General features: G+C 37.7%; 5 protein-coding genes and 1 non-coding gene across 6 annotated transcripts; all 6 read right to left on the bottom strand.

Moving 5' to 3' along the window:
• Positions 1 to 35959: 35959 nt before the first annotated feature.
• Positions 35960 to 37105, bottom strand: LOC115626582. Its single transcript, XM_030521963.1, has 3 exons — positions 36738 to 37105; positions 36284 to 36677; positions 35960 to 36219 (listed from the first exon to the last, which is right to left on the bottom strand). Exons 1-3 carry the CDS (start codon positions 37103 to 37105, stop codon positions 36028 to 36030), a joined length of 954 nt encoding a protein of 317 aa, XP_030377823.1. The 3' UTR covers positions 35960 to 36027.
• Positions 37106 to 38183: 1078 nt separating this feature from the next.
• On the bottom strand, positions 38184 to 39367 carry LOC115626434 (transferrin-like). The gene is made up of 3 exons (XM_030521809.1): positions 39015 to 39367; positions 38562 to 38955; positions 38184 to 38491 (listed from the first exon to the last, which is right to left on the bottom strand). The coding sequence occupies exons 1-3, from the start codon at positions 39344 to 39346 to the stop codon at positions 38306 to 38308; spliced, it is 912 nt and encodes a 303-aa protein (XP_030377669.1). The 5' UTR covers positions 39347 to 39367; the 3' UTR covers positions 38184 to 38305.
• Positions 39368 to 41786: 2419 nt separating this feature from the next.
• Positions 41787 to 41858, bottom strand: Trnap-agg. Its single transcript has one exon. It is a non-coding gene; the product is annotated as a tRNA-Pro (tRNA).
• A 3649-nt stretch (positions 41859 to 45507) lies between these two features.
• LOC115626342 (zinc finger protein Noc) lies at positions 45508 to 49491 on the bottom strand. The gene is made up of 2 exons (XM_030521691.1): positions 48782 to 49491; positions 45508 to 48138 (listed from the first exon to the last, which is right to left on the bottom strand). The coding sequence occupies exons 1-2, from the start codon at positions 48869 to 48871 to the stop codon at positions 46609 to 46611; spliced, it is 1620 nt and encodes a 539-aa protein (XP_030377551.1). The 5' UTR covers positions 48872 to 49491; the 3' UTR covers positions 45508 to 46608.
• A 10626-nt stretch (positions 49492 to 60117) lies between these two features.
• On the bottom strand, positions 60118 to 60735 carry LOC115626418. The gene is made up of 2 exons (XM_030521786.1): positions 60367 to 60735; positions 60118 to 60313 (listed from the first exon to the last, which is right to left on the bottom strand). Exons 1-2 carry the CDS (start codon positions 60643 to 60645, stop codon positions 60149 to 60151), a joined length of 444 nt encoding a protein of 147 aa, XP_030377646.1. The 5' UTR covers positions 60646 to 60735; the 3' UTR covers positions 60118 to 60148.
• Positions 60736 to 64744: 4009 nt separating this feature from the next.
• On the bottom strand, positions 64745 to 69756 carry LOC115626583 (CD109 antigen-like). Its single transcript, XM_030521964.1, has 7 exons — positions 69268 to 69756; positions 68466 to 69206; positions 67806 to 68414; positions 67243 to 67739; positions 66990 to 67185; positions 65163 to 66927; positions 64745 to 65109 (listed from the first exon to the last, which is right to left on the bottom strand). Exons 1-7 carry the CDS (start codon positions 69591 to 69593, stop codon positions 64816 to 64818), a joined length of 4428 nt encoding a protein of 1475 aa, XP_030377824.1. The 5' UTR covers positions 69594 to 69756; the 3' UTR covers positions 64745 to 64815.
• Positions 69757 to 71800: the final 2044 nt, after the last annotated feature.

Below are 71800 nucleotides of genomic sequence, written 5' to 3' on the forward strand. Positions count from 1 at the left end.
ACGGCAGCAGCTGTTGCTCCGTCCTGTCCTCTTCTTTTTGGCTGCCAGTCGAGCTGCCATTCACGTCATTCCAATTCCCATTGTCATTGTCATCGTCATCGTCACTTTCGTCATTGTCAGCTCTTGGTTGATTTTGTTATTGTCATTGCCATAGACGTCCAACTTGTGACTACCAGCCAGCCATCCAGCCAGCCAGCCAGCCATCTTCATATCGTATTATTCTTCTTCAATTTTTTGCCTCTTCTTAGTGTAAGGCATGGCCCTTCATTCTCATGGCATGGCATCGGTAGCTCGTCTGATCAAACATCATTTATTAGTTTTATTTGCTTCGCTTCTTGCAGCTTCAACATTTATAATCAAGTTTCTTTGTCGGACCGATTTTTGTTGTGTCACTTCCGTTGCTGCTGCTGCTGTTGTTGTTGCTGTTGTTGTTTCTGTGTTTGCCCGCCAGACAACACATTTGTCAGCACGAGCGTGTAGGTTCCAATGGGTTCGGATGTGCTACCTGCTGTCTGATGAGTTTATCAAGCAAGTTGCAGTGTGTCAGCAGTTGTCGTTGCCGCTGTTCTTTGAATAATTGGACTTTATTTCTTCAAATAAAAAAAAATAAAATAAAAAAAAACCTAAACCCTAAATAGCAATTAGGCCTTAATTGGAGCTCATGTGAGTCTCAAGTCTACAAGCGGATGTAGTCATGATAATTAGAATTATTTGGCTTATAATTGTGGAAGGCAGGAAGTGAACGAAGCCAATCCCTTGTCAAAAATTGTAGGCTAAAGCACTGACATCACAAATCGACTAAACATCAACCTCATTTTAGCTACGAAAGTATATATGTTTTTACAAATTATAGAAAATTTTTAAGCTTCAAACGAATATAGCTTACATAACTATTTCTAAATCAAACTAATAATCTAGGAACTACTACTATTACTTCCGCATGGTTTGTTTATTGTTGACATAATCATCCAAATAACAGAACTTGGAGTATAGAAGTAGCTGTTGAGCAATTATTTCCATAATGAAGATAATACTTAATTAAAGTCGGATTGTCTATTTTGTTAGGAATATTATTTTTTTATTTTTAACAAATTTTTGCAGCTTTTATTGTAGAATATTTTTTTGCCCCAGATATTTCTGATTTTGTATTTTTAAATGGTAGTTTCTCCGCAATATTAGTTCCTAGCAGATAAATAGTTTTTATGAATGTTCTTAGCATTAATGCCTCTTACAATTAGTTCTACTTTCTGCAGCAATATTAGTGTTTTTATTTTTTGGGTCCATGCCGATACTATAAGTAACTCAAAACCTTGCATAATCTGGAAATAAAAGAAAAGGGAATGTTATAGTTGAGCCAGTTTGACAATGCAATACTCTGTACGCCTCGAAATAAAGAAGAAGACGAATGAAAGTTTACTTATAAGTGATAGCTCCAATATTCTTGCAATAAAGTTCATCTGATAAATGTGGAAAACTCTATAGTTTCCTATTTAACTTAGATATAAGCATATATAGTCATACTCGATTAGTTCTCTTCTTCAGCTTTTGAACAAAAACTTCAACTCTTTGCTAAAGCTCTTCAATTCTAACTCCTGCCCGATTCTGTTGTTATCCTTCGCCAATAATCATAATTTCATTTGCGACACTGGTAATATAATCTTATTTTTTTGGGCATTATTGCAACACAAAATACTTAACATTTGCTTGTGATACTTGATCCATAATTAATTATTCCCCTTGGCAGGACTTTCATTTGGCCAGAATGGGAGGGGTACGGTGGAGGCAAGAGAAGCCAGCTCGTTTTACTTATTTGCTTCTCAATTGTCGATCACACACACACCCAGCCAGTCCGTTACTCAGGAAAACAGTGAAGCAGTCTGTCAACCAGTCGGCCATTCAATCGTTCACTCAATCCAACTGTTGTCACTCACTCACAACTGCAGCATGTAGCACATGAAAAGGTGGCGTGGCATTCTACATGGATGTGGCAAGCTGGAAAGCTGGCAAGCTGGCAAAACTGGCTCCACGTTGTGCGCGTTTCGTAGTACGCTTCAATGAAAATAAACTGCTATTTGCTTGACACTTGAGATTGATTGTCATCCATCAAGTGTTGCTGCCCGCCGACTTCCTTCGCCGTCACCATCACCATCGCCGTCGATGTCGACGTCTGTCGTCTGTGAGTGAATGATTGAATGGCAAAGATGCTGTTGTTATTGTTGCTTTTGTTGCCATTTGCATTTCCCATCTAGATGCGCTCTATGGGGCGGCATCACTAAAACACTGGGGCGTTATTCTTTTCTCTTGGCTAAAATTTACATTCAATTACATGATTGGCCAAAGATTTCTATGTGCTGTGGCCACAAACGATTTCACTTTATGCTCAAGGTTATTATTTTTAGCTATATAAGAATCGTTTTTATATGGCCAGACATCAGTCAGCCAGTTCTACGAAAATGTCTTCATCGCAACTCGTTCTCTGCGGATTTCTCGCTCTGATGATGAGCTGCAATTTTTGTTGGACAGCACCAGCGCCGGAACATCTGCCGGCGAAGCCAGTTGTAGTATTCGTGCCAGTGCCAAAAGTGATAGTGAAACCTGTACCCGTACCTGTGGTTGTTAAGCATGTGTCAGTCAAAACGAAGATCGAGCGGAAACCATGGAATGTCAAGCCACCTCTTGTGGTCAAGCATGTGATCGAACAACAAGAAACAAAAACGCAGCCCATCATTGTGCTGAGCAAGAAAGAGCCCATCATAAAACCCATCGTTGTGGTGAAGCAGCAGGCGGAACATGGGCATAGTAGCTGGTGAATGTCTTCTAGTAGCCACATCCTTACAATATCGGGGATTTGTCTTCATAAATGTTGTTTTTCTCAACGAAAACAAAATTCAAATTATGATAGCTTTCAATATCTTGCTAAGACTAAGATTTAAACTCCAATAAATATGCATGAACCATTTATTGCAGATGCTTTTTTTAGGAAACTTTAAATATTACATACAACTGAAAGTAAAAAAAGATAATTATGAAATAGTTCAGTTTTTGAACAACCCAAAGGAATCAAGGTACAGCACACAATCATAGCTAGAACAGCCGTTCTAGACATTTCCGCCTGCTTCTCAGTCTATCTGCAAGTCTCTCTAAAAGTATAGGTACACTATAGCAGGTGCTACTTAATCTGGAAAAGATGGGAGTACCCGTAAATAATATATTTGTCAGTGGTAAAATGTTGCATCTAGATTCTTCTATATCCCAGGCTTAAGATTCTTTGTACTGCCCCATCCCAATCCACTGTCATGCGTGGAATTTCGATGACAATTTTCTAGCGGTATACGTGTATAGAATTCGATTTATTATTTCTATATCGATTTTGAAGACAAGCTTTTATACGCTGGAAAGCTGTTTGTAGTTGAACTCTGCATTTCGACAATAGTTTCAATATCAACCCACAGCTTTATAGCAATCAACAGAAGTCTTTTCAGTGTTTGTAACCATGTTGAAAAAAAATATTACTTAGTCTTGAAAAGGCTGTTCAACATAAGCTTCTTCAAAACGGTATAGATTCTTATTTAATTGAACGCCATTTATTTCGGATTAGAATTTAATAAATTCTTCACGTTTAGTCAATATCAGATTTCAAAAAGAAGCATTTTTTATTAAATTACAATTATTTAATAATAGCCAGATCTTAATAACAATATTGTTGTTTTATTTTAGAATATTACGCTATGAATGAGTCACCAGCAGCTTTCAAAAATGTAACTAAATATTTGTTTAATATTAAAAGAAAACGTCTTTCAGTTATCAACAAAATATTACCCGGATTGTGAGAAAATAAGCTTAATACTACTTTTCTCAAGTAAATAATTTATTTTCTCTCTTTAGAATGTTTGTTATTTCAGAAATATGTTTATTATGCATATCGTCCTTTTAATCCTTTTGAAAAAATAATATATTGCGAAAATGTCTTTATTTTAAATTAAATTTTATTCCATAACTTCGAGTCAATGATAATTTCTCATTACTCTTCAACGCTGCAATTCTAAAGGATGAACTGCCAAATGCAATTCGGCATTCAGTAAAATTCTGTCGCCGACCCGCTCTATAACTGAATAATATAAATATGCGTGGACTGAGGCAAATAAACATTTCTCATGTGCAGCTGCCTACGAACGGCGTCTTCAAATCGGCCAAGTAGCACATAAAGAAATTGAATTCATTAAACATTAGCTTCCTGACACGAAATGTGCCAATGTCGTGGCAGACAGACAGACAGCAGACAGACAGGCGGGCCAGGTCGGGAACGGGCACAATCTGCTAAAGGAGTACACACACACACACACACACACACACAAGAAAAACGAAAAAACTTAATACCTTAAAACATTTAGTGTCGCAATATGCAAATCCATAAATTTTGCAGTGACGGCAGGCCGCTCGGCTCCAGCTTTCATTGCCAGACGACAGACGCGAGTGGACGACAGCAGACAGAAGACATACACACGCGATAAAGAAATTCGATTAGGCATCCATTTTAAATGAGACGCATTTCGACTGCAACGGCGACATCGTCGTCGTAGTCGTTGTCGTTGTCGCCGCCGTCGTCGTTGTCATTGTCGTCTTGGCCACCATCCTCTGTTGGCCATGCACCACATCCCGCTGTGGACATGGACGGATGCGCTGTAATGTGATACGATGACACTCGTTAGTGTGACTGTGACGTCGTCGTCGATCGCCGGTCGCCGGTCGCCGGTCGCCAGCCACCAGCCGCCGGCCGTCGCTGTGGCTGTGGCTGTGGCTGCAATCTAATTTATGACTTAATTATCGGGCCATATTTAATGTGTCCAATAAACTAGTCTACAAAATTATACCAACACATCGTTGTTTAGGCTTATGCTGCTTCCACATCATGACCGACGCTCCGCTCCCGTGCTTTCCGCACCCGCCTTGCCAGGCTTATTAAGCTTTTGCTTTATGCGCCATGACAACAACAGTGCACCCTGGGCAAACAATTCAAAATATTGCATTAAAAAGACATTAATTTTGCATACAGCTGTGATTAGACATTTTAACTGAGAAAACTGAAGGCCTATTGAAGGAAAATTATCTTTGCTAAGAAGTTTTTTTTTTTAAGTGAAACTTCTTATAAGTGGGTTTTGGCAACCTTTTCTGTGACGAATTCAATAGCACAATAACAGGCCTTCGGTGACGGCGAGTTTTCTTTTTTTTTTTTTGGGAGCTTTAAAGCTATTTATAGCGGTGTTTCTCGCCATTTTCTAGCTATTTTTAGTGTGTTTTCTGGACATTTTCTTGCGAATAATTAGTGTATTTTCTTTCTACTACCTAGTTACTGAAAACAGTTTCTCCTCTCATTTTCTAGCTGCTTTTCTAGCTTTTCATAGCGATTTTTAAACCATTTTCTAGTGGTTTTCTAGCTCAATAACCTTGAGCGATATCCCTTTTTAGCCATTCTTTTCATACCAAATTTACATTAACCAAGAATTATTGATGAAAAAAACAAAAATTAAATGAGCCTACAATTTTTTTATATCATTCAAAATTATCATTTGATAAAATATATCCATTCCAAATAGATTCCCCATCTCAATATGGCTGTCAAAATTGTCAATAATTTGCATAAAAAAAAAAAAAAACAGAAATGACAGTTTGCTTATCCGTTTGCCTAACTGCCTATATACAAGTATATGAAAAACTCCCACTAGGAATAAAACCTTGGATCTTCATTATAGACATACGATTATTAATCGGCCCCATTGTGCAGCTGGGAGGAACAGGACCAGCAGCAGCAGCACCAGCACCCATCCAGGCAGGCGCTCACTTCTTATGGCTCGCATTGGTGGCCTCCTTTAGTTTTGTGGCCATCAATTTGCTTTTAAATGCAACAATTTGGTTGAGTTGCTGCTGCTTGCTCGTTGCCCCCGCCCGGCCCGGTCATATCCCGCGAGCCCACATCCACGTATCCACGTCATCGTCACTGCGTGTAGCCAACCCAGAGTCACAGTCAACGCTCCACATGCAGCGAATGCTTTTGGGCTGCTGTAGGCATTTCGGCTGGCGTTGCACACTAGCAATAAAAATTTCGTGAAGTGGCAATAAAATTCCATTTAAAATGGCAGCGATTATGTCTCAACAGACCATTAAAGTCACTCAAATGACAACTACTACTTAGGCACACACATACTCGTGCACAGGCATCTGGACAGACGCATAAGGCCAAACAGAGCTGTCCAGCCAACTTTTTTTTTACACATATACAAGTATATGTATTTCTATATATATATAAGTATATACTTTTTTTTGGATCGCAGTTGCCGTCGTCTCGTAGATCGCGACATCTGATGACGCGCCAGTGGCGCACAGTGGGGCACATTTTAATCGTATGCATGCGTTTCATTTTATGGCCACAATGTGAGGTTGCATCTCCATTGCGTCTCATTCAGCGGCCTTAGCATTTCTTTATGGTTGGGAGAAAGTATGTGCAGCATTTTGGATTCGTTGAATCATTTGTTATGTGCCACTTTTTATTAAGGCTTGAATAATGCATACACTTTTGGATTTGCAATTTCATAAAACAATACTCTACTACTATGAAATGGAAGTTTCCTTATTAAATGGCGAATACAATACTCAAACCTAAAAGGAACCCCCTATTTACTTTAAGACTTTATAGAATATTTTTCTATTGAAAGAATCTACATTGCTGGTAATGAAAATTCTTTTCATATTAGAGTGAAGTCGTAGATACCTGTACATAATTGTACTTCTTTTTCGAGCTAGTTCATGTTTAAGCATTAATTACTAAATTAAAGAGAACTGTTTTATTATTGTATTATAAATATATCCAGTTATCCAATCTCTTATGCATTTTTAAGATTCTACAAACGAAATTGTAGCAGTTTTACTTTTACTTGAAATATAAACGAAACGACCAAGAAAACAAATAATCATAAAAATGAAGAAATTATAATTAGAAATTGGTATGACTTTAATTTCTATTTCAAATCTATGAATTAACGTTGCTTATATATAAAAACCACCAACAAAATAAAATATGTAGGTAACCAGAATATTAAACTACATATACAAATTGTTGGAAACCTACAACATTCTTCTCATACTTATCGAGAAGCACATAAATAAATTGCTTCTCTATATTTAATTTAGAATGAGAATTAATAATAAACACAAAATCATTTTTAAGTGAGTCGAAACGGGAAACCTAAATTGATCTGCTCTTTTTATGATGATAATACCTAAGTGAGTGACACACATGGTGATATCCATTTGTTTCCTCATGATTTCATCACATATGTATATCCTTACACCTTTCATGGAAAACTACAAAGATGTTATTTTGTATATGAAGGTCTTCCTTTACTTTATTTAATAAATCATTAGAAATATATTTGTTTACTCATATCTGGCCTACATATCTCCCACAAAATTAGAAATCTCTTCATCATATATTTTTTAGAAATATTTTAGTTCCCTCCTTTTGAAATAATACAACAAATACTGAGCGCAAACGAGCGCCAATTCCAATAAGTTTTCCATCTTTGGCACTGTCGTATGCCGTTTATTTATCGATTAACCATGCTTTTCAATTCGCCACTCATTTCACCAGACACTCGAGCTACCAATTAGCAGATTGCATTACGACGCCTCATTCGCCATGCGATGAGCATATTTCGCATTTTATGCATCTCATAAAATTGTGCTTAGATTAACTCAAATCAGCGACCAGCCTTCGCATGCCCAATAAATTAGAAAAGCTTAAAATCAATTAAACTTTGCGAAAATAACATAAATTTGGGTAACATTAAACGGATCGCCGTAAACCGTCGACCATCTCTCGCCCAGCACTGCCGCTTTTGCAAACATTTTACAAATTTTACGAGCAGCTTTTCAAATTGATAGAAACATTTACGAGGCAATCGCTGTGCTTGCCGGGAAAACGAGTTATGGATAGATGGCATGGCCTCCATGGACTGGAGGACTGAGCGACTGGACTGTACGTGGCGACGGCGACCGTGGAGAGCGACTGGTCTATAAATTATTGCACTTCCTCTTGCATATAATTCTCGAAATTAAGTGTTCCTTCATGTAAATTGATACATTTGCGCATTTTGCGCGAACAAGCCCGACACGATAAGGTATTTGTCTGGGTGGTTAGTGGTTGGCCATTCAATTGGTAGCAGCTGCATACTTAGACGTAGAAAACAATCGCCAGATTTTTAGCCCACACCAGCAACACAGCAGGACGAAGGCCAAAAAATGATTTTTTTTTTTTGACTCAACTCAACGGGTGGCAGTCGCAGAACCAACAGGCGGCAGGCGACCCCTCGGTCACTCACCAGCTCGGTCTTTTATTATATTCCGTTTTTTGAACTCTTCACTTGGTGTGCGGTTAAAGGAGTTATTGACAATCTATATGCCATTATTTCAAAAGCAGAGTCTCTATAGGCAGAAGAAATACGTTTTTTTTTTAGGGGTGCACTTGATAGGGACGCAAGATATTTGAAGCGCTTTCAATAAATCATCAATCACGATTAGAACTTCAAATCATTCAACATGATTAGAAATTGATTTGTGATGGATATTTTACAATTACTAGTGGATTGATAGCTTTGTAAATTTTCTTTCCTTACATTTTAGTTTATTTCAAGATATACTTAAGCAGGATAATGTCCACAAAAATAATTGTAAATAAATACACTTAAAAAAACTGTACCGATTATTTCTTTGTTAGCTATAGGCCATAACTACATGGACAAATTTTGTGATTTGCTTAATTTGTACAACATTTTACAAAACAATGCTTATTTATTATTACAAAGTAATTAAATGTATTTCATCTATTTAATAAAATAATAAATTGTATGATGCAATGTAGTTTTTAATAAACCTATGTGCCTAGAAATAATATTTATCTTTTGAATAATTTTCACTTCCTCAAATATTTCATTTTTAAAAAATTAATTTAATAGATTGGTTTTTAATTAAAATTTTTAACATTATTTTTCATTAAATGTATTAAAGTTGCATATAATTTTGTTCGCTATTTGCTAATTATTTTTTAAATTAAATTTAAACGAGTTTTAAGGCAATATAACTTTGTAGTCGTAGTTGGCTTAGTTCAGAAAATTTCCTTTACTAGATTTTTGTTTTCTTTTTATTTTATTTTTCATTTAAATTTGTTTCATTATAATAATTTTATGTTTTATAATTGGGCTCGCTATTTGCTAATTATTCGAGTTGTGTTTGATTTCATTTTCTTATATATTATTCTTTAAAATTTAATTTAAACGAGTTTTAAGGCAATATAACTTTGTAGTCGTAGTTGGCTAAGTTCAGAAATTTCCGTTCACTAGATTATTGTTTTTATTTTGTTTTCTTTTTATTTTATTTTTCATTTAAATTTGTTTCATTGTAATAATTTTATGTTTTATAATTGTGCTCGCTATTTGCTAATTATTCGAGTTGTTTTTGATTTAATTTTTTTACATATAATTTTTGTAAATTTAATTGTACGAGTATTACAGCTTTGTAATATTTTTGTAATTGTAGTGTACAGAGTTCTCGGCTTGAGTATTTTAATCGCATCCCAGCAGGGCTTTGGGTTAAGTGACATTGGCAGGCAGGCGAGACAGTTAACAGCAGGGGGCGGGGTGGTTGTTATCAACCACCTTTATGTGACAGTGATAGGAAAGGAGGAAGGAAAAAATGGAGGCAGGGGGCATCACCGCCTTGTTGATTTTCGGCTGACTAAACAAACTTAATGCAGCACTTAGAATTGACTCGGTTAACTTAAACAACAGCAACAACAAAGCATCTACAGCTACATATACTATACAGCTGTGATGTCGCTGACTCTTTAAGTGGATGTCAGCCGGCCGCCTGCTCTCGGAGAGCACATTCTGTGAAATCTGCAAATTGCCATGTCATTATTTGTTAGCATCAAACCGAAACGCAAAACCAAAGCTAAGCGATGCCGCCGCCGCCACTGCCGCCCTCTTTGACAGGCACGCCCCCTTCCCCACTACCGTGCCAGGCAACGTGGCAACGGCTATGGCCACGGTCTTCGTCGTCCTCGTCGCTGGTGTCAAAAAGTGTAATTGGCAACCCGCCCGTTTGACTGCTGCCCGCCCGAGCCCAAAGACAGAAAAACAGACACATACAGAGGCAGCGACATGGACAGGGACAGAGACAGAGACAGGGACAGGAACTGGGACAGAGGCAGAGGCGCAGGCACACGATGATACCATGCCGAGAGAGGGGTGTAACCTGATGTCGGCTTACACACTCAAGTCAAGCGAATGGCCGCCCGCCAGTCACCCAGTCGCACACAGACAGTTGGTAACTGTCAGTGGGCATGTTAAACCTGACAGCATAATATTACAAATCCCTGCCGAAAGCAGACAGTAACGATGACGTGCGGGCGGCAACAGAAAAAGGACAACCACAGACAGCGACGATGGCAGCAGCAGCAGCAGCACCAGCAGCACCAGAAAAGGGCAAACTACGCAAATTCTATAAAAAGGCATATTTTATGCCGTTCCGTTGTCTCCTCGTCGTTACACAGGTACGGATACTCGCACACTCGTAAATGGCCAGGAGGAGAAGTGACGGGCAAGGAAGTGGTGGTCGAGAGCGGCTTACCATGCCATAGCACTGTCAGTTTTTTGGATCAGGTGGGGATTTGAGTTGGCACTGGACACAAATAGCCCAATTGTATAATAGATTATGTAAGTTTATGGCCCTATCCGGTTTGGTGAGCGCTGCACATTTCGTGTGGCGTGTAGTTGACATCGAATTATGCGTTTATACCACATCATTATTTCATAACTATGCGTATAATAGTTATAATTTATTCGACAAACGATTACTCCGGACAGTACCTTTACAAAATGATGAGTGACAGGCGAATGATCCTTGATTAAACGATAAACTATGTTATCAGTTTATTAGAATAATCGTTTAAAGCAAAAAAATCATGCTCTTAAGTAAACGAGGATTATACTTGTACCAATACACCTAATTCTGTTTTTACACGGTAGATTGGTTCCAGAAACAATCGTGTAAAAAAAGACATTGATGATATGCAAAAATAGGTGATTGGTTCCTTAGAACTTAAAAATATATATACAATTTTAAAAACCGTGTTATATTAAAATCGTGTAAAAAAGACCGTGTAAAAACAGAATTAGGTATATACTTCTTTTAGGATTTTAGGATCCACCAGAATTTAAAAATTTTTAACTTTTCTACATTCTCTTTCAATAGAATGATTAATTTCTTTATATACAAGTATATCTTATACTTTACATTTCAATCAATAATAATAGTAATGATAAATCTTATAGTTCTATTTTCTGATCAAAAAATACTGAAAATATGAAAATATTTAAAAAAGGTATGTTTTAAAACCTAAATGCTCTTGTAATGAATATATTGCTTTTCATTTAAATGTTTGGAATGCCAAAAACAAGGCGTGAAATGCAGGGACTTAAGCGAGATACTTCTACATATACTTAGGTATATACTGGTATATAAATAATCTTCAATAAGTTAGTAGAATTAATCTGAAAGCTATGGGGCAGAGGCTTTTAAGCAGATGAATTGTTACAGCTAGCCGGGCCGGATTACTTATCGTATAGCTGCTATATAAGAATTATGGACTAACAACTTCTTTATTTTGAAAGCTTTCTTAATCAAATATAGAAATGTGGTTCGGAATTAATCTATTTGGCTTGGGATAACCAAAAGTAACCAAAATATATTAAACTTGTGTTTGATTTTAATTTTTTTTTTTATTTTTTTTTTTATTTATTAATTTTTTTTGTATTAGCTGCGTGTTTTAAATTGGTTAAATAAACATGACAATTAATTTATTTCATTTGCAAGCCATAACCATTCATTTGTAGCCGTTTGGTGGCATGTTGCAGAGCATGATATATAAAAGTATAGTATTATAAATCATGCCCCGATCTCGTGCAAGTAGAGTCGCGTCTGTTCAAATGAACAGCTAACCTTGTCGCACGTGCGTCAACTTTGCAGATTGCGTCAAATGTCGCGAGGCAAAGCCTTAAATTCGGGGGTAAATATTATGACACAACTACAGAAATGTCATAACAAAAAAATCCAAGTGAAAACAAAAAGAAGAGCAGGTGTCTGGCGCAAAGCGGCATTAACATTTTATAAACAAATAGGACTTGCATGTGCTAATAGTACTTATACGAAGCTCTCACGTGCTGGCTGATACTCTATTTTAATTTAACCAACTAAGCTCTTATTTATTTGTTAAAGGCCGGACAGTTTCTGTTTATCTATGCAGCGTCTAGTTACCAGTAACTACAAGTACATACTATAGCTGTCTCGTAACTTTTAAGTCAAATTGGTGCGCAAACATTTTCCAACTTCTGACACTTGCTGTTGTTTGATTTAGACAACCGGCCAACAGATATTAAAGTTGCGCAAATCTGCCCTGACTTGTGCAAATTCTGCGCTGTCATCGTTCTATAATCAGCATAATTATCTGCCAGGCGCAGTTCTCGACATAATCGGACATACTACATACATACACATATTTTTTCATCACTTTTTCTGCGACTGCTGTTGAGTAACTATTTTTAAACGCATGCCAACAACATGCAAATCATTTAAGAAAATTGTCAAAACGACAGCTCTTGACAACTTGGGGAGTGGATTTGATTTGTGGCTAATTTAATTTGTTTCCGAGAACCGTAAAATAGAGCATGATGGCATTTTCAAAATATGTGCGATTATCTATAAATTTGAACGGAAATGCTTAATAATTCGACGAATTGTGCTTGGGGATGCGAATTATTCCGCTGCATTATGTTTTCTAATTGGCGGTAAAAAACTTATGAGTCTTATGAGTCTAAGAAGTAGCTCGAGTTAGTTTGTAATTATTATAAATTGAATTTGGCACGTATCTGCCTAATTTTTGATTGCGCCAAACATACAAGTGCTCTGTAAAATATTGATGGTGTAAACGAGAAGGTAGCTAGCTTTTGATGCAGTGTAGAGCATCATCGATATTTTCGATAGAAAACAGCTTCACTTGTAAGTGAAAAATACATGAAATACATATATATTTGTAGCCCTTATTGAATCGTAAGGAAGTTCTCTAAGAGATGGAATTAAACTAGCAGAAAAAAAAACGACTTTTACCCTTTGGGTACAGGCTATAAAAAACGACTTTATATAATAATATTTTATTATTAAGTTATAAAGGAACAGTCCCAATATGTATTATAACCACTTGTTTAATATCAACAATGAGAATATTGCTTTTATACCGGGCCGATAAGGACAAAGGGCGATTCTATCGATTTCAGATATGGAGTATCGAAAATGCCTAATAGACCAATCAAAGTTCGTCTTTAATTGTGCAGGAAAAGTCGGGTACATATAATTATGTATTATAAAACAAAACAAAAGGATTTTTTTTAATGTCAATGTGGCATCAAGTGGAACATTTTAGAACTGGCCAATGTTTTCTGGAGTGTTTAAATAGTATGTCAAAAAACTGCCCGAAATTTATGCAGAATAAGTACTATAGCTAATGTATTTATTATGATTGTTTTTTTGAAAGTGGCAACAGGGTCGGTCCCGCACCTCTTTAGCTTTAGATTCTTGTTGATTAATGTTTGCCGAGCACGATATTTGTCTTACCTTAGTCAACTTTTTCACTTGGCTTTGTAGTTGCATACAAGTATGTAAAGCTAATTAACTCAAGAGTTTCTATGTTGTTGTTGTTTTTTCTGTCAAGTCTCATCGCCGGCCGGCCCTCGCCCTCTGCTAAATAGTTGCAGCAATCAGTAGCGACATCAAAAACGAAACATCAGGCTAATTAACACAAACATACTATAAGAGCGAGAATTCATTGAAGCGCCCTATAGCTGAGACACAGACAGACGGGCACAAGCGTCAATCAGTCAGTCAGTCAGTCAGTCATTCAGGCACTGATGTTCATGTCAAATTAAAAACGAAAATTGTTTTGACATAGAAGCACAGACCACAAGATTGTAAAGGCGTGGGGAAGGGGAGGGGGAGGCTGGGGGCATTTGAAGTGCCAAGTAAAGCAAATCAAAGCAAAGGAAAGCAAAGCGAAGCGAGGCAAATTGTGTTAATAAACACGAAAGCGACCACAAGCATAATGCTTTTGCATGGCTGTCAATCAAAGTAGCCGCCGTTACCGCCACCAACACCACCAGCACCACCAGCACCAGCACCACCAATCAGCGGCTATAGTTCAAGGCGTCGCTACAGTCGTCGTCGTCGTCAACGAGACCCACAAGACCCATGCCCATTCCCATTCCCATTCCCATTCCCCATGCCTCAGGCCGCAGTCGCAGTCGCTGAAATTCAAACTGACAAATAGTTTCGCCAAGCGGGGGTTAAACGTCGAGCGACTGTCTCTGGCTGTCGTGAATTCGAGAGGGTCGGCATTAATGACACATGACAACTGAATGATTCTATAAAACCTCGCACATTGCGATTGCCCCTGCAGAACATCATCAAAACAATTTCATGCTACACTTCAAGTCTCGTGCAGAGATCGCGGCTATATAGATACATACACACTCTTTAATATGCAACACTAGAAAACATATATATGTGGCATATCTGTTTAAGCATTTGGGTGACTGAAAACGAGTAAAGAAAAAAAAATGCAGGCTAGTTTGCTTATTTATTAAAATCTAATTGATTTTCATCTTTTTAAATATAATTTCGAAGCTAATCTTAAGTAAATTGTACTTCCTTTTTTCCTTTTTTTCTGTTTTCCGCTGCAGTTTTGGCAGTCGTCTAAAAGCTTCCACGTTTCTAATATGGAAGCGTTTCCACGTTTCTTGCCATTTTCAGATTCTGATCGCAACTATCTTAGCTTTCCCTGATATTAGCAGCTTGTGTATCAAATCTTCTTTTGACTTGCTCTGTATCTCTTTGAGTGCTGTAGCCTCTTTCTTTCTGCCTCTCTTTCACCTTAGATTCTGGAATATTTTCTCTATATACTAATTTTAATTTTATTTTAAAACTATTTTGTATTTGTTAGCTCTGCCCGCGTGTCTAAGATGTTTTACGAAATTACAGTTTACTAAATTTTTAGATTTTTATTATTTGACAGTCCATCGATTTGGTTGCAAATGGGATTGCAAATAAAATAATTCCAGTTTGTCGAAAACATTCTAAAAAAAAAGATGATAATTTACAAACTTTTGGATGTTTTTATTTGGTTTTAGTTTTAATTATAAACTGCTGCATTCAGTTTAATTTGTAGGCAGTCTATTCTTCAGGAGTTATATTTTAAATTATATACCACCCTGTATAATCGTATATACAATTATTTTCTACTTTATTTTACAATTCAAATATACTTGTACATTGCAAATAGAGCTCCTAAAGGTTTGGTCGTGGAAGCCATAGTTTTGATTAAAAATACTTATATATTTAGCCTGATTGCTAATACAGTGAAAGCTCTGCTAACTTACTCTTATCCACTTAAAAGGATACTTAAATATTTAGTATCCCAAACAAATGTTTTAAAAAAGTGTCCGCCTAAGGTTGATGTCCAGATAAAAGACGTGTCTATTAAGAAAGTTTTCACTGTATTGGGATTATTATAACAATACGCTCTTAGGTCTGTGGACTTGGCTTCTTTCTTCCAGACACTTAGTGAGCATTAGTTTGCCTCTAGATGCCTAGATTTGTCAAAATTGCTATGCCACCTACTGTATTAGTATCTGCAATTACAACTGCGTGTGTGGGACTGGCGTTGGCTGCCTTGAACGCAACAGCACAGCGCATAAATTAAATGTAATGTGACATTTTTACAAAATGAGTTCATTTCTCACAATTTCTCCATAGGACAGGCAGGCAGGCAGACAGGCATACAAAGAGAATCACATAAAAACACACACACACACACGCACAGACACACATACAGACAGCATATCCGGGGCTAAGACAAACAGAATGCGAGTAAGTAAAGCCCCAAGATCGTGAGGCAAATGAAACGCATAAATTTTCATATATGTAGCAGGCGACAAGCGAAATATTTCGCCTTAAATTAGCCTCAATTAAATGTTAATGCATTTTGACATTTTTGGTGCCCATCCCTCGTCCCTCAATGCCCCGATTTCCCGCTGCACTGAAGACGACACAAATGTATCTTGTGGATTCCGCCGCCGCGTTGTGCATTCATTTGTTTGTCACACGCGCATCACACATCAACACAGTCGACAACAACAACAGCAACAACAATGATGAAGATGAAGACCAACGCATGCAGCATTCAGCATATAGGTGGAGGAGGGGAGGGGAGTGGGGAGCAGAAAATAAAAATTGTAGAACCGACTTGACGCTTGACAGCAAAATTTTGTCATTCATGAAAAATGAATTATGATTTTTAATATATCTTCGCAGCACACTCGCACACTCGCACATTTGTTGACTCGGCTGTATCTGTAAAATGCAAGAGCAATTAGCGTTGATGTAGCGGCAGCAGCTGCGTCTTCATTTATCTTCTGGCTTTTGTGGGTTTTGAGTGTTTCTCCACCGTAATTCTTCTGCTTTATGGCGGGCATTTTGTTGGCAAATATGTAAATGACTTAATGACTTAGGGGCACAGTTTTGTGCCACACGGGCTCAACCATTGAAAGTGGGTAAGCAAGTATGCTGCAAGGTCTTAGTTAGAGACATTGGAAAAGCATTGAATTCCTTATACAGTCGAAAATCAAGAAATTACAATTAGCTTTTCTGCGTATAAGAATTATTTCAACCGACAATAAATACCAAAATTCTGCAAACTGATTGATAGCAAGTCCTAAGCTCTCATTATTTTTGTTTATATTTAAAAAATAATAATTAAAACTTGGGAAAACTTCCAAGAAATTCCCCCCTTTTTTTTTACTTAGTTATGTCAATTAATTTAATATGCTTATACTACTATAATAAATCATAGTAAATATATACATATTGGTTCTTGTCTTAATAGGGCACTAATGAGTACTCTAGGATTAAAGTTAAAGCGATCTATATTTCATTTTTCGTAACCCTATAAGACTATTAACTAATAAAGTTGTCGGTTCTTACCTTAATAGTCCCTAATGGGTACTCTAGAATTTAAGTCAAAGTGATCTATATTTCATGCATTGAAAACCTCTGCTAATACTACTAACTAATAAAGTTGTCGAAAAAAAGGAAATTATAATTAAAACGTAATGAAAGTTGGCGAAAAAACATTAATGATAAAAAACCGTTTTAAAAGAGGGGATATCTTAAAACTATCTGGGTAAAGGGGAGCTTGATCTATTTAAAGGCCTTTATCATTATTTTAAACCCCAAAACATGTTGCGTATTATGGTTGATTCTCTTTGTTCATTTCATTAACTGCTATTGTGTTGCTTAGGTTTATCATTTTTGTTGTTGCTCTTCTATATACATATATATGATATAACCCTTGGGATTCCTTCAAATCTTTATCTTTGCGTTGATAGCAAATCAGTCAGTTAGTCAGGACAAACTATTTTATATACATATATTTTATATATCTATAAAGATGGTACAAACTTTAAATACCATGCAATTTCATGTCCACTTCGCTTAAAGAACATTATTTCAAGGTTCTTTTAGTTCGATCTTGAACAGTTGTCTTTTTTTTCCAACATGTTTGGGGATTTCTTTTCGGCACAACTAGATTTTCGCAATCTGAAAACGAATACAATCGTTAAAGCTTTGGTGCACGCGTACATATGTATGTATGTATGTACCTAGTTATTTATGTATATAAGTATGTACATACATATTATAAATAATCATACAAATCTGTGAGTATATAAGAGTGCCATAAATTATCGCTGCAATTATAGGCGCGTTTTTCTGCGTTTTGTGTTGCTGTTGTTATTGGTGTTGTTGTATTTGTTGCCATTTAGCACAGCCGTTCGTTCGCCAGTGGCCGCCTATTCTGCTCGACTTGCCGTCTGTCTACAGAGGTTATCAAAATGCAATAAATCAGTTTGTTTAATATATTTTATACCGCGACACCCAACTCTGCGCTGCTGACACGAAATATTTTTGCTGCCTTTTTATTTTGTAGCTCTTGCCGTGCAGTTGTTGTTCTTGTTGTTGTTGATTACTATAGCGAACCTATGAACAGACATTAAGTCTGTTAAACATGAGAAAAAATGCGCATTATACGATGTAAATCAACACCCGACGACGACGACGACGACGGCGGCGACGACGACGTTCGCTTGACATGCAGATTTATTTCTTTATACATATATACGAGTATATGAATGTACAAGTATGTATGTATGTAGGTCTATTCGTGTGCGCCTGGAAAAGTGAAACTGGAAAATGCGCTGCCAAACAAACACTCAACGAACGCTGCTTATAAATCTTTGCGACCTGTCTGGACTCGGTGTATATTATTGTATATTTCATTTTAACAGTTAAACAGACAATACTACTCGACACACACACTCTACGAGAGAGAATCCAAAATTCGTAGGCACTATACGAATAGCAGTTGCACTTTACTACGAAATGAGATACAAATTTTAATATTTCATTCTAATGGTTAGAGCAAACGATACATTCTTTGGGATAGATCTATTCAGAAGGAACTCCATTGTATTTAAAAATACTCCTTTATATTGTATGAATCATAGTATTATTTGATACCATTTTTAAAACAACTCTCAAAAATAATATGAATTTGAATAATTTGTGAAAGATCTTGATTGTCGATAAAAGGGAATCAAAGTATGACTATTTTATAAAACTGAAAGCGATTCGTCCAGCGATAAAAAGAGGGAGTAGTTTAGGATAAGAAATTTAAATGAATGTGGGCTGTATTTTTTTTTTCCAGAAATTAGACTTGTATTATAAATGTTCATGATTAATTTAAATAAATGGGCGCATTCACCAGATAATTTCAAATTTTTAATTATTAATTTCTGATTTTATTTCGTTAATAAGTAAGTTGTGATTGCGATCAGAAAAATGGTTAATCGTATTCGAAAAAATGTTTTCTCCTTTTTTTATGAATTCAAGTTCTATTTTAAACCCCGATTGTGAATTTTATGCCCGAAAACATTCTTAAACGACAATATTTTTATCAATCATCGTTCACCAGAGTTTAATTTTTAATCATTAATCACAAATCGGAATTACCTTGAGATTTATTCCTTCATTCGTGGGTGGTGGGTTCTGAAATAAGGTTTTCTTAAGCCCGCAACTATTGGATCTACAAGTATACTTTGTATGTTCACTGCTTTTCATACAAAATGAAAACTTAAGCTCTTTGGCAATATGTTTCAAACTGAGACTGGCTTTCGATATATTTCTTGATAATTAATAATGTTCTTTAGTCATAATAGTTAAGATACTTATATTGTCTCCCATAATATCTTCTTCACTACTTCTAATTCAGAAGCACTCCGTTTTCAGATGCAACTAAAGATGTACAAAAACTACTTCAACGCACCTCGCAAAAATGCACATACTATATAGTATGTATGTACGTCAGTAAGTAGGTAGGAAGACTTTATACATAAGTATGCCTCGTTTTGCACCATGTTCTGTTTGGCCTGTAATCAAGTTTTGAGTGTTGGAAAACAAATAAACAGCGTGTTACACACGATAAACACAAACAACAAGGCAGGCAGGTAGGCAGTAGGTATCCAACGGTGCCATATATCAAAGGCGAACTGAAAGCTTGGCAAATATTTGTACAGCTTGAAAAATATTGTTCCAAGTTCTCTTTGTTGCTGTTGTTGTTGTTGCTTTCGCTATCATTTTGCAGCTGGAGGGGTGTAAAGAACCAGTAGCAGTGCTCGTAGCATCTTCTTTACGACTATATTGCACAACACAACGGCTTATTTACGGTATTTACACCTTATGTGGCAGAGATAAAGGCATTGTGGACATACGAGTATACATTCCATACATAGGTTCTGTTTGCATCCAAAATTTGTCGAAACTTTCAAATTAATGTCTTTGGTAAACACATACATACATAAGTCGTTAATCATCTGACTGATGACCCAGTTACTGGTTTTAAGCAACAAATTCATTTTAAGCAAAAGAGATTAATGAGAAAACACATGTTAATGGAAGAAACAATATCAAAAAATGGGGACAGAGTGCAAAATATTTCAATGTCTTCAGATTTTTGCTACCACACATCATTAATATTAATTAGAAATTTAACAAATATTGAGCTGAAGCTGTATTAAATTAATGCAATCAATGAATAAGCTAACAGTTGTCTCACTTATATCCACTTGAAATTAAAGGTTGTAGTATGTTATTACAGATTCAAGTGTTTGAATGTTGTTTCCTATTTCTTTATTAGTTTTTGAAAAACCCAGAAGAAGGTGAAAGGCTTTTCGAAAGTATAACAGTTAGAGACAACGGAATTTGTACTCATGTTATTCTTAATCCAGAACACGACTTAAATGTATGTTTTTTTGATCTTCCTCTACTCTTATATGTCGAAAAGTATGGAAGATATTTGATTGTTAAATTACTGTTTCATTGCTTACAGAACAATTGAAAAAAATGTATTTATGTTCCATTCTTTCTTCATTTTTGCATGCATATTTTGTATAATTATATGAAAAGTAGTTCGAGATCTTAAAGACAATTCAGCGTGTAGATAGCATGCCTATAAAGAGTTATTGAGAGATATTATTTGTACTATAAAGAATAATATAATGTTATCCATAGACGCTACTTAAAGAGAAACCGCCTTTTGCGCATTTCTCGGGAATTTGTTTGAACGTTTTTTATTATAATTACGAATTGTTCCAGTATGTATTTCCTTTTAAAAAAGCATGAAGAGAGTTTAAATTACAAATGAGCTGAGCTTTGATTTTAGTATTTCAATAATTCTTATTCTTATATCCCTGCATCAGTTCCAAAGAAATCGCATTTGTTGTTATTTAATTCATCCTCAGAACTGCTGGCGACGAAGATAGTGAAGGTAGCTGTGGGTTTCTGAATCTTCTATATTTTATATAGTTTTTGTTTGAGGGTCAATGTTGTTTTAAATTTTCTAGAATTGTTAGCTTAAAATGATTGTTTTAATAATAAACTAAATTAATTAATGCACCGAGAACATTGTATGTAGAATAAATTAATAACAAAGCTAAGCTTATGCTGGGGCTCCCTAGTGTTGAAAACACATTATCTGGTTTTATTAACACAGTCTAAGCCAATGGGAAATTATGCAGCAATGGCCAAAAATTGGCCAACTCGATGGGCTACGGGTGTCATTAGCACCAACACAAATACCGTTATGAATTGGCCATCTCCTTCGTGCGATAATTGAAAAGCCATCGAAATCTTCACGCGAGAAACCCAGACCGCAGGGGCCGCTCTTCCCCGTTTCCGCACTCTTGAGAAGTTCGAAGTGGGGCTTTTATCGTTAATTTATTGCGGCGTGTTTTTTTTTCTTTCTACTATTTCGTAATTTTGATTGATGACTGACTTTATGTCACTTTTTCTGCTTGGCATTTGCACTTTTGTTGCTGTTTTTGTTGCTGTTGTTGTTGTTCAATGGCAGCGGCAATGATAAATTAATAAAAACGGGCAACTTTGTTTATGCGACTCTCGCCTTTTTTGCTGTTATCGTTGTTGTTGTTTCTTTGGTGTTGTATAACTGTGCCGAGCCGCCTTTTGGGCACAAACACAGCCGCACACACACGCATACAAATATATAATTTGCTGTCATAAATCGTGAGGAACGTCGACATCGTCGTCATCGTCAGCGGCCATCTTTTATTGTTTGCTTAATCATTTTTCAAAGTGCCTGCCTCTGCCTGGGCCCACACATTTTTCGCTTGCGTGTCGGTGCCCCGCTCTCGCCTACAGCTCATAAATCATATTGTGACAGGGCATTGTCATTTAATCAATAATTTATAAACAATTTTCGTACATGGCACAAGCAAAAGAAACAGCAGGCGTGCGTGCTGCATTTCGCGCAGTGTACTTACAACTGCACAGAAAATGAATGACAGCTTTAAACTGTCAACTGGCGAGCAACGACAACGGCATCGGCATCGGCGGCTTATGGCGCAAAAGTACGTGCCAAAATGACCAAAGAGCGGGCCAAAAGCAAAGTATATCGCAGAGCGAACACAACACCAACAACAGCAACAACAACAGCAACAAAAAATGAAATGTCAAAATCCCCCAAGCGCCCCAAAGCTGGGCCAGCTTGTACAAAACAGTAAGCGGACAACGGCATGCGCCGAGACCTTGCAACGTAGCACAGTGGTTAAGAGGCGGACAACGATCGCCTCAATATAAATTGTTGAAGAAATAATAAAAGAATATGAAAAAGAGAAGAAAAGTATACACTTAGGTTTATTTCAACGGTAAGTAAAAAATTAAATAAATAAAATGAAACACTATTAGTTGATACTTTTAATTGAAGCTGGAGAGCGTAAAAAATCTACAGATTTTCACTTCATGGAACAACATTTTTCTCTTATGCAAAGAAATATAAATAGAAGATAATTAAATTAATAATAATTAAATATAATAATAATCAATAATTAAATTAATATATAAATATGAAATGATTAATATATCAAGAACAAAATATGCAGCAAATAATTAATAAATAATGAATAAATAGCAAACTAATTCAAAATAAGGGAAATAAACAAACGAAACATATAACATAAGTATATATTTAGAACTAAAAAAAATTAATAAAAAAAAATCTATTTTAAAATATCATATACGAAAACTATTTACATTTATATTTTAAATAAATAGCAATATTAGTTAGTTAGTTTAAGTAAATAATAAATATAGCATTTTCCGTATGTTCGAGGAAAAGACTCAGTTTTATCTAAAATACATAGCATTTCTCAAACTGACGCAAATAATTTGTGAAAATTCACAAAAAAGTCATGGCTTTACTATAATGAGTATAATTCAATATGTAATTAAAACTACTTTAGAAAATACAATTTTTGTAAAATAGCAGCAATTTGTGTGCAGATTATTTGCAGGTGTGACCATAGCTAAGGCTATGGCTGTCTAGACAACAAACCACGGTGTTTAGAAGATACGAAAAGAGACCAAAATATTTGCATATTTCGATATTTTAAGAACATTACCTATACAAATGTATTTCTCGCCAAAAACATCTGTATCAGAGTATCCAGCTCTTATGTTGATAGTTCCCTGATTTCTCCAAAAACAAAATTCGTTCATTTATTTTCTGCCAGTCTGGTACTATTACGAGCACAATACCAATAACAAATGTGTGGAACGAAATTCGGTAGCTTTCAAAAAGTAAGCCACTGTGCGGTGGGCTGTGGGTGTGGTGGGCTGTGGTAGGGGAGGGGAGGGTGGTGCTGGAGCTGGAGCTGGCGCTGCAGTTGGAGGTGCTGACGGCGACGTCGGTGGCGGCACTTTTTGATTTAACTTTGGCCGCTGACCAAAGCGCAAAATCACTTTTGACGTTTTTATTCTTGTGTGTGCGGCAGTGGCAGCGGCTTGGCTTGTTCGCCTCGTTTCGTTTTCATTACCCGAACGTTCAAATTCATTTCAACTTTTGCCGCCACCGCCACGATGACGATGACGATGGCGATGAGGATGAGGATGACTTGAGGCGTCTTCAGCTGTCCAACTCTGTTGGCTTTTTAGTCATGCGCGCCTGCTCGCCAGCGCGTTAAGTCGAACATTAAGAAGGCCTTAGCGTTTAAAAGCCTAAACGAAATGCAAAGGCGTACACACAAAAAGAAAAAACCCGCTCTCTGTGTACGTGTGTGTGTGTGGAGCAAATAATAATAACAATCATCGTCAACTTCATCATCATGAAGGTCTGATTCATTATTATGAACAGCTTGGACAGCGAAATAGCCGCGGTCAGTTAACGGCCATCGTTTTCCGCTGCCCCGTTTCAGCTGTCAAGTTGGCTTTTATTTTACTGGCGCGCTCAAAAACTTAGACCAACTTGACAGTTGGAAGACAGTAGTGTTTATGCCGTTTGCCATCTCAACACACACACACACACACGCACACACACAAGCACAACAAAAATGAGACAAGACTGACAGCGGCGGCTCAGCGAAAGAGTTAATACTGTGATTAAATGGCCAAAACAGTGTGCCACTGTCAGGCAGCTGACGTTGTCGGCTGTTGTTGTTATTTTGTTCGTTGTTGTTGAGTGGTGTTAGTGGGCGGCTTAAATGTTTGACAGCTTGATGGTTACAAATTTCGAAAACGAAAAAAGAATCCGAGGCGCAACTTTTGATTGGGTTGGGAATGTGGTTCCTGGTTGAGCTCCAATTAATGCTGGACACGTGATTCAGGTAGCCTGTCACTTTCTCATTTGAATCATTTACATAATAGGAGCAGATAATGCTTTAAGCAGACTTAGCATTCACCCATATATACGTTCCTCCTCTTAAATGAAATCAACACAGACTTCCTATTACACTTGAAAGAGAAATTATTTAGGAAATTGAAAATTCACTATATTTTCCGTTGATGAATATAATTTCAGATCAGTTTTCGGAATAATAATTAAGTTAAATAATTACATTTTTATTTGCATTTCTCTCATTTGATCATCTTTCTTAGCTAAAAATTTCCTTTTCTTAGGAAAATATTGAATAAATTACCCAATTTTTCTAAAAATTAAATCAACAAATATAATCCAAATAACTAATAACGAACAACTGTATTGAAAAAATTGGATTCGAATGCATTCTTCGCACAATATACGAGTACTTAGGAACAAAGAATTAAGACCTCCTTCCTTTAGTTTGCATTAATCTTTGAAGCATCATTTTAATGGTGCGGTGGAGATCCAAAAGTTCTAATTAACTAATTAATTGAAAACGAAGAACGAATTTTATGTAAGATAAAATAAAGCGCATTAATATTAATAATAAACAAAACAAACAAACAGGAATATTCAGTATTTTCGCATAAATCATTGCAAATAAATGTATAAAATAGATAAGAGATGAATTCATTGAATACCATAGATTACCAATTAAGAAATGAGCTCAGAAGTAAATTGTTAAAAGAAAATGTGAAAACTAAGCTTTAGTGTAGATTCTTGGAAAAATGAAAATCCTATAGAAATGATTCATTGCAGTACCAAGAATCATTTTGTTTCAAATATATCATTGCAAATAAATATGTAGGTTAGGTAAGAGAAGAATTCCATTCTTACATACAATCTTTGAAACTTCTTTTCTCCTATTTCCAGCTGGAATATTTCGTGCCAGGTGTTCTTGGGTGACTCAGCTCTTCTGAATTATAGAACAAAACTGCAAAATAGTTTGCACTTGAATAACAAAAAAGTGAAGAGTCCACAGTTTGTGCAAATAACGACATAATGACGACAGCACTAGCTTACGAGTAGTTGATCGCCTGACTTTTGACTCTCGTGGTATTTTATAGATAAAAAGACGTATTTCAACGTTGAAGAGTGTCAGTTGGGCATCAGTCTGTTCCCCCGTTCCGTGTGTTTTCCTTTAAAACATGACAAATTCTCCACTAAAATAAACTAATACCCCCGTTTCTCTAGAACTCTCTCGTTCGCTTTGCTGTCCGTATTCTTGGGGCTGCTACTTAAGCAAAGATAATAAACATCGTTGAGGGACTTGTCGAGAAAACATTTGCGTAAAGAGGCGGTTGTTGGAAAGACAATGTCGGGTCGCTTGGTCGGGGTCTCGTGAGCCCACTTTTTGGTCTGTGTAAACGTGCCAAGATGACAGTGGCAGCGGGCTAAATTTAGTAGCAAATTAAATGGGAAATAATTCTACTACAGTGCTCGTATATTTAAGAAATTTGTTAGTTTTGCTTTTTATGCGACTCACAAAGATAACGAGCTGAGATGTGCTTGCTCATTTCTGACGACAGATCAGATTGTCAGTTGGGCTGAATAAAAAACTGCACCATTATATATCAATTCTGTGTTGTTATTGTTTGAAGATCATGGGGTTTATCACAAAGCCTCTTAGATATACTACGAGAATAAGATCAGACTAATTACTGCAATGGGAAATGAGGTTTATTGCATAATAAGAGCTTTTCATATTTATTGGTGGCATATTTTGGAGGCTAAAGTGTATCTTTAGTGCGTGCTCGTGTGTAGAGTAAAATATTTCTGTGATCTTTGGTCAGTTGCCCAAGCAGTAGGATCTGTATTTTAAAATAGAGATAAGATTGCTTGGCAAAAGCTGTTTAAAAGTGCACAGTGCTCTTCTTATACTCTTTATCCAATGGGGAAAAGGGTGTATTAGCTACACGTTCTTCTAAATTCGATTAAAGACAAGTTTATGTTTTAACAAATGCAAATGTTTAATTGTCTCCTTTTTATTAATTTTAATAAATTAAAATGCGACTTCTTACTCCTAAAAGTCGGCTTCACACAGCAATCCAGTCTTGTTATTTATTATAAATTTATATGTCTACGATACATCATTAACTTTTGAATAAGCATTTACAATTAAGAGCCGCTCTTGTTCATTAAAATTAGCCGTTTCTTCAAGATTTCTTTAAAGTTAATCCACTTTCAAGGATAGTTTTACATCAATTTTTTGTTTGTAAGAAAATAGCTTTATACTTTCAATAAATATCAGTCTTTGGCTACTATTAATACTATTGATTCTAATTAGAGTCGTGTAAGCGCTGCAGTCGCGAATTTTGTGCATTAGCCAGCAGTATGAGTTTAAAAAGTACCCCAATTTCTGATAAAAGTTAAAAAAGATGAACCTCTTACAAAACCCATGATTTTCTTAAAATATTATTAAAAGAAAAACATTTCTCGGTTTAGTGCCTATTAAGTGAATAATCAAAATACACGAGGTAGGTCAGAATATTTTATTACAGCAACATTTGTGTCACCTCCTTGATCTGTTTACATTAAAATAAAGCCTAGGCCGGAAGTAAGCGAACCACTTAAAACTAATTCAACAAATTTCAAATGTTTAGTTATACAAAAATAATCAACACTCACACACTCAAAACATAGAGACTTGTACTAAAATTATAAGCCAGCATCTTGATCTTTGGCCCCTAGCCGCCATAAATCTCAATTTAAATTGCTTTGCATTTAGATTAAAGCTTCCACGAGGCTAAGACAATTGTGTGTCTTTATTAGATTCTACGAAAAGTCCATGATTCTTAATGCTCGTCTATCTGTAGAGCGCCAAAGTGTCAAGAAAAAAAATAAACTTGGAACACGAAATCGTGTCGAAGTGTTTAATAAATAACAAATCACCCATAGCACCAAATTAAAAAAAAGAGGGTCAAAAAAAAACAAAACTAAAATAAACCAACAACAAGACATACAGTAATCGACAATAAACAAATAAACGGCACCAGGGGGAAAAAAAAAACATGGAAATGTTCGCTAAATTTATGTGTCTTGATCTGTTTTCGAGTGGCAGTCGACCATCGCATATGGCTTTATATATTAATATAGTATATGTGTGTACTTATGTATAAGTATATAGAGAGGGGCCCTCTTATCAGTTCACAATGCCTCGACAGATTTACAAGTAATTGCGCACAATTGTGGTCTGACAATCAAGATGTTGGCCAACTAAGTGTGGAATATGATTTCTGACTTGAAACAATTTTGCTGTGTTATGTCCACACCATATATCCTTAGTCACGACATTTTAATCGATGGGTGACTTAACAGATGTAAACGTGGGTTTTCCTCGCTTATCTTTGCTTAGTCTGGCGATGATTTGGAACACATTTCTACAAAAGAGACATTGAAACAGGAACGAAGGGGAATTTTGGTATATTACCAGCAATATTTTTGAGTTTCCTGGTGATAAGAGTTAAGTGCACTGGGAATACGGAATTATGGTTTTACTCCGAAGAAGGAACGTTAATTAATTTCTTCCATGAAAATCAGTTATTTGATTAACTTCTCTTATGAATTAAAATCTGTTATTTGATTAACTTCTATTTTGAATTAAAATCTGTTATTTGGTTAACTTCTCTTATGAATTAAAATCTGTTATTTGGTTAACTTGTCTTTTGAAATAAAATCAATTATTTGATAGAGAGTCTATATAGCAGATTCCAGATGGCAGTCAGCTACAATTTTATAGATTATGGCCCAACTAAAATGACTTTACGATCCTTTAATGGGCTTGAGTTTACACGATAAGTTTAGAGAGTAAGATAGTATAGAATATGGTTGCTATATTGCATGTTTAATGCTTGACGTCCTATATAAGATATCTTATAATCTTTCCACCGAGCACAGATTACAAACATCTGTGGCAAAAGAAACCCCCCATCGTTATTCAAATGAGTGGTGTATATCTGAAGCCACAAAAGCCTTAGCTGTATTAATAAATTATAATCTCCTAGCTATGTTAGAATTTAATTAAGTGCTTTGATTATATACCTCTGATATATGGATAGACCCAATTAGTTCAAATAATTTGCAAGACAATACGCATTTTTTTGTTAACTAATATCTGCACATTCCCAATTTTGCATGCATTTAAAAGAATGTTGAACTTCATTAACAACGCATAAACAATTTCGTTAATACAGAGAACAAAAGCTGTCAACGCCAGGCTGTCAAATGCATAAATAAACGTAACGCCAAAAATTATAGCTGAACAACTGGTAATAAAAAGCGAACAGTGAATAATTAAAAAATACTTTAAGCAGCGAAACGTCAAATAAATAAACAGATGAGAAAAACGGCTTAAAAATTAAAGCCACAACCGAACTGATATGCAACACGCAAGACAATAGAATTTTAACAAGAAACATAATTTATTGCCACTTAAGTCATAAATATATTTTTAATTTCGACCAATTCACATCTACAATGAGCAAAGGCAACAAAACAGCCACCGGCAAGTGTGGAAGCTTCACATAAAACAACGCCGGCTGACTTTAGCCCTTTTATGAAGCCCTATGGCCGAAAGCTAAACGGCTATTTTCGAATCAACCTCTCGAATGTAACGTCCGAATGGAGATGTGCTAGAGTCCTCATCGCTATACCAAATCAGTAAGCGAAGTGTGTTCGTCTATCTGTTTTCTCATCTGCACGTCAATTTGTCTGACTGTATAAGCCCATGGATATCGAAAAGTATAGGTCCCTGGTAACTCAGTCTCGATGTGTAGTATATATATAGTATATTTTAATTCGGTATAGAAGGTGATTTGATCTGGATATGATCCTCCCTTTCTTGTGCCCGTCAATTTATCTGTCTGTATTAGCCCGAGGCTGTCTGCTCATGAATTTGTCTGTCTGTATGAACCCACGAATCTCTAGAAATATAACAGCCAGAGTTACCAAATTCGATGTGTGAATTCTATTAGGATGAATAGACATCAAGTTAGGCTCAGATTCTTTAGAGCCAAATATTTGCCATTAAAATATCTGAAATTTAGCGAGATGAAAGATGTGTACAGGGTACAAAAGCTTCCACCAATCGTGACTCTAGCACTTAGTTTTTTTTGTTTCAAGGAGGAAATCCAAAATGCGATAGTTTTTATGTAGTTTGTCTTGCTGTTGGTTAGCATGAAGAAAAGAGAAATGAGTTGAAATTTACGTCTTGGCTGTCCACTTTTTCTTTTCCTTTTGCTTCTTTGCTCTGTTTTGCCGCTTTCATGAATCTTCAAGTTTATTACTGTTGTTCGTTTTCGTCTGTTGGGCGGATTGTGGCTTTTTTTTTTGTCTGGTAGTTACAAATTCAAGTCAGAGACAGTAGTAAAATGCGGGCTATAAAAGCCAACTAATTACACATATGCTAAAAAGTAGCCAAAAGAAACGCATTAAGTATAATAAGAAATGAGCTACACAAATTAAAATTTGAATATTTATGATACAAGCACAGTGCAGCTTAAGTGATCGGTGTAAGGGGAAGTTGGAAAATAGAGGAAGAGTTAAAGATATTTTAAAGTTAAAAAAGCAATTATATTGCAGCATTGATTTTATTTTATTTTTAAAAGAAAGTAAACCAGAAAATAGCATTAATTGAATTCGATAACAAAAATGCTGACAAATTCTAATAAAAGATTTTTTGATTATTTCAGGTGATATTTTTCAGGTTTAATCTGTCACCAGGGATTAGTGTATTTGGTAAGTGAAATATTTAACCTATATATTAATGAAACGTTTTGTATATTTTATAAAGAAGTGGAAGTGATTCTCATACTTCTAAACAATTTTTAGTTTATAAATTGGAACTGCCTAATTGATTATTTAGAGGGTTTTTGTTTTTGGAATTATTGAATATGAAATAATTTATTTTACAAACTTTGCATGGATTAATAAATTACCTTAGAGTTTTTCAATTAAAAATAAATTTCTGAAATGTTTTCTTTATTTTAAACTTGATTCTTCAGATTCTAAACACTAAAAAGCTCTTATTCAATATTTTAAATGAATATAAAAATTAAAACCACATATTTTTTAGAACTTTCGATTTTTCTAAGCTTCAGGGAATTTTTTGGAACTTCAGGTGAAACGTTAAATATTTTAGAGCTTTACAATTAGATATATATAGTTACATTTAAAATTTAATTTGAATAGTTTTATTGGAATTTAAAAACAAACTTCACAGATTAATTCAATTCTTTGAGAAGCTGTTTCTAAGCACTTGATCTGCGGTGTGTTTTCAGCATATGCTGCTTTTTATTTATTTTTTATTTTTCCTCTTTTTTTTGGACAAACTCATTTGCGCCATTCAGCAGTCGCTCCCTGGTCACCTCATTGTCTTAATGAACAAAAGCTACGGCAGCAGTTCGAGAGTCCAACAAACGAGCAGTTTCTAGTCAGCGGAGACAAATGTATCTCGTTTGAGCGCAAAACACAAATGTTTAAAACAATAATAAATTTTCAGAGGTTGATGTTGTTGTTTTATGTATTTATTGTTGTTGTTGCGGCTGCTCCCTTGCCTTTTATCGCTTGATAATCGCTGGTCATTAGTCATTTTGGCCTCAAGTATTGTATATATTTTCTATATAGAAATGTATCTGTATCTGCTGGTGTGTGTATGGGTGTGTGTGTGTGTGTGTGTGTATCTGCCACGCCAAAAAGAGTAATGTCGACAACAACGGTGGCAGCTGCTGCCGCTGCCGCTGCTGCCGTTGCCTTGCCTGTTTGTTGTTGCTCTTGCTGTTGCCTCTTTGGTTGCCTCTTCATTTGGGCCGAAGCTGACTCGTTTAATAAATCGTGAACTGTCGCTTTTTATTGTTGCGGCGATGTTTCAAATTTTATTTATTTATCTGTCGCATGTGGCTGCTGAATTGGCTTAATAATGGGGGCAGAGTGGCCAACTTTTCGTTGTTGCCACCGCTGTGTCAGTTGCCGCCACCTTCACAGCAACATGAGGTGCAGGTCAAGCACATCTTTAAGAGCCATATTTAGCGATATCTGCAATACAAACGTACTGCCGATCTGTAGGTACACTAGAAGGCAGTGTCTGTCAATACAATCTAATTTATTTCCAAACTGCAGTTTGAAATGTAAGTGTATTTGACTTTCTATAGTTTGAAACTTCACTCGAATGTATAATATAATCTTTAGAGCTCTTTGTTTAAAGAAAATGTTCTTATAAGAACAAACATAATAACGAAAACTTATAATTTAGAATGTCGATGTAGAGTGTTTACAATAAATAAAATATTATTTCAATTAAAACGGCAGTGCTTTAAGTTCCAATCGCTGCAAACAACGCTTTCAAAAGTTGTATATAGAATATTAATACATAATATAATTATATATTTATAATATAATTTATATAATTTCAATTTGAAAGATAAGAAAGCATAAAAAATTAATGTACAATGAGTAGGCGTTATTGTCGCCTGAAAAACTAAAGAAATAGTAAGTACTTAGAGTATAAAACTTAATTATAATTATGAACTAATAACTAATAACCTAAGGAACAAAAAGGAAGAAAGCAAAATCTTCAACCCCATGGGGGATAATTTAATTGCCCCGACTGACTCACAACCGTAAGTGTTCAGAGATCTCCCTGAAGATTACTATAGAGAACAGTTTTTATAGAATAGGGAGAGAGTTCATTATAGAGAGATCACTCTAATTAGAACATATATATAACCTGAAAAGGATTGTGCCATGCGTAGTTGATGAATGGTAAAAATTTCAGAAACTGAAAAACTAAGTCGATCTTGAAGAGGTCCTCTGTCCAACTGGAGAAAAACTAGTCCAAGAACAGTCCTACGAACCGCAAATAATTAAAGGTTTATAAACAACATTCTGCTAATATCTATTTGTACTTCAAATAAATAATTTATAAATAGACAAACATTATTTAAAACAGAAGAAGCGAAAAGTTTTTTAAAGATTTTCATTCAAGTTTGCATCGAATTTCGTGTTTGCATCCGAAATATGCAGATTAACGTACAAGTCCCTCAAACCTTACTTAGTGACTATCGTGTCGGCACTGAGGGCGTTACAAAGGCAACAGCTACACCAACAGCAACAACAACTACAATAATAACAAGAACAGCAACAACAATCAGCTGCAGCAGCAGCAGCAACAACAAGAACTGTGTGTAAGCATGAAATATTTTTAATCTGACATTTTGACATTATTAATTAAAAATTATGAAGGCAAATATATTAAAAAACATTAATGGCTTTTCGTTGATTTCCGATGTCGGCTGTCAACTGTTTGTTTGTACGAGTATGTCTGTATGTCTGTGTGTTTGTGTTTGTTGCTGTCAACATTGCTGCTGATTGTATAATGCTGACATAGTCAGTTGACCTGATTTTTTTTTAAGTGATGATGAGTGCAGAAGCACTGTGTTGTTGTTGTTGTTACTGCCTTACATTAATGCAAATCATGCATAATAAAAATCGAGAGTGTTTTCTTCATCTTTTCTGATTTCTTATTCATTTTGGGGCGCGACTCAATCCGATCGCCGCTACTAAGCTACTTTATTTGAATATTTATAATGCGACAAAGAAATCAAACGAAAATGAAATTTACGACTGACCAGCGACGCAAGCATATATCACTGATATATCGACTCGTATCAATAATATATTAGCGCCATAGCCGTTACGAGATTTGCCTGTCAGCGGACAAAACGCAACTCCAAAATGTGGCGGCAATCACTTTGAAGTGCGCGAACACACGAATTTGCCGGCAGACATGGCCAAGGTATTTGCCGTAGATACAAACAGACAGACAGACAGACAAGCAGACAGATATAGATACAGCAATAGCTACAGCTACAGATACTTATATACAGATACGTTTATATATGATGGCAGACACTGTAGGTGGCCAATAATAATCACAGCTGAAGTATTTATGCCTCGGCTTTGGCTGAAGGCCCCACCGGCCCATAAATTAACGGACGGCAGCGACAGTGGCGACTTATTATGTTCATTTCTGTTGTTGCTGGCATTTTTTCGCATCTACTTACTATACTATATCGCATTTATTCCTTGTTTCCTTGCTATAATTTATGAGCAGACAAATATGCATATGGGCTGCATTGGGTCCGGGTGGGATGTACTATGAATAATGAGATAACAGTCATCAGCCATCTGTTTAATATAAGCTCTTGATGAACGTTGTTAAGTCTTGAAATCTGGGAGAATTGCTTCTACAAAGTATGAAGAACACAGTAAGAGTATGAATTCCAGTTTGACCTTTGAATAATTAGATATAGAAGTACCTTCAATTAAATAAATAAATCCAAAGACAACTGTTCTTCCTCAAAAGGGAAACAGTCCTTTACTTACAATTCTCTATTTAATATTAATATTTTACTTGTGTTTAGATTTTTTTTTATATTAAGACGTGCAAATTTTCAAGTTAAAGTAGTTTATTTAAAAACTGTATGTTTTTAAAAAAAATTAGTTAAAGGAGATTCTCATGGTTTGATTAAACATGAATAAATGAAGTGAATGAAATATTAAATAAAATAGTTAAGCAAAAAGACTAGCCAGATCATATCTCGCTTTCTGAAGGGACAGCTTAGTGTTACTGCTACTGCAGTTTTGGAATTTCCCTGAGCTCAGCCTGTCCCGAATGTAAATCCTGCTTTTCCTAAATCTAAAATTGTACCCATAGCTAGGTCTTGATATATAATTATCGTATTATCGAGCATTATGGCCCGCCCATCCACAACTATTAAATAAAACAAATATACGTTCAAAATATGTATTAATATTTCAAAAATACGAATAATCTAACACAATTTGTGTATTAAGAAGTTCAGATATGAAAAAAATTCTATTTACTTGCTGATTAATAAATGGTATAATTAATGGAAAATGAAACGATGCAGCAACAATATTCTTTTTAAGAAGAGATGGCTGATTTCCAATCTACATTAAGAATCGAATGGCAATAAAACTATTGACACATCAGCACTTAAATGAGAAATAACCATACATACAAGTATGCCGACTTTTGTGGGGAACAACTGAAAGAAATGGCTTTGCCAAGTGCTTCTGTTGACAGGCCGACTGACTGTCTCACCTACACATGTCATTCGAAATCTTTACAAAACATGCCCGATCGCCTGACAGCTCGACCGCCCATCTAATGTAAGATAATATTGTTGAGCGCCAAAGGGAAAGTGTCAAACGCAACATTATGAAAATGACAGAAGGAAGCCATAAATATTATCGTAAAACAAAACAGTCGACAGACAATAGCCAACAACAGCGGCAACAATGTCACAACACACCAACAACAACAACATTTGACGCAGCGGGGGCGTAAACGCCTGCGTGTTCCTCACAATTTTCCAATGACATTAATTTCAAGAGAAAAAAATTATAACACGATGCGTGCTCTCAGGCTGTGCTAAGGAGTTACTAAGCAGCAGCAACAGCACTTGAGCAACGTAAAGATACACACATATCCGTTAGGTTGCGTGTCCGCATGCATGCATGTGCCTGCTTGTTGTGTGTAATACGCCCCTGGTGTCACATCTCTGTCACTTTGCGCATGATTGACGGTCGAAATGTTCCAGGGATCGCTCCCTCCAGGGTGCCCCCCAACTAAAGTTGTGACGACTTTGCCGTAATTTACAGCAAAACTGTTAATTAGCTGCGACGACAACAACAACAATTACAGCAATGACGTTGACGTTCACATCAGTCGTCGTCAGCAGCTGTTTTGAAATTTATGGCCATGTGGAATTGTTTCGAGCATAAAAGGTTAAGTGTACGTTTAATTGTTATAGATGGAAAGTACCATTCCATTGCCTTGTTATTAAAAACAAAAATTGTATTCCAAAAATAAACATTTTATAAGCAGATAAGCCCCAAAACTTTCAACATAGTCGATACACCTTCTTTCAGATGATTTTCTTAGAAATATGAAAACTCTAGAGAAGATAATGCAAACGAAATGTAAAGTTATTTTCAAAAGTGCCAAACATATGTATACGCAATTTTTGGAATCTTTGGAAATAGTTTTCAACGATATTTAAAAAAAAGGCGTTAAATCAAATCAACCATTTAAAGCAGCTTGTCTATATTATCATAGATCCATTATTGTTTATCTTTATTTCTGAATATCATCGATTTCTTTTTTTCTTTTTTTTTTTAAACACTTTCCATCCAAATCAAATTTAAAATGTTTCATTCTTCGGACTACAATCTCATTTAAATGGTAATTATAGTAAGATAATTCAAATATAACAGCCTTATGTTTTTTCAAGGATTATATATGTAATATAGTTCCCGAAAAAAAGCCGGATTTAGAAGGGTTAATCGTGGACGAGTTATCCCAAAACCACAAAAAATTAATTATTTAATTTTCATATATAAATGTGTAAATTGTTCCCCCCTTTGTAAACAGCTGCCTACATACTTCCATAGATATGTATAAGATATAAGTTATAGAAAACAGTACAGACAGACAGACAAAAAAGAGTACGAATATTATGTGCAATTGATACTTATATATTTATTCATCTCCTAAATGGGAGGAACTTGACGCTCATTACAAATTAACCCAAAAAGGGAAGCACGAACGGCGCATATTTGCGAATTTGATCAAATATTCCTGTTTCTACCAAATCGTCTCCCAACTGCACCTCACTATGCTCCAGATCGGGACGTCCGCAATGTAACTTGTTGAAGAGGCTCTCATCAACACCGTTGTAAAAGGTGGGGCTCAGATCAAAGCCAACCGTGTCATTCTTTAAATAATAACCCATGTATATGTAGTACAGAATAAATGCTTAAAGCATAGCATATGCTTACCTTAAAGATGACATCATTAACTCTGTGGAAGGTGGAGAAGAAATTGAAGGTGCGAGCACGATCTCCCTTGAAATACTGCAACAATTTAATAAAGACGCCACGCACCTCGTCCAGGCGTCTAATGCTAAATGTATTCGAAGAAAATATCGCACGTTGAAGACCCGTATCAAAATTACAAGTTTCGATATTGTCTTTGGTAACCGCAGCAGATCCGCCAGTTAGGCAAATGAGAATATCGTTATTAGCCTCAGCGAAATCATATTTTGCTGAGTTGAGAATACGTATGGTGGGCTTGTCTGAAACGAAATAGGAGTCCGGGCAGACATTACGGCCTCTGGCATTATTGAAAGCCACAGCGGAATGGAAAGCACCATGGTCTCTCGTATCCAATTGACTGGAAATATGAATCCTAGATTAGCAGAGAGGACTTGAATATATTTCCAAAATCTCTTACAGTTGGGCGTCATTTAGCTCCGCTACTGTAATGTTTGCTGGAGCTACGGCAATATAGTGGCTGCTTTTACTCTCACGGGCATACAGTATTGGCTTGAGGCCGATCCTACGTGCCATCTGATAGTCATGCTGGGAGAGCACGACGAGATCGCTGCGGCCAATACTTACACTGTTCATACAATCGTCCCGACTCTCAAGACCGACGCAGACCAGGTTCAGCTCAACTGGTTGGCTATTCGCTGCACGCAAGAGGGCTTTACATTTGGACGTACTAGTAGTGCCATAGGTGCAAAGCCTAAACGAACCACTGGCAGCCGCAATATTAGGCTGTAGAGCCGCCAAAAAAAGTGTGAGAACAATCGGAATCATTTTCTGAGTGACTACAAAAAGCCCAGTTCTATGGCTTTTATAGAACCTTCTCTAATGTTTTCTTAATGGCTGCTCATTAACGTAACCTAATTACTGATTTAAAATACATTAATCATTGCAGGTTGAAAAATTCAAACATTTTAAATAGTCACCAGAACAGTTGGCCTAACATTTTAATACGACATTTTTCTGCTTCTTCTACCAAGAATTATAAATAAAACAACTCTATTTTCCTAAATGAGTTGCTAAGCTGTGTGGCTGTAGTAGAAATATTTTCCAATTAATGCATTCATACAGTCGAACAGTGAAAAAATCATGTATTTTCTTTCCTAGAGCTCGGTATTAGTTGGAGTTTTCCAGAGACTTTTTTTTTAACCATCTTCGAGAACAGCTAATGTGCCATCAACTATATACTAGATATGGCCAATATGGACAACTCGTCAACATGTTTCTATTTTCTACTAAGCTCTATTACCGATAGATGTTTACTTTTCTAATAAATCTTGCATTATTAGCTTAAAATGGTAGTCAAAATTAATTGATATAACAACTTTTAATACAAAGTATAAGCTCTGCATCAACTCTGATTAAGCCAGCAGCTATTGAGTTCCACTTTGCTCGAGAACTGAAACTGAATGGCTTCTCAGTAGTATCCTCTAGCTAACTTATCTACACATCTGCTCTAGCAATTTCTAATACCCGTACTACTTCAAATCCAACGCAGCCTTCGTCCGACGCAGATCATTCTCAAATCCGGCTGTATGTCTGAGAGTCTTTAAGTCTTCCGAATAATTACAGAATAACAAAAAAAAACCTAGACAAATAAAAGAATTGTACTTATATTTTTGGATAGGTTACCATTCTCTAAGTACACCACAACTACTTTTATTTTCATTTTATTTAATATGTACTTGTTTTTGCATAAACTTAAAAATCCTATTTCCGTTTATATTGCATACTTTAAAAATTATTTCTCTGGTAATTTATATCTTTGCATATAAATCCGCAGATTTCGTTGAAGTCCCCAACAAAATATTGCAGAAATGCTCCACAACTTATAAAATAAAAGCCACAGTTCTTTCAATGCAATTTGTTTAAATTTATTTATAATTGGGACGGCATATAAAAGTTACTTAATAAGTATCATTAAACTTATTTATGCCGCTATTTAACTCCAAAGGACATTGCTGCTCAATTGGATTATTGAGGAATCTCCACTAAACCTTTTTGTTCAAGTTCAATCCGGATTTGTGCCTCCTTCAAATTATCACCAACATCAAGGGGATCGATTGGGTCTTCCGGACGATCGCAGTGCAACGTATTGAACTGATCCTCGTCAATGCGATTATTGTAGGTCGGTGTGAGGTCAAAGGCAACCGTAGAGTTCTAGAAAAGCATAAAACAATCAAATATTGGGCATAACATTCAAACAAACAAGGCCCCAAGTAATTCGTACCTTGAAGATCACATCGTCGACTTTTTTGAAAGTCGAAAAGAAATCGAAACCACGAGCAGAGCGTCCCTTAAAGTTACGCACGATGCTTGTAAATAGAGTTTTGAGCTGACCAGCAGTTGCGGGCCTATTCTGTCTCTTTGAAGTGAAGACGGCACGTTGAAGATCCGCATCAACGTTGCAACTTTGATATTGGGAGACATTTTTCGATCCGCCATTTAGACATAACAAAATATCGCTCTCGGCACCCGCTGTAAAGTCATATTTTGCAGAATTCAAAATGCGTATGACGGGAGCATCCGATGTATAAACCGATTCTGAGCAAATTTCCCGACCCTGTGCATTATTGTAGGCGATGGCAGAGAGTAGGGCCAAATCATCGTTGGTATCCACATCACTAGAAATGTATTTGCTTGTAAACAGGCCTAAGAATTGTAATAGAGGAGGATAACTTACAGTTGAGCCTCACTTAATTCGGATAGGCTGATATTTGCCGGAGCTACGGCTATATAACGATTTTTTGGGCGTTCTCGGGCATAAAGCACGGGCACGAGGCCCTCTTCGCGAGCACCCTTATACTCTGAACCGCTCAGCACCACAATATTGCTGCGACCACGCTTCACGCTATCCACGCAGTCGGTCACAGTCTCCAGACCCACACAAGCCAGATTGAGGCTTACGGAATTTATTACAGCTGTGTTCACAAGAGCGTCGCACTTGGACTTGCTGGTAACGCCATGGGTGCAGAGCTTAAAGGTCGGATCCCTCCCGTGGACAAGAGCCACCATGCAAAGAACTACGAAGACTGGTAACATTTTGCTACTGTATGCCTTAAGAGACCCCGTTCTGGGATTATATAGAACGTTGCCTAATTGCTTTTTAATGACCGCTCTTTAACTATTTAATTTTATTATTTGTAGCTCAGATAGGAATTGTTTTAAGCGGTTTATTATCAAGAAGATAATGAGGGTTGAGTGGTTTTAGTATAATAATAAGTGCATCTATTTTGTTCTGTTAATAATACTTATGAAAGGTTAAATACTTAAATAATCCATTAATCCTCCTACGCTACATTAATTAGCAGAACTTTCTTTATTAAATAGAATTGTAAGATGATCATGAATTTCAATACTTATATTATTTTTTTCCCCCAGAAGGTCACATATAGTGGCTACTTCTGATTGACTTGAATGTTTCATTATAGAGTACTGGTATTTCCATGGAGGCATGATAGATAGCTCGGCGTTGTTACTAATTTCATTTTTTGGGAAATTTGTGGTTCATTTATTATTATAACATTATTATTTAAAAAGCGATAAATGCTTTGTAGTTTAATTTCTTTATGAGATCGTACAATTTGCGATTGCGAATCTAATCAAACGCCGTACATCTATATAGCTCATATAAAAATCCATTTTAATAATGTAGGTATAAGGCGTTTGAATCATTGCTATTAATAGTGGCCATAAGACCATTTATAAGCTATTGGTGTTATCAACCGAGTGCAGCTAACGTGTGATTTTTATTTGTATTGTCGTTAAATAGCGATATTCACGTGACTACGCGTTCACGTGATCTCAATGCTTAATCAAAGTAATCGATTTCATCTTTTGGTTGATGAGGAGGGAGGAGAGGAGTTATTATCAGTTATGATCTGAAGCAAACTTTATAAAAATAGGCATTCGATTTCATTTTTCGGTATTGTCCAAAGCTTTCCTGCTTATACATATTTAATTTTCTTAGCATATTTAAATATAATTATGCGATCTGTAAGTCCCTTCAAGTATCTAGGCTAGACTTTATGTTTTTGTAAAACATGTTCTTAGCAAAGTGAGTTGGCAAACATTTGCCCGCTATATATTTATGGCCCCATAAGAACTGACAAGTCATATAGCTATACATACAAGTATAAATATTTATGGCTATGAAACGTTTATTGGCCCGGTCGCATATACTCGTAGATGTATAGATTAAGTGAAGCGTAAAACTTGCCAGAATTTATGATCAAAACACAAGACCAACACCAAACTGTACTACGTGGGCAATCAAACTTGGCTGATCGTCGATCAGTTGAACGTGTGATCGTATAAATCGCGGCTACGCCGATTGCACATATCGCATAAAAGTGTTATTTGTGGCTCATCGGTGCTTCATAATTTTCGCCGTGATTTCCTGTTATTAAGACAGCCAGTCTGATTTGGTATCAGGCGACAACTTGACATTTAAGATTTGCAATTGGACTTGTACATTATTTATGTGGGGGAAATTTGTGTAGTTCTACTTGTATATTATTATTTTAAACCCTATGAGCTCTGAGTTAGGTAAATAGACGGTCATTAAAAAGTAATTAAGCAACGTTCTATATAATACAAGAACGGGGTCTCTAAATGCATACAGTAGCAAAATCTTACCAGTGTTCATAGTTCTTTGCATGATGATCTTGCAAATCTTGTCCATGGCAGGGATCCGACCTTTAAGCATTTTAAATTCTGCAAATTATGACTTTACAGCTGGTGCCGAGAGCGATATAGAACCTAGACCATGTGGAATTATTAACATATAAAAACCAGATCACTTAAAATACCTTCTCGTTAATAAACCAGCTAGAACAGTGCCTATCTAAGCAACAAATAACATAATTATTTGAAGCCTTTAAATCAGCTTTACCCACTAATTCAAACAAATATAAGTATATTTAAAATTAAATAATTGGAAAAAACTTGTCAATGACTCTACCCTGATTTAAATGTTTGGGTACGTTGGTAAATAGGCTGTTATTTGAAATAGAAAAAGACATTCATAAGTCAAAAAAAAGTATTTTAAAGATACAACACTCGAAAAAGTGTTTCAACAAAATAAATATAAACTAAAATTATAACATTTTCATAAATATTCAATTGATTATAAATATTTATATATAAATATTACAAAGCATGAATAAATATAAAAAACTCAAACTTGTTAATTAATTAAGAACCTTTTTTAAAGTCTATAGAGTTCATATATTTACATTTGAATGAAATATTTAAATATTAAAAACGCAAACTCATTGATTAACTAAAAAGAGCTCTTTTAGGCTATTTTATAAATATTATAAATTAAAACGCCTTTATAGTCAGCCGACTCAGATAACATTTTAATATTTGAAAGGTGTTCACAAATAAACCTTAAAAACAATGTCAATAAAAAACATTAAATTAAAAAACGAAAAAAAAGGAGTTTTAACTTGGGCTCGTCCGGGATTTGAACCCGGGACCTCCCGCACCCTAAGCGGAAATCATACCCCTAGACCAACGAGCCAGTTGCAATAGGCAGTCCAAACGCACAACTTCAGTGGCGGCTGCGCGATCGAATGGCAATGCTGACGAGACAAAAAGAGAAAGGCATGGCTGAAGTGTGGTCGGCAGACAGACAGACAGACGGAGAGACAGCCAGGAAAGTGATAAAACGGGTCGAGTTGGATGATAAAAGCGAGCGGGCGAGCGAGCGAGCGAGTTGTTTGCTGTCAAAGACGACGGCGCCCAAAAACCAAAAGCTTGTACATGTGTGCATGTGTGTGTATGTGTGTGTAAGTGTGAGTGTGTGTGTTTGTGACTATTTATAACAAACAGTTTCCATGTTCATTGTTGTCGTTGCTGTTGCTTTTGTTGTTCATAGTCGTGTGCGCCGCCGACGAATGTTGACAACGAAACAAATTGCCTAACATGCGCAACAACAACAACAAACAAGAAGACAGATACACCACCACACACCATCATCGATACATAGATACATACATGCACATAAGAAATAAATTAAGCATGTAAATAAATTCAATTTGAAACCAGAAACACAAAAAGCGGCAATCAAGGCGCACAATGAAGTGTCTTTCAACAGAAATAGAAAATCAAAAAATTATTAATAATCATTAGAAAAAAAGCGAAAAAAAAAACAAACGAATCACATTCAACAAAACTGTATCTGTATCTGTATCCGAATCCGAATCTGCAGCAATCGCTTTCAGCACTTCATTTGCTGTCGATGGCCGTGCCTTGATAAATCTACACAATTCTGGCTCACTCACTTATATACTTCATACACATGCACATATGTACAAGGGCGTAACCAGGGGGGGGGGGGGGGGGGGGGGGGGGGGGGGGGGTTACTTGGCCAAAAAAGCATGCCCATGGGCCTAGCTGTGGTTAGTAAAGTGTAGCCCCCTTTTGGAAAAACAGACGGCGCCCTGGCATATGTTTGTTCGCGAAACAAATCAAAATCAATTCAGACAGCAACGGAAAAAATAATAATAATAACGAAGAAAAAATTGATATACAATTGAAAAACGTCGTCATTGTTGTTGTTGTTGTTGCTGTTGTTCTTGTCATTGAGAACAATCGCACACGCTTTTGACAGCTGAATGCGATAATTTTAAATCAAATCAATTGAATATTGACACAATTAATTTATTTATGAGACACACACAATCGAGTCGTTGCTTGAGTTTTAATTTTTTTTTCGTTTTTGTAAATTTATGATTTGGTTTTATTTCATTTTTGATTCAAGCATTCAAGTCGCCACATTGTTGCTGAATAATAATTGGTGTTGTAGCCCCTTGAATGGCAATTGATTTCTGATGTTACTTTTATTGATTTTTAATTTCAGTTTGGCTGTTTTATGGCCACATTATTTAGGCTCTCTCACACAGCCCCCGCGACTCATGAAAGTCAATTTTTTTGAGTAATGAGGGAAGAAGAGGGTTAGAAAATAAAACTCCAGCATACAAATTATTTGTATACGCATTTCAAATGCAATTTTGCGAATTCGATTCACAATTTATGCGGGTTATTCCCATTTCAATGGAATAAATCATGAAATGGGTAGACAGACAGCCCTCTGTCCATTTATATTATTTATTGTTACATGTTACTAATTTCCAGTTAAAATGTAAACAAAAATGTTAAAATGTTTGACTCTTTTTGGGGAAGGATTTTAATTTCTGCCTGACTGCATTTGTTAATAAAATAATAAATTGATTAAAAACTGATAGCGAAAGAAAGTCTAGCCATAATATACAAATGCGGGCTTTTATGAGTATCATAAAAATATATAAATAAAACAGAGGAATTCAAATACTAGCTATGCCCCAAGTGCGGTCCCGACTCACAGCAGAGTTTCTCTCGGAATCCACTGAAAACATATTATATAGTATGTGAGGTCTTTCCATTCTCGATTCGAATTGAGTCTAAGACTCACAAGGATTGTCAGATGGGCAACTATTGAGCAGTAGGTTCAAAAAGTTTGACCTGGAAGGTATTAATTAATGATGCTAGTAAAAATTCTACAAAATTGCAAACGATTCTTTATAAACAAATAATAAAAAGATGAATATATTTATATGAAGACAGGCCTGTTCATCTATCGAGCATTCTCAAGCCACAAAAGCTGTGGATCCATATGCTGAGCCACTTTTAGGCAATCCATTTATTATAGATCTTACATATAACTGATTTCTAAGAATAGCAAACTTATTTATTTTAGTATCCACGGCGGTGCCCAAGAGTCGTGTTCACGTGAATTTGACGTTCAATACGGATTCATTACGCAGCTCAATAATACTCGAGGGCCTAGATCTTATATGTAAGGCAAATAGGCTAGAATTTAATGCTCAACTTGCATTAATTACATAGCACTATATCATACTAATTCCTGAAAGATAATAGAACTTAAATTGAAAGCAAATATAAATAGCTTTGCTTCCACTAACAAGTTATGGATTTTATTCAATTTCTCTAAAATATTAGCACTATATCCAACTAATTCCTGAAAGATATCAGAGCTTAAATTGAAAGCAAATATAAATATGCTACCACTAACAAATTATGGATTTTATTCAATTTCTCTAAAATATTTCCATTTAAAAATTTGTCGGGACTTTCTTACACATGCTGGAAATATCAATTTAAAACTAAAGAAGGAAACTTTGCAATAGTGGACTTGTGTCATTTCCCTGTTTTGCCAGTTTTCCAGAGCTTTAGTTGAAGGTATATGCATCGAATGTGACTCCAAAGCAGATCTATTTGGTTTTGAAAACATTGAAACTGCTCCTTTCTATTTGCATTTAGAAGTTGAGGTTGCTCGAAAGGCAATCCAGATGAGTAAACCACAACTACCTGTAATTAATAACCTTTTTCGTAATACAAATAATTCCTTTTACTTCTTGGATTTTCCCGAAGAAATTTACGAACAATCCAAGTTAGTCCCAAAAAAAATCTCCATGATTTTCCGGTTTAAAGATCAAGAGAAAAATATTCAACTATGCTGTTACTGCCAGCAGTAATTATTTGTTGTTGGATTCGAGCCAGGCTGAAAAGAGTTAAAGATTGCGTCTTTTTGGATTTTTGAAAATTGTTTCATGTATATTTTCCATATTATTTTGCTTTTAGTATTAATACTAACTGCGCACTTTTTGCTATATTGTTGTTGTTGTTCTTGTTCTTGATCTTGATCTGTTTGTGTCTGTTAATATCTTGCATAAATCAGAGTGTAGTAGCAGATCTAGTTATGTATATATGTATATTTATATATGTATATTAATATAGAATTTACGCACACACATAGACAGAGACAGACACACAAAGTATATAATTTATATGAAAAGTTTTGTTTGTTTTTATTTGTATTTTGTTGCTGTTGTTGATGTTGTTGTTGTTTTACACATTAGTGACTTAACAAATTATTGAATTAGGCATATCGTACCTCATACTATATACTATATATGTATACATATAATTATAATAATCGTAATTAATTAATTGTAGATAACTAAGTCTAAGCAATGATCAAAATAAAACAATGTTTAAACATTTAGCAAACGTCAAATGAGCAAAAACTGAAAACTGTTTATAATGTTTATACATGAATATTTAATTATAGATACATACACATACATATATATTTGTTTTAGCGACAGTTTTGGAAGTCATTTCAATTGAAATCTGAATATATTTCTTTTATAATTGTTTTAAGTCTTAAACTTTGGTTGAACTTTGAGAACAAACTGCTTACAAATAATTAAAAATTAAACTGCTGCTTTATATGCATTTATTCTTTTGTTGTTTAATTTACTTTTTGTTTCCATTGATTTATTTATGTATTTTTTGTTGTTGTTGCTGTTGTTGTAATAAGTATTTCGCTGCTTGGGTAATATGATTGACGACACGACAATTACGAAACGAACTGAACTTGAGAGCTATTTTTATTGCAAGTTGTTTTTGTTTTTTTTTTTTTTTTTTTTTTGCATAAATGTTTCTTGATATCGTTCTTTCTTTGTTGTTGTTGTTGTTCTTAGTTGATTCTACAATAATTATTTTGCTGATAAGCGCTATCAGTGTGTAACGAACGAACGAACGTTTGCCGCTCCACGACTTGAAATCATTTATTCATGGAATTAGCAATTGCCATTTCGACTGGGTACTGGGTAATGGTTACGGTTTCCCTATATCTTTAAGAGTTTATTTGTTTGCATTTCTATTTCGGATATTCCTGGCTATGACAGAGACAGCAAATGTTTGTTGTTGTTGTTTTGTTGCTTGGAAAAACTTAGGACGTAACTAGCGCTCGACAAAACTACAGTTTAGTATCACAGAACAGCGACGCTGCTGACCACAGCGCTCTCTTTCTTTCTTTCTTTCTTTCTTTCTCAGCGTTTTCTCCTCAAACCTACTCCCTTCTCCCTACCTGCCCTCCAGAAATTCAAATTTCGCGGGCTCGCTTCAATTGTAAACGTAACACGTATTTGATTGTGAAAGAAACGTGTGCGTAGACCTTGACAGATATTCAAGAAGTGCAGTTTCGTCGAAACTTTATGTCTTCAGCTTGATTCTTGACCTAAAAATCTGCACTCTCCGAAAATCTCCGAAGGTCTCCCTAATGATCTTGAGCTCTCGCTTGACAATTTGCTCTTGAACTCGATCTTGGCGGTTCCCACCTTCTTCACCACTTTGGTATGCGCTTTCGACACCCAACACTAGCCTCCAGTTTCGGGCCCCTCTCCCCCCGCAGAGCAGCTTGCTTACTGATGTACGGCGGCGGAGCCAATGCGTTGTCCGTACATGGCATAAGGCGAGTAGTAGGGTCCCAGGGCGGCAGCTGCTGCGGCGGCGGCCGGGTTGAATGCACCCGCAGCCCCAAATGGTGAGGGACCGCCGCCCATGGCACCCGGTGGCTTGGCATACGGATGGTAGCGGGCAGCAGCCGCAGCCGCGGACATGGGACTCAGCGGTGGTGTTGGATAGCCGGCACGCAGAGCCGAGGGCGGAAACAGTGTGCCGAGCAGCGATTGCGCCTGGGATTGGGCCAGGGCTGCCGCAGCGGCGGCCGGATCCGATAGGTTGCCGGTGTGTGTGCGCAGATGTGTGAAGAGTTCGTCGGAGGTCTGGAAACGCTTGCCGCAATACGCGTCGCCGACGACCCAACTGCAGACGTAGGGCGCGGAACGGGCGGCAGCAGCATTGGCGGCAGCGGCGGCCGCAGCCTGTGAGTAGGGATGTCCTGGGGGTAGTCCTGCAGCCGCAGCTGCTGCACCGGCGCCCATCATGGCCATGCCATATTTCTGATGCTCGCACTGGGTGCAGCCGGCTGGGCAGGGGGCGCCCATCAGCATTTGTTGTGTGTGCGCCGAATAGGGACAGCCGGGACAGTAGGGATCCTTGCAGACGGGCACAATCGCCTCGCCGCCCGAGGGCGTCTTAATGCGCTGATAACTGATATACGGATTGGGCTGAGCGCCTGCCGGTCCGGCTGCGGCCAGCATGGCGGCATGATGATGCGAAAAGCCGCCGGCGAACGGTGGACGAAAAGCGGGATTTGCGTGCTGCTCCATGCCGGGCGGACAGCAGAGTGCCGATAGCGGATTGAGGGCGTAGGGGCCGGCAGCCTTGTAGGCAGCTGCAGCAGCAGCGGCGGCGGCCGCCATGCTGCTCATCTCCTTCGGATGCTGAGCGGTGCCATTGGCATTATTCAGGACCTCCATGCCCGAGCGGACAATGGGACTGGCGCCTCGCTGCGAGGAGCCGGCGGGGGAGACTGTCTTGCGACTTATATCGTGCGGTGTGGGCGTTGTGTCCCTTTTGGGGTTCATCTGCTGCTGCTGCTGCTGTTGCTGCTGCTGGTGGGCGTCTGTGGGCGTGGCATTCGATTTGTTGCGCGACGGCACGCGAGTATCGCCACCGTGTGTGGAGGAGCTCTTCGAGCTGGGACGCTGCTCATCGATGGACGAAGCACTGGACTTGAAGCTGTTGTGATTCTGTTGGCTCAGCACATTCGTCTCATAGGGCTTGAAGGCCAGTTTCACTTCAGTGGTGGTCGTTGTGGTGCTCGCACTGATCGGGGTCGTCGATTTTGGCGATTTGGCTTGCGTTGGCGATTTGGCCGCCGAGATTTCGGCGCTGCTCGACGATGACGACGACGTGGACGATGATGAGGAGGTGCCGGACTTTTTGTTCTTATCCATCGCGAGCAAAGGTTTGACAGCCGACGAGTCGGCGCCGATCTGTGAGCATGTTTGGGCGAGAAGTGCCAATGGACTCTTCTTGGCATCCATCTGTGGTATTACGAACAATAGAGAGGGAGAGAGAACAGGAAAATGGAGATTTAGTCAAAAAATTCTAGTTGTGTGTGGGAGATTAGTTTTGGTTGGTTTATGAAAATTCCTTCAGGCTTTATTTGTTTAAATAACAACATTTTTCTTGCTTTGTGAAAACAATAATTGTTTTAAATAATTGTCGGAATTTTCTTGATCTTTAAAAATTCTTACTATATTGTACGTGCGATAATAGAATAGCAATTTCATTTTTAAATACATATGTTTAAAAACTTTGAACAATAGAGTTTTGAAGGTCTTCTAATATTCCTAAAATACTATTAAAAATAACTAAATAATATTTGATTTTTAATTCATTTGCTTATTTTTTGAACAGCCTTTAAGTTCGGCAACAATTTTCGTTGTGATTTTTTATATTTATTTTAAGCAAATTTTTAGAAAATAATAGGTGTACTCAATTTTTCATTTAATTTTTCCGGAGAAATAACTTCAAACATTTTTTAACACTCCTATTTTTTTTTGAAATGTATTTGTAATAACATTCTCGATCAAAATTTTAATTCAATTGCTCGCCTTTAAAAAAAATTGGTATCTATATTTTATTCCATTATTTATTTATTATTATTAGTTTTTAAATACTAACCGTTGTTGGCAATGGCGCCAGATAGTCGGGTTGCAAGTACTGGTTATTGCCGATGGTAACAACACCACCGCCGCCTTCCAATACAACCATTTTAACAGCTGTTGCAACTAACGTAGGTTAATCCAAGGGAACGCGACAACTTAATCCAGAAGATACGTTTGTATCTTTACTGTGTAGGACTAAGGAGCTCCGCTTTTATTTATTTGTTTTTAGTGTTTTTATTATTAGTTTAGTGCCGTTGCCAAAGAGTAATCCACAAATGTGCGACGGCAACGACAATGCTGTATTTTAATTCAATATAATCCCAAAGATTTACGAGCGTTTTAAAAATTTTCACACTTGGTACTTTATTTGAATGGCTGTTGAGTAAATATTTTGTGGATCAACGCAAATTGTGCTTGTTGTTGTTGCTGTTGTTTTATTAGCCTTAGCACATTTTTGGTTTATTTTATATTTGATAATTTTTTTTTTTTTTGAAGGTCCACAATTTGTCAGTGGCACTTGGGTTTGTGTGTGTGTGTGGGTTTCACTTTTGCATTTATTGAGGTAATTTAGCACTTAATTATGATGCACTTGATGTTTGTTGTTGACAGCGAACGTTTTCTGTGAGTTGTGTTTTGTGGTCTTTGGAAACCATAGAGTTGACAGCTCACTTCAAATTGTAATATTGGTTCAGCTTTTTCTTTTCCGAACACGTCTTAACGCATCGAAGGCTAAACTCGAACTGAATTCAACTGTCGCTGGCCAACGCATAGCTGGCGGAGCAGCGAAGCAACCGAACAACTGACAGATTAAATTGAGAGTACGCATACGCTCTCGCACTCACGCTCTCCCACTCTCTCTCTCTCTCACTCTCTCGCAATATGTCTGGCTCTTTACAGCTGCTGCTCACTTGTCGCTCTTTGGTGCTCAAAACCGGTTAGCAGCGCTGCATTGCGTTCGCCTGCATGCGTGAGAGCAGTGCCGCATGTTGCGAGCGAGCAGTGCGGCATGCGTGCAATTTTCAAATATGGCGTATTTTTTGTCCAATCAAATCGCATGCGCTATGGCTGAAATAACTTGTCAAGTGGCCTTACAGGTTTCCTCTCACATGCTCAGTACCTTTTTTGTAGATGGTCTGCCACACGGCAACACTTTTGCGTGTGCAGAGCAACTGGTAGCGCCACTCGAATTGCTGAGCGCTGTGCTCTGAGAGCTTAAATTCTGGAAACTCGCTCTCAGAGTAGTCTCTCTTGCTGCTGCACTCATCGCTTTAACGGAAGTTCCTTTGTCGCGCACATTAATTTTATCTTCACACATATGTCACGCGCTACCACAACTCACACTCCTTATTTGATACATCGCTCGCTCCCATTCTATCTCGCTCTCTCTTGTGCTGTCTTGTATGCGTTCGCCCTTTTTTCTCTTGCTCGGTGTTGCCGTATATGTGTGGCTCCTGTCAGCACCAGCTCAGCTCTTTACCACGCATTGTCTTCGCCGTCACCGAGATTTGTTTCCTACGACCCAGACATTACCACCATTACCACTCAACACTCTTTTTTTAACATTCGTTTTTGTTGGTGTTGCTGTTGTTGCCGTCGTTGCTTTTGTCGCCTCGGATCGCTCGTTTTAATATCATATAAAAATTAATTTGTTTGCTGCTTTGTTTAGCGTTTTTCGATTAACTTCTGTTCGGCTCTGTTCTGCGCTTCTCCGTGGGTTGTTCATGTTCATGCGGCCTCGTTTGTGGCCCTTGCGGCATGTTCCTGTTCGCTCTCTCCAACCTCAGCTACTGGCTTATTGTTGTTTAAGTGGAAATCGTTGTTTTGTCGTCATGTCAAAGTTTTACCAAACAATTCTTTTTTTCTTTTTTTTTTTTTGCTCGTGTTCTCTCATTTAGTATGGACTCATTCGACTGTTTGTGTGTGTGTGTGTGTGTGTGTGTCTGTGTAACTTAATTAATCTCCCCAGCTCTCACACATGAGTGTTTCTATGGTTCACTTGTCGCGTTCCCCCCTGTAGGCCTCTTCCAGCGACTTGAGGCGCGTTTTTAGTGCACTTTAGACCTTTTTTAATAGTTTAATGGTTTGTTAATTTAATGCATTCTTAATTATATCCGCTGTTGACGAGTTAATGCACGAATAGCAATTTTTTATTCCAATAAAACTTTCAACACTCAAATGCATTGCAAACACATATTTCGTAATGCTCTCGAGCAAAGTCAAAAAAAAAAACAACTTATATTCAGAAGTAGACGGTAATAAAACTTTACTTAAAATTAAGTGTTTCGATTGCACTCTTAAACAAATGTGTGGTAGGCATATGCAGAGTATCTCAGAGATACAAAACTACTTTAATAGTTGAATAGGTTTTTATTTTATAGCAACTCTAGCCATCGTACGCTGTTTTTGAATCATTTCTGAGTCAATTCAGACATTTCCATCGATTGTCCGTCCATTTGTTTGACAGTATGATCCTTTCGATTTCAAAAACTATAACAACTCGACCCACCCGACTAGGCATGTGTCTTTCTTCTTCTACAAGTATATGCAGATCAAGTTTTTTTTAGGTAGTTTGTAATACAGGCCTTAACAACTTTTGCACTGCCTCTTTTGTTGTTTTTGTAATTATTATTAATTTACATTTTAATAGGTATTATGCATTTATTCATTGTAAATTCAAAAATTAGTAAAATTTTGTTCATTTAATTAAATAAAAAGAGCAATTTTAGACGAATTTTGAATCAGAGTTTTTCTAGAACACAGTTAAATGTCTCGAGCAATTCTAGTTACATGCATGTATAGTTAAATCTTTTAAAGATTATGTACATATTTTCTTCATTTAAATTAAGATATAATATACTAATACTGAGGACTTAAGTCTTCTATTTAGACCCAGCTCGAACAGCTAATTCCAAACTGCACGTAGTAAAGCTTTTGCTGCTGAGAACCGACAACTGTTAACAACTCTTAAGTCTGGGATTTCGACATAAGCCCCCTTTTAGGGCGATTAGGTGTAACCAAGCCGGCTATGCAGTGCGTATGTATTTAGGTCTAAAATGGCAAAGAAAGCAAATTAAAATACCCATAAATATGGGGGATAAGCACAAAAACTCGACTAATTCCTAACAGCTTAGAGTGATTAGACAGGTTTAGGATTTTAAAAATTGGTTAACAAACAACAACTAATGACAAAGGCCAGGTAGTTGGCAGAGTTGGCCTTCAAAGAAATGACTGATTTATTGGGTATAGAGCGTGTTACTTTATGAGGCAGCTTAGGCATAATTTGCGGTTTTTGTGTGAATCGGCAACAACAACAACAACAAGAGCAACATGAGCTGCGCGCTCATTTGCGTTAAATGCCAAAGTAAATACAGATGTTTGTATGTACATATATGTACTTTATGTACGCAGCATGGCAAGTATATACATATATATGTATGTATATATTTTTTGAACTGCTACTTTGTCAGCGTCATAAATTTTCTTGTATGTGAATTATTTACTAGCAAAACGAACGCAAAATGAACGTTGGCGCGGGCGGCCGCATATAAATAACGAAAAAATATTATAAATTACACGCAAGTGTAAGGCGGCAGGCAAGGAAGTGGGAGAGCGACACAAAATGTCAGAGAGAGGAAGGGCGAGAGAGTGGGAGAGCAGTGTACGAAAAAATGTACTGTTTGTAGCTTTGTAGCTTTCAAGCGCCGACAACGCTGCCGCTGCCGCTGTCGCCGCCGCCGCGACGCGTCGCAAAAGAGGAACGCGAAAACATTTATATGAAAAATATAAAAAGGAAGCAGCACATAAAATTAACCACATATTTCTTCATTTTTATGGCATTTATTATCACAGAATGTTTGTGTGATAAAAGCAAAGCGAGCGACAGTGGCTGTGGCGGTGGCGGCGTTGGTGAAGGCAATGGCGTCGGCAACAACCGGCAAAAGGCAGTCATGGCAGTCATAAAAATGCAGCCATTTACCTTTTGATTTATGCACAACAACAACAGCAACAGCAACAACAATAATAACAAGAAGAGCAACAACAAGAGCAGCGGCAGCAGCAGCAGCAGCAGCAATCCAAATTGAAGCAGCCAGGCAGCGCACGCATATCCCCAGCCAACTCCAAAGGCAAGGAGCGAAAAATAATGCAATAAATTTGACATTATCTCTCACAATATGGAGGTAGTATATGTACATATGTACAAACCCACAACTATACATACATACAGATATATAAAGCATTGAAGTGGGTGTTGTTTGTGTGGGTTTTGGGTGCAGTTCTGAATCTCTCTGCCGCCTCTAGCCTCTGTCGTCGCATTCTCACTCGTTAAAGCACATGACTTGCCTTCAGGAACGAAACGACAAGAATAAAAAAATAAATAAACGAATTGCCCCTCAAATGTAATGGCTTTTCTTGGACCTGGATACTCTCGTACTCCCATATAATTGATAGAGACTGAGCAGCTCAAGGGTGGTTTGGTTCAATGGCAGCGATAAGACCCGGCAACACTTACTGCAGTTAAATGAGTTGTGCGAATGTGCAGAGATTTGAGATGTTAATGTGGAATCGGAAAACAAGTGCCCGATGCCACCCGTAAATGTCTCTCTTATCTTATGGCAAATGCGATTAATTGCACGGGAATGCTGCAGAGCCTTTCATTTCAACAGTCAATGCGAATTTCGATGACTTATCTGCACACATGCATATATTATACTTATATGATTATTGTAAATCAAAGCTCGATTTAATTTCATTTGATTTATTTAATTTTAACACTCTTCGAGTAGTTGAGAGATCTAAGAACCTCCCTGCTTTCCCTAAGTTGACGTGCTGTTGGAAGTTTTTTCAAATGTAGATATAGAGTAGAGTAGGGGGAATCCACTGATAACACACGATTATGTAAGCCTAAAATTTGTTATTGGTGACCCAAATATATTGTGAAAACTAAAATAAAAACCATTGCCTTATTACCACCATTTCGAGCTAGCAAAGAATGATTAAAAACTAAATAATTATACACCTAATTCTGTTTTTGCACCGTAGATTCATTCCAGAAGCAACCGTGTAAAAAAAGACATTGATCATATGCAAAAATAGTGGATTGGTTCCATATCTCTAAATAAATATATATTTAATTTTTTAATTTTCAAACCGTGAAAAAAACCGTGTAAAAAAGAATTGGGTGTATTTATAAAATGCCACTGTCCAGTAACAGTCCAGTTCTAACAAATAGAGCGAAATATCTTAATGCATATACGCTAGAAAGAGGCAGAACAGTGCTCCCCTAAAAGGGGTTTAGCCCCAGCAGGGTCTGGTGTTTGCAAACAAAGCAAGATGCTAACGGAACAAAAAAAAACTTTCTCCAAACTAATGACTAACTAAGGACCAATCTGGTCTAAGTGGGATTGAATAGTTAAAACATTATACCAATTCAAACACCTATATCCTAACACCAGCATCAGAAGTGCTTTCAAAACTAACATTTTAAGCACAGGTCGTTCATTTTTCATTTTAAGAAATAATTTTGTTGTCCTAAATTCCGCACGGAAGGAACAATCTGTTCTATGTAGGATTGCCAACCTAACATGCTAATGTTTTTCTTTTGTACTATTTAAAACATCATACCAATTTAAATCCTTATTTCCTAAAATACGCCTAAGTAGTACTCACAAAACTAACATTTTAAACACAGGTCGTCCATATTTCATTAAAAAATAAATTATTTTGTTGTAATAAATTCCGCCCGGAGTTTTTTTTTTATTTTTTCCGGGTGAACCATTAATTTGCTTTCATAATCTCAGGGGCTTCAATAGAGAAATCTTTTAGTTTTTTTGGCCACACCCCGCGTGCAGTGCCTGTCTTTGTCGATTTGTGTCGAAATGTTTTCCGCTCCACGTTCTTTACAGTTAAATTCAATGTCACTATTGAAAATGCCAATGCGAATTTCTTTTTGTGGTGTATTACCCATTTTTTTCGTGCCGTAACTATTACGAGATAAATGGTGGTCGATAAATTATCGACAGGCTCGGTAGCGGGTCGTGCTGGTGGCAGTGGCAGTGGCGTCTGGGCCTGTGCCGCACAGCAGGATATGCCTGATGTGTATCCTTTTTGGTGTAGTCGAGCAGTTCAGGACTCACGTTGCACGCTGCATGGCGGATGTAAGGACACAGTTGTGAATTTATTACAGTTTGTTTTTCAGTTTTTTAAACACGCTGGCATTCTCTTTTGGGCCCTCGGGGAATGAGTTATGGCTTTGAGGTATTACGCTCTGGTATCCATTAGACAGTTATTGCGGAATCTGACATAGGTTGATGCGAGTACGAGCTGTGAAATTATCAGCCATACATATAAGTGTGTGGCAGAAGGTAGAATTCACTTAAGTGTGGCTGCTTAATGGAGAAAGAGAATCTAAGTCGAGATTGTAGAATTACTTTATTTCAGAGTTATACTAGACATGGTCTTAACAAAGAGGGAAGAGCAGGCAAGAGAAGTGCCCCAGAACCCCAAAAATATTTAAAGATTAACATATTCTGTTTTTTTAATTTTTAAAGACGAAAACAAAAACAGATTCGGCTTGCACGATTTTTCTACTTCCTGAATAATGATAATAATAATAATATATCAATAATTTCGTTATTGTTGACAAAAATGAACTTCCCCTTTATATGGCAATATCTACCCTTTTTAAAGAATCGTTTTAGAGTTAATATATTTGCATGCAAAATAAAAGAAACATAATTTATAAAGTCACATTGATATTTCTAGTTTTTCGAGATATTCTGTGAATGATATTATATATGAATGAATAATTCTAAACTACATATTGCTATTAATTGAACCTTTCATAGCCATGCTTAAGAATAACTTTTTTAAATAAATAAATTCATTTTATCTTTAAATAATCAAAACTAGTTTGGGTGGCCAAGGTTTGTGGTAAATTTTAAAAAAAGTTTCTACCTTCTACTCAACATATTCAACGCGCCACATTCAAAGTAAAACATAAAAACAACTGTAAAAATATGACCCTAATCGAGCAGGTGTTTCAATAAGGACATCTCTTTTTATTTTTAAGTTGCTTTTGTCAAAAATTAAAGCGATTCAAGTCGAATCAAAGCAAGTGCTGAAAGAAGTGCTATACCAGAAGCCGACATTGCTGACTTCTTAGAAAATTGAAAAAAGCGTCGGCATGTGTGCATCCGGAGGAAACTTCGTTAGTAAATAAATAAAGATTTTGTAAGTTACAATAAAAACGAATAGTACGGTCTGTATTTTAAATAGTTCCGCAGCCTTAAGGTATTCAGCATGCTTCCGATTTTCTTTTATTTTGGCAAGTATGAGAATTGTTCGTTAAATTTCTGAAGGAACCATTTGGGCTGCCTGTAATGGTTGAAAAAAAGACTTGTGAGTGTTTTAAAGATCATCCTAGAGTTGCAGCAGTTAGTCGTAATACATTTTCTGTTCTTTGCGAGCATTTCCAGAAGCATATACAGATTTTATCTCAACTTGACAAAACATGTTTCAGAACGTAAAATTGGTTAATTGGTCATTCATATGTTTTCAATATTGTTTGCCAATGAAGGTGGCTTCAACACCAATTTGTTTAGTTCAATAGAAATAAATCGAATAGTTTGCACATAAATGCGCTCTTTTTAAAGCGTAACCCAAGGCTACTAAAAGTTTTCCTTATTTTACAAGCCGGAAATCGCAAAGTTGTTTATTGCAGCTGAAAACTATCTGCTATCCTTAAAATAATCCTGCCTTGAAAGGAGACTCTTCTATTCGATAACATTTTTAGTGCAAAACTACTTAGTTGGTGAGAATGATGGAGATGGTGATAATGATTTGTTTTCTTCAAGCTTAAAATTGTATTTTTTAAAGACTGAACGGATCATTAATAAAGATATATGTGCATGTCTATAACTTGCAATGGCGGACTCTTGGGTGCCAGCGATACTCATACTCGTCCATTTATTTCAAAAGCATTGTTAACTTAGGGCTGGCCATAAAACTACAAAGGAAAGGCAAATATTTATGAGCGAGCATAAAAATGTTTACGACTTTTCAGAGATTCAATCACAACGACTACAACAACATCGTTGCCCCCAAGTGACGAGAGCGGCGCTTCCTGGCACACACAGGATGGACGATGGAGGATGGAGGATATGGCCAACGGGCGCGCAAGTATGTTGTGCGAGTGCGTGCGCCTGCCTGTCTTGATAAAGGCACATGAATTATGGCACAAAATTAAATGGCACTCACACACACACAGAAACACACTCGGCCCGAAATCTATTGATGAATATTTTCACGTGCAATTTTATGGTTGACACAGGCAACAACAACAACAACAGGAAAAGAGGAGAGCCTTTTACGACGCTCAAACGCATGTTTATTGATTTGGCCAGCGGCGTTGCTAATTTGGCCACAAAGGAAATGCGTTGTCGTTGTCGTTGTCCTTGGCGCATTGTTGATGGCCCATGAAATCGCACAAGCAAAGATTTTGTCACTCTCAAGGATACACGAGTGGTACGAGTAGTAGTGATGGACGCAGCATGTGTCACGATTTGTATTCCACTACCAATTTATAAAGTTGAATTCGTCATGGAATTTTTGTCCTGCACTACTTTTGAAATTTCTGGCACATATATCTTTTACTCCAAAGTTTCTATTTTGAAATTTACTTTTGAATGATATTTGCTTTTCTGCTTATTGTGAATTTTCATTAATTTTAGTGAAATATTAACGTGAGGTTTATTTGGAATCGTAATTATTTGCTTGTGGAATATCAATATTTCTTGATGGATAATTATTTCTTTGTCAGTCCTTTGCTATCTTCAGGATCATAATCTGTCTATTCCCTTTTTTTTTGGTACAGATTGTGATTTTTTATAAGTTTCAGGTAAATACATATAAAGCGCGTGGGTAACGTGGGTTTTATTTGGCAGCGTACATCAATATTTCTTGACGGATAATTACTTCTGCTTCACTCCTGAAGGCTAAGAATCATGCTTTCTGCTGCTGATTTTAATTTTAAATAAATTTTAGATAAATATTTAGCTCAAGTTTTATTTGGAATCGTAAATATTTGGATGAGGATTATCAATATTTAATGATGAATATTTATTTCTTTTTCACTCCTTTGCTGTCCTCAGGGTCGTCTTCATCCTTTTTTTTCCTGCTGTTTGTAAATCACAAACAAAAACTTTAGGTAAATGTTAATCCCGTGGGTAACGTGAGTTTTATTTGGAATCGTAAATATTTGATTGTGGAATATCAATATTTCATGATGGATAATTATTTCTTTGACATTCTTTTGCTGTCTTCAGGATCGTCATCTGTCGAAAATGTAATTGGAAAAAATTGTTTTTCTATGTTTAATATAAGCATTGGATCCGTGAAATTTAAATGAATTCTTGTATTGAAATATTAGTAAATAGAGCAAATTTCCAGTTAGGATCTGCAAATGTTATTTACCAGAGCTACTTGTATAAACTTAGATTATTTTAAATTTATGTAATCAAATTGTAATTTCTGAAATTCTTCTTTTAGATTCTTTTTTAAGCTCTGGATATTCCTCTATATTTCTGCTCATCTCTAATATCTGCTCTGATAGCCACTGAGTGCGGTCAATCAAGGACAGTCGACTGCAGCCTGCCAGCTCTTCTGCCTGTCTGCCTGTCTGTCTGTCCGTCTGTCTGCATGTCTGTCAGTTATGCCAGCCTTCCTCTCCGTCTCCTGGGCGTTCAGTCTTCAGTCCATGATTTATGTTCCTCATTCATTTGCTGCCACCAAAGTTGACACGTCTGTTCACTCCCCTCGGCGCACACACACACACACACACACACACACACACACAACAACAACAACAACAACAACACACACACACACAGGCTCACCCTGTTGGCCACCCCGCCGCTGCAAAGTTGCCTGACATTTTGACAAATAATTTTATTGACGCGCTGTGTTTGGTTTTTAATTGTCCTCAGCTCAGCCTGCCTGCATTGGCAGCTTGTGCCGAATGTCCTTGCTGCTGTTTTGTCTCCGCGCCGCAGCTCGCACGTGATAATTGCTCATTTTATGAGGCATTTATCAAAATGTGCGTTTGTCCGTTTGTGTGTTGCTTCGCCTTGCCTGTGTCGTCCTTGCCACTGGCAGTCTGTTGCTCGCCCCTTGCCCCGCCGTCTGCCATTGTCCTTTCTGCATTTAGATGACAGCAACAATGCTGCGACTATGTCGCTCTCAGCATCGTGTCTGACAGTCACGCGTCATTTATTTGCTTGTTTGGCCATGACAGTTACTGATTACTCTTTTCTTCTCCTTGCTCTCTGCCGTCCTGGTAAGCCAGCTGATTGACTCCTGGCTATTGTCCTTCTGCGCGAAAATTGCAAGCAAGGCAAATGGTATACATATACTCGTGTTTCGCAAGTGGCTCGGAAGCAGCTTTCAAACAAATAAATAAATAAATGAATAAAGTTTCAAATCCAAGGCAAATGCAATTGTAAGGAAATGATTTTTGTTCAATATGGAGATAAATTCTTATTTCGATTATAATGCAAAGGCATTGAAAGTAAAATTTTACATCTTACTTGTACATCTTCTGTATTTATTCGAGTTTTTATATAAATATTGCTTTAAAGAGAATTCAAAACATAAATTATTTTTTTATTTCATTTCTGAAATATTTATGTGCTAAAGATCTTTCGAAACTCAAATTTTTCTTAAATTACAAATTAAATAAAAAATAAATTACAAAACAATTGAGCATCTAATTTATTATAAGAGGAAAAGTAATATTTGTTTTAAACATTTGATGAACCGAATTCCATTTCAAGTTTAGTTCTGGTTTTTTAAGTATGAAGAAGCCTGCTTATTCTTCTTCTTCTTGACTGGTCTTCAAACCCGTTATCGGGCTATGACCTGACGTAACACAGCTCTCCACGCGCCTCTGCTTCGCGCGCGTCGCTTCCAGTTGGTCACTCCGCAGGTAGTAAGTGCGTTCTCTACCTGGTCCTTCCAACGTAGGCAAGGCCTCCCCCGTCGTCGTCTCCCCCCAACATCCGCATCGAGAACTTTTTTCGCTGGAGCGTCTTCTTCCATACGCACGACATGACCTAGCCAGCTTAGCCGCTGGATGTTTATTCGCTTGACTATGTCAATGTCAGCGTAGAGCTCGTACAGTTCGCTGTTCCATCGTATGCGGTAGTCGTCGCCAACGCGTATGGGACCGAAGATCTTCCGAAGCATCTTTCTCTCAAACACTGCAAGAGCTGCTGCATCAGTCTGCGATATCACCCATGCTTCTGCACCATAAAGCAGCACGGGGAGGATGAGCGTCTTGTAGAGCGTTAGCTTGGTTTTTCGGGAAAGGTCTCTGCTACTCAATTGCCTACTGAGGCTGAAGTAGCATCGATTGGCTAGAGTTAATCTCCATTTGATTTCTAGGCTGACATCGTTGGTTGCTGTGACGGTGGTGCCAAGATACATAAAATCTTTCACCATTTCGAAAGTATAGTTTTCCACCGCGATCTGGGAGTCTGGTTGCCGCGTGTCCCTGCTAGAGGAAAACATATACTTAGTTTTGCTCTCATTTATCACCAAACCCACTTTTGCAGCTTCCTTCTCAATAGCCGCAAATGCTCCGGTGACGCCTCTCCTGGTACGGCTGATAATGTCTATATCATCAGCGTACGCAAGAAGCTGAACGCTTTTAAAAAAGATCGTTCCGCCTCGGTGTACACCAGCTTTGCGCACCACACTCTCCAGCAGGAAGTTGAAGAGATAGCACGAGAGGGCATCGCCTTGCCTGAAACCTCGAACGGTATCAAAGGGTTCGGAGAGGTCCTTTCCTACCTTGACGGAGCTACGAGTGTTGCTCAACGTCATTCTGCAAAGTCGCACTAGCTTTGCAGGGATACCGAACTCAGACAGTGCGGCATATACACGTTCCCTCCTCGGGCTATCGAATGCTGCTTTATAATCGACGAAAAGATGGTGGGTATCGATTTGAAACTCATGAGTTTTCTCCAGGATTTGGCGTAGCGTGAATATCTGGTCAGTGGTGGATTTACCAGGCATAAAGCCGCACTGATAAGGCCCAATCAGTGCTATCGCAAATGGCTTTAGCTTATCACACACTACGCTTGATATGACCTTATATGCGACGGAAAGAAGGCTGATTCCACGATAGTTGGTGCAGACCGTGGGATCACCTTTTTTTAAGACGGGACATAGGACACCGAGATTCCAATCATCAGGCATGCTTTCAGTTAGCCATATTTTGCAAATGAGCTGGTGCATGCACCCTACCAACTCATTGCCGCCTGCCTTAAACAGCTCCGCAGGCAGCCCATCTGCTCCCGCAGATTTGTTGTTTTTGAGCCGCTGGATGGCTTTTTCGACTTCGTCATGGCTAGGTGACGGTACTTCAATACCATCGTCGGCGATCGGTTCTGTGGGGTCATCTCCGCTGGCGGAATTGTTAACATCTTCGCCTGATAGAAGATTGGAGAAATGTTCCCTCCACAGTCTCAGTGCCGCTTGCCCGTCCACCACCAGATTTCCTTCCGAGTTCTTACAGGCTGACGCTGCGGGCTTAAAACCTTGCGTTAGACGCTTCACCTTCTGGAAAAATTTCCTAGCGTCGTTCCTGTCTCTACAAAGCTCCATCTCCTCTCGCTCTCGCTTTTCTTGCTCTCTCTTCTTGCGTCTAAAAAGCCGCCTCTCCTCCCTCTTCTTCTCCCGATATACATCATGAACAGCGCGCGTTGTCGCCGTCTGCAGGGTTCTTTTGTACGCGGCATTCTTCGCTGCAGTGGCTTCGCGGCACTCCTCGTCGTACCATTGGTTTCTCGGTAGCGGCTGTTGGAAACCAATGACATCTTCTGCGGCTGTGTGCAGTGAGCGGGAAATATGTGCCCAAAGTCCGCTACCAGTATCGGTTTCCGAGAACGGTTGAGAAAGCAGCTCAGAGAGTTGGGCGGAGTAAGCTTCGGCAGTCTGTTGTGCTAGCAGCTTTCCGACGTCTAGTTTTCGCTGCGTGTTGGGGCGTACATTTTTCGCCATGCATAATCGCATGCGGACCTTGGCTGCAACAAGTTGGTGGTCCGAATCAATATTCACACCACGGAACGTACGCACGTCCAGCACACTGGATGCATGCCTTCCATCTATCACAACATGGTCTATTTGATTTTTTGTCATTCGATCGGGTGACTGCCAGGTAGCTTTGTGGATATCAAGGTGTTCAAATCTGGTGCTACTCACCACCATGTTTCGTGCTGCGGCGAAGTCAATTAGCCTCAGTCCATTGTTGGATGTTGTCTCGTGGAGGCTGAATTGTCCGACTGTCGGGGCAAAGACGCGCTCTCTTCCAACCTTGGCATTAAAATCGCCAAGAACAATTTTAATGTCATGAGAGGGGCAGCGGTCATAGACTGTCTCCAGTCTCGCATAGAACTCGTCCTTGGTAATCTCGTCTTTGTCCTCCGTCGGAGCGTGGACGCAAATCAGGCTTATGTTGAAAAATCTCGCCTTGACACGGATGGTTGCCAGCCGTTCGTTCACAGGTGTGAACCTAGAGACACAGTTACGCAGTCTCTTGCTGACCGCAAAACCGCATCCAAATTCGCGTCTTTCTGCATGGCAGCTGTAGTAGATGTCAAAGGCTGCTCTTTGGGAGCAACCCTGACCTGTCCATCGCATTTCCTGGATGGCGGTGATGTCAGCTCTTACTTTATTGAGCCTGCTTATTACCATAAATTTAATGAATGTACTTAATAAATTCTTAATTTTTTGCTCTTTTCGGCTATATTAGGTATCCCAACATTTTTACTTCCGATATATTATATCCTGTCATTGTAAGGTCGTCGTAGGATGGTTCTTGTTGTTGATTGTCGAAGAGGTTCTTCACATCTTAATCATCTCTTCCAACCCCAATCCGCAATCTCCGGGAGATAGTAAATTTTTTTTTTTATTTTTTGTTATTTTAGGCTGACGTTTGTTTGGCTTTCCTCGCATTACTAGCTAGCAGAAGTCTTCCCAAATCGATTGGAAGATTTGATATTTATGTAAAAAAGTCGTCCTTTTTTGAGTTTATTGCTGTGTTCTAAGTTTCTTTTTTCCTCTGCCTACAAGATTTAATTTTAATTTTTAAAGTTTAATTTTTTAATGTGGGCTTATTTTAGGGCTTTTATAGGCTTATAACCTATGTTTATTATAAATTTTTATAAAGCTTGCGTCAAAAGCCAACAAAAATAAATTTTTGATTTGTCGTTTTTATGGCAGTCTTCGTTCCCTATTGCACAATTTTGTCAAATTATATTGGAGAATAAGTGTTTTTATTAGCGATATTATTTAGTTTTGCAAAAATTCAGAACAAAACCTTTCTAAATAAAATGCTTCGCATGCGATGAGTTTTCTCACTTTAAGAAATAAAATCTTCTAAATCAGTCCAATTATTGATCCCTAACATTGCCCCTGCCATATTTGAATCCCTCAGAAATAGTAAAACAGCATTATCTTTAAGTCGTTAAAATCCGTTTGCGGAGAACAATAAAAAGCACCGGACAACGAATATAACTCTTTGACATCGCGCTAAAAAGCAGCGCTTGAGATTTATGGAACATCAAAGGCACAACTTCAGTTCCGACCCGATATTCTAGACACGTGACGATAAGTGGAACTTCAATATAATTTAACACAAAAGGCAAATAGTGAAGCGGACAAATGCATGTATGTGAGGAACAAAACCGGGTCCAGGTCGCAAAGGACCCTTGTAAAACAAACATGCAACGCATAAACGATGAAGCCAGCAACAACCACAACAACAACTACAAAAAGAGACCATACAACGTGCAATAAAAACTAAATTATATCCTTTCACGTTCAAGTGGCAGACGCGACCGTGCGGCATGCACAAAAAACAAGGAAGAAGACAGCAACATGTTGCCACATGGACGACTCAGCATAACATATTCGATCCCATCCGATCCGAAGCGAGTCAAGACGACTCGAGTCGAGACGAGTCGGGCGACCCACGCACTATTTAATTTAGTACAAAATTATTATGCGCAACATTAGCAGTCGGCCCGAGTTGGCGAGTGTGAAGCGTGAGGTGCCTCAAATGAAGTGTGAATTTTGCTGTCAGCCCGTCATTTCAAGAGAGACGCCGCCGCCGCACCGTCGTCTTTTTCTTCTTCTTCTTTGCCGCCACTGTTAAGTCAGTCGGAGTTTTCTGTTTTGAAGTGCCACAAGGATTTTCAACACGCGTAATCGTTTTTGTGCCGTCTTCTGTCTTCTGTTTATTCTCCGCCTATTCCATGCGTCTTCTTTCGTTTCGGGTGCATCAAGCTGATATTAAATCATTAGACCTTAGCCCCCATAGGATATGCTATATATACTTTGTACCTGAACGTGAAACATGTAGCAGGCAGAACTTTTCTTCATTCCACACTTGGTTTATGTTGGGTCTCAGGGAAGCATAGAGTGAGCAGAAAAACCAATATATGTAATACCTCCTAGTCGAAGACTTAAAGTATATGCTAGAAGGTCTAAGCGTCAGATGCATATACAAGAAATAAGCAGAGAGAGGCGTATCAAAACCCATGGTATAGGTGCAGCTTAAATCCGACCATTTATCGTCTCTTTCGAAAACCTGTTACCCACAAGCTCGTTATGTGGGACCTAAACTTCATATAGACATATTATTTTATCGTTCAGGTAAAAACCGGAGTCAAAAACAAACATTTGGAACTCACTGACTACCATTTTGTTGATATCATTGGCCATGGCAAAGATCATGCGTTTTGGAAACTGAAAAATAAAGACCTAATATAAATAAAGTTTTAAACACATTAAAGGGTACACGGCTTCGGCGTCATTAAAATCATCTTCTTAGCTCGTTGTATAAACACCAAGATAGCCTATTCTTACAAGAGTCGGAGTTGGAAAGTTTTAAAAACTTCAGATGAAACCAATAAATCCATTTTCAAGTTTCCGTAATTTATTTTTCTGGCTTTACAGTAGTTCCACAAATTTTTGAGGATTACAATTCAATTAATTCTCAATAGATTCACTGTCTTCGGTTGTGGGTTCGGGATTATAATGCTGTTCGTTTTTAGTTTTGCAAACGTTAGCATCATATAACGCTGAAGGCTCTGACTCGATTTCATAGTATTTGACATGATTTCGTTTTGTGTCACTGTAATCGAAGATTACAATGGGTACGGGTTTCTGGCCAACAACATCGTACATCTTGTATAGTGAAATATTCCTGCACACAGTCACATATTTGTCTAGCTCTAAAATATGGAATACTACCATAGGCATCTCGTTAAATTGATTTACGATCTAAAACAATGTCATATGAGATAAAAGCCTTACTAATAAATGCATTGACTGACCTCAGATGTATGATCGCCGATTGTATAGCCGGAGGGTATTGATATCTTCAGTGTTGCCAAAGCCAGGATTTCTTTGTTTTTAAGATCCATGCATACCTTCAGCAACATCCTGTTTGGTCCGTTTAAGGGACATAAATAGTCTCTTGTTTGAAAACTATCGGACACTATAGAGATATCATTGTACTGATATGATAATTGAACCATAGATGCGCCAGAGCCCCGGATATAAATGTTTATCGATGCGGTTGATTGAGGCAACTTGAAGCGTTGCATCTGCAGGTCGTTATTCCTAAATTGTTTGATAATCTTGCTGTTCTGGAGCTGATCAGTATCTTTACTATGCACAGTCACGGTTATATCCCACAAGACTTCACTGTAGCCAATTTTTTCAGCGAACTTGATCAGAGCTTGAAGGCCCAAGACTGTATCCATTGTGGAACCGAATCCTCCAAGGCTGTTCCGTTGCGCCACTAGCCAGTCAACAACATCTGACACTTTTCTGGGTTGCCAAACATCTAGTATGAGGAGCAGCATATAGGATGTGACCTTCACATCGACTTCCCACCAATGCTCTGTATCGTATTTATTCTGAAGAAATTCGATCAAGTCCCTGATGTAGCGATCACTTACATAGAAGGTAGAGTCCGCTTTCTGTAGCGCGTATGAGGCCAGAACCTTAGAAAGTGCATCCTGTTCCCCATTTACTTCACTGTTTAAATATGAAATCGCTTGCTTGATAGCCATTGCTGTCGCCGGGTCCGGTTTCTTTTTCGCCAACAAAGCTAATAGTGAGTCAGCCGTCAATGCCAGTCGGGAATTTTGATAATCGAAAAGAACAGCCGAGCGATCAATGAAATTTCCACCAGATTGCTGCTTGTCTAATACAAATTTCTGCCAAGCGTCCTGCAGATCATTATCGATCTGCACCAGCGAGGACATTTCACTTAGCAAGCGTAGCGCATATGCTGTCAACCAAGTAGAACAATTCCGCGACTCCTCGAATAATTTTATGCCACCGTCTCGACAGCCATAATTCCGTAACATTAGGTTCAGATTATTCCTTAGATTCTTAATTATACGTGCTTTTATATCCGGCGACAATTTCTTAATGGATTGCAGATAATTATACGCCAAATAGTTGGACACCATTACAGACAAAATGTGGTCAGCACCGCTTTTTTGAACGTGCAGTAGGTTCTCCAGATTCTCAAAGACCGGGCCCAATATATTTGGACCTACGGCCAATTCAATCTGTGCCGAACCCGTTACATAGTCCCTGGGTAATTCCACCATAAATGTATGATCAATGGAATCGTTTTGTGCGAGATCTACAAAAATGGCGAGATTTCTGAAATCCCGAACGCCCTCAGCAACGACCTTGATAGTCTTCAGGTGCTTGTGTTCTGCCATTATTGAGGAGGCTGTTAATTGGAAAGTCAGGTTGCCCAGCCGCCTTGGTCGTAGCAGAAAGGACACCATTTCCGATTCGTTGGACAGTACGTTGACGGTTTGTGTACGGTTCTCTCCTATGATGGATGCGTTCGAGGAATCCACAAATTCGAATTCGCCATCGAGAATCAACAAAGTAACCTGCACATCTAAGTTCTTAGGTAGATAGTTAGAAACCACAGCGGGTACGGTTATGATTTCCCCCAGCATTACTGAATCGGGCAAGTCCGCTGAAACAAAGAAGGAACGAAAAGCCCTAATTGTGGTTGGTGGGCCTAGAACGCCCAAACCCTTTTGCGGATGCAAGCTGAATGCACTGAAATGGAGGAAATAAATAGATGATGGATTCCGTTTTTTTAAATTGAATTAAGCATTAACCTTAGTATCCAGTTAGTAGCTCTGTCGGGCAGAATTTTCGTATACGTAAATACTTCTGAGGAACTGTTCTCGAAGCTGACGAATAACAAGGTATCTGCCAAGCTCAAATGGAACTTATCGTCATTATCATTCGAATGATGAGTGCGCGGTTTACGAAAACCGATAAAACTTCGTCCTGAAAAGCGTTCGTGTGTGCCTAAAGGACTTCGTAGTAAGCAACTGACTTAGTTAATACTTAATAAGCTCAACTTACCGTTATATTTAGGGGTATAGTTAGCATTTGTCAGTGTCACGATGTGTGGTGACATTTTCCAAAGGCCGTATTTATTGGAGAGCAAGTGACGCCAATCCAAGTCCTGGCCCCCTCCAGGATACAGCACGCGTTCATCAACAGCAATCAAGCCAACAAATGAGTGGGGAGCTGTCCTAATCTGCAGATCAACCTTAGCTCCTGGTAATACCTTAGGCGGTGCCGTTATATTGATTTTGTTCTCCAATTCCGTGTTTACTACGATATTCTGCTCCACAGACCGAAACTTTCCAGCTGCGTTCACATAGTAGATGTAGATTTTACCGGAATATACCAGATCAATAGTTGGTGTTATGGTTATATTGTAGGTCTTTGTTGGCGTTGCGAGCTCGACGCGCTTTGTAATCAGTATTTTGCCCCAACCAATGATGTGGTAGAATAAAAAGCTGAAGGAGTCTTCTGAGATCAGTGTTATCTTATGCTTTTGTCCCAAAGCTAAGCTAGAAAAAAAGACAACAAAAAGGGGGTCTATCAATGGGGTATGTCTATTAAGAATTTCGGCTTACGCAGGCATCTTTTTCGGATAATTCATCTGCACCTTAAATATGTGGTGTTCTTCGGACAAAACTTTGCCAAAATCACGCTCTTCATCAGCATAAATCAACTTCAGATGATAGTGTCCTGTCTGGGATGGCAGCACGATTTTCATCCACAATATACTCTCATTATTGGTGTGACCCTCAAATTTTAACGTCTTCTTTGGCATACCACTATCCAGCGGCTCGAACAAGGCCCTTAATAACTTTTTGGTGTCCCACGGCTTTGATCCATTGACATAAGTAATGTTGAAGGCGATCTTGTTTACCTTGGGGTAGAAGAATTTTGTACAGGGGGTTCCGCGTTCGCTAACGCAACATATTTTGTAGCGATAGGAGTAGAGAGAAGTGCTGCCCATTTCAATGATCTGATCACCAGTGTCCGTATTATCGACAATAGCCATAAATGACACTCTTTTTTGCTGCTGATGCTCCAATTCCTTCGCGTATTGCTTAAGATTTAGGTTAAGCTTTGCCTTTCCGTTGACTAAGTTGGCAAAGCTTGACTGCTTTTTGTGGTCGGTCGGCAAATCTGGCTGAAGCTCGACCTTACCAACTACAGGACGGCCATTGGTATACCTGAAAGGGGAAATAAAATGATGTTAGGCATGGAATATTAATATTACTTACCTAGCATAAACAAATACTTCCATATTCTCATCTTTTATTGATATTTTCGGTGGCGCCTCAATTCTTACATGATACTCTCGCGAATTATTGCGGGATGCAGCGATCCCTTGATCCAAATCTTTAGAAAGGTGCTCCTCCCCTTCCTCCGCAGACTCGGATACATTTGCAGTGATTTGTACTTCGGAGCTATCCTGAATTATATTGACTTCTTTAAACACCTGCACTTCGCCATCGTAATCGATATCGAGCTGTACATCACTATTTTGTGGAGGTGGCAATCTAATTTTAAATGAAACTGTACTATCCGAATTGAGCTGACTTTTAAAAACGACTAGCTTCTTTCTATAACGAAATACAGCCTTAACTATTTTATTTGGAATTGTCTGTTTTGTTCCGTTTATATGGTTGATCTTAAAAGTGATCTCCGTTTCCTCGCCAGCGATGAATACGTCACATAAAGAATCGCCATAGCACGCTATCTCGTAGGTGTTATTATGCAGGATCATTCTGCCATTTACCAGAACATGCTCTTGTGTTAAGGCATCATCTACCGTCACAATAAACTTTATTTCTTTAACTGGACTATTGAGCAGTTGATGCCGATATGGCTCAAGATATAGATAAGCAGTTGCTCTGCCTTTAATCATGACAGCAAAGCTCGATTTGGCTAAAGCGGATAAACGATCCAACACTGGTCTGAGCTCTACTCGTCCTGCCTCCAATGGCTTTCCGTTAAAGTACCTAGAAAGTACAGAAAATATTCAACTATAGACATAAGTTTGTTCTGGTAATTAAAACTTACCTAGCACGAACAATTATCTCCACGATTTTGTCTCTTATCGAAACTTTTGAAGGCGCCTCAATGTTCACATGGAACTTGGGCTTAGAGTAATCTGCCACATAAACATTCACTGTATTACTTATCTTCAGACCATTTAGCCGCACAATTGCTTTCAATCTGCAAGGCCCTGAAAGATCCTTATGCTTAATTAAATCAAAATTTCCGAAATAAACGCCTCTTGCGGTTTTGGGATGTGCTTTCGCTTGAAGAACGCCAATATTTTGCTGTAATTCAACAGATATGGTATAGGGCAGCAAGAACGGACGTAAATTGTCATCTAAAATCATCACATAATAATGGATAGTATCGCTCCTTCTGTACCATTTCTTATCCGGTTTTATTACGACATTAGGTTTGACATCCACCCAAAGGAGCTCAGCGGATTCCTTAAACTTTATTCCAGAAGTGCCTTCCACGGTCAGACTGTAGACAAGATTTTTTAACCAGGGCAGTTTGAACGTTAATTGCTTAAACTCTTCCGATGTTTTCAAAGTAATCGATTGCTCCTTTAGATGTGCGACTCCTGTGATTGCAACTTTAAGAGTGACTGGCTGCTTAGTATTGTGTACAGCGACAGCAACATTGTAGTCCATATAGGAGTGGACGATGCCTGAACCAATGATGGTAAAGTGCCTGTTCACAACAAAATGCATAGATTGAGGAAATTTCTTGTCATAATCAAAGACAGTCCTAACAGCATAACTAACTTTTCATAGAATTGATCTATTTGGTTAAAAATTGGAAAATTTAATATATTAACTACGTAGGTAAAAAAAAAATTATGTTGCTTTGGAATTGTGGACTTCATGGACGAAATGCTCTTGCAAGGTTGGGGGAGGAAAATAGATACAAATAAAAATTTACTTTTGTTGTCTAGGGACTAGGAGCGAATTTGGTTAATGTAGCTTCAGCCATTTCCAAAACCCAGGCGTTCATACAGTGGGATGCACGTACGAACAGACGGACATGCTTAGAACGATTTATCTCTTCATGCTGATGAAGAATATATATACTTTATAGTGTCGGCGAAGGTTCCTTCTGCAAATTACTCACTCTCCATAAGGGTAATATGTATACCCTTTTTAACCTATGTATACAGGATATAACGAATGAAATTCACTTGCTACTTACCCCTTTCCTTCGATCTGTGACAGCAATGTCATAAAAGTCGCGTAACTGATGAGCAATAAATGGTCTCTAAAGTTGTGCATCTTATATATGTAGGTTGGGAAATATTGATTTTCTTAAGACACCTTTACAGTATAAGTGATTTAGCTTTTTAATTTTATATATTTATTTATCTAAAAATATTTTGTATGACACCTTTAAAGTATCTTATTGATTTAATTTATTTATTTATCTAAATTATTTTCCTTACGACATCTTATTGGAGTGCCAAGTGCTGACTAAGTAAAGAAATAGTTTTGGTGCTCGGTATTTGGCGTGAAAATTTATAAAACGATTATACAATTTGTATGCTTAAAAGTTCTTTACGCTATTAACAAGCTATTCTACTTATATTACGAGTATTCAATATCATTTAAAAGTAATACGACGGACAGTCTTCATATAAATAGGATAGGTTGAATTAGCAAAGATTTTATTTAAAGAATTTTTGGAGCACTTTTTCGCAGTCACGTGAGTTTCTACTAATATTTAAGCCATCACTGTCTGACCACTTAACTGCTTTTGATTATAAACTCGTGCTACTCGTAAACTACTAAGGAAAATGTCAGGAGAAGCCATTCAACATCCGCAGTCATGCCAAAAAAAAAAAAAAAACAAGCCACTGAAGTCTGAAGTATTCATTTCATTGTAGGTCGCTGACATTATTTCTGCTTACTTCAGCAATGCCCGCTCAATTCTGCTGGCAAAGTGAAAGCATCGTTTTCATTTCATTTAAAATGCTGTCAGCACCTAACCCAAGCGACCCAAATTGTGCGCCAGAGAGTGAGAGAACAGAACAGGGCACTGGCACTGGTACTGGCACTCCACTTCATGTCCTTTTTATGGCACTTTCAACGCGTCATTGAGTGTGCCGCGGCGCGTACTCATCAACATTTAAGGCGACGATGAGAGGAGCAGGAGGAGGAGCAGGAGGAGGAGTAGGAAGATGAAGGCACAGGGCCTTGGCTGTGGAAGTGCTGCCAACCATTCAAGCTGAAAATGAAGACGCTTAGACGTCGGACGTCGGAGAGAAGCACAAATTCTAAAGTGTGTGCGTCTAGTATGGCTGTGAGTGTGTGTGTGTTTCTGTGTGTGTGTGAGTGTGTTTGCGTTCGTACTCGTGCTCAGGAGCGACGCGGCGTTTATAATCAAATTAGAAGCGAAGCGTAAGATCAAAGAGACACAACGACGACGACGACGAAGACGACGACGACACGCTCATTTAACCGAAGACGAACTCATCGTGGCCATTGCGCTTTGTTCTCTGCTCAACTCAAGAAGTTCAGAAGTTGGGGGTAAGAAAAAGTAGGCGCGACATAACGCGCAA

Source organism: Scaptodrosophila lebanonensis, unplaced genomic scaffold, assembly GCF_003285725.1.
Source record: "Scaptodrosophila lebanonensis strain 11010-0011.00,11010-0021.00 unplaced genomic scaffold, SlebRS2 tig00000085-arrow-pilon, whole genome shotgun sequence".
NCBI classification, from domain to species: Eukaryota; Metazoa; Arthropoda; class Insecta; order Diptera; family Drosophilidae; genus Scaptodrosophila; species Scaptodrosophila lebanonensis.

What these genes read in the sequence shown, in the direction of transcription:
- LOC115626582 (XM_030521963.1), bottom strand. Translation starts at nt 37,105, where the DNA reads ATGATTCCGATTGTTCTCACACTTTTTTTGGCGGCTCTACAGCCTAAT. An exon ending in GAGCTAAATGACGCCCAACT is followed by an intron (nt 36,678 to 36,737) that starts GTAAGAGATTTT and finishes TCATATTTCCAG; the next exon opens with TCAATTGGATACGAGAGACC. An exon ending in TTAATGATGTCATCTTTAAG is followed by an intron (nt 36,220 to 36,283) that starts GTAAGCATATGC and finishes TATTATTTAAAG; the next exon opens with AATGACACGGTTGGCTTTGA.
- LOC115626434 (XM_030521809.1), bottom strand. Translation starts at nt 39,346, where the DNA reads ATGGTGGCTCTTGTCCACGGGAGGGATCCGACCTTTAAGCTCTGCACC. An exon ending in GAATTAAGTGAGGCTCAACT is followed by an intron (nt 38,956 to 39,014) that starts GTAAGTTATCCT and finishes ATACATTTCTAG; the next exon opens with TGATGTGGATACCAACGATG. An exon ending in TCGACGATGTGATCTTCAAG is followed by an intron (nt 38,492 to 38,561) that starts GTACGAATTACT and finishes ATGCTTTTCTAG; the next exon opens with AACTCTACGGTTGCCTTTGA.
- LOC115626342 (XM_030521691.1), bottom strand. Translation starts at nt 48,871, where the DNA reads ATGGTTGTATTGGAAGGCGGCGGTGGTGTTGTTACCATCGGCAATAAC. An exon ending in TGGCGCCATTGCCAACAACG is followed by an intron (nt 48,139 to 48,781) that starts GTTAGTATTTAA and finishes GTAATACCACAG; the next exon opens with ATGGATGCCAAGAAGAGTCC.
- LOC115626418 (XM_030521786.1), bottom strand. Translation starts at nt 60,645, where the DNA reads ATGACGTTGAGCAACACTCGTAGCTCCGTCAAGGTAGGAAAGGACCTC. An exon ending in TTGAGAAGGAAGCTGCAAAA is followed by an intron (nt 60,314 to 60,366) that starts GTGGGTTTGGTG and finishes TTCCTCTAGCAG; the next exon opens with GGACACGCGGCAACCAGACT.
- LOC115626583 (XM_030521964.1), bottom strand. Translation starts at nt 69,593, where the DNA reads ATGATTTTAGATGACAATTTACGTCCGTTCTTGCTGCCCTATACCATA. An exon ending in TATCCGAAAAAGATGCCTGC is followed by an intron (nt 67,740 to 67,805) that starts GTAAGCCGAAAT and finishes CTTTTTTTCTAG; the next exon opens with CTTAGCTTTGGGACAAAAGC. An exon ending in GCTACTAACTGGATACTAAG is followed by an intron (nt 66,928 to 66,989) that starts GTTAATGCTTAA and finishes CCTCCATTTCAG; the next exon opens with TGCATTCAGCTTGCATCCGC.